The 72,089-nt window shown below is 41.6% G+C and overlaps 1 protein-coding gene across 1 annotated transcript; it reads right to left on the bottom strand.

Annotated features, from left to right (window-relative positions):
* Positions 1-19,670: 19,670 nt before the first annotated feature.
* On the bottom strand, positions 19,671-49,882 carry LOC132875002 (CMP-N-acetylneuraminate-beta-galactosamide-alpha-2,3-sialyltransferase 1-like). Its single transcript, XM_060911554.1, has 6 exons — positions 49,597-49,882; positions 42,968-43,161; positions 28,866-29,048; positions 26,046-26,091; positions 25,810-25,929; positions 19,671-20,361 (listed from the first exon to the last, which is right to left on the bottom strand). The coding sequence occupies exons 1-6, from the start codon at positions 49,858-49,860 to the stop codon at positions 20,188-20,190; spliced, it is 981 nt and encodes a 326-aa protein (XP_060767537.1). The 5' UTR covers positions 49,861-49,882; the 3' UTR covers positions 19,671-20,187.
* Between the last annotated feature and the right edge of the window lie 22,207 nt (positions 49,883-72,089).

Here is a 72,089-nt window from a genome sequence, read left to right as displayed (position 1 = left end):
GTGTGAATGTGAGTGTGAATGGTTGTCTGTGTTTGTGTGTCAGCCCTGTGATGACCTGGCGACTTGTCCAGGGTGTACCCCGCCTTTCGCCCATAGTCAGCTGGGATAGGCTCCAGCTTGCCTGTGACCCTGTAGAAGGATAAAGCGGCTAGAGATAATGAGATGAGATGAGAACGTTGCTATTAATACTACAAAATACATTACATGAAGCACTACCTTTCAATAAAATAAGCAGAAAAATTCAGTAAAATTACTGTCTTATAATGAGCCTTTTACTGTTTAATAATGCCTTGTGTCTGATTTTTTTCAGTGAAATTGAATGGGATTAGATGTAAAATAAGCAACCACTGCATGTAAATTGTACAGGAAAAAATGGCTTTAATAAAGGCATAGTCATGCTAATTTGGCTGAAAAGGGATGTTGAATTTACCAGTTTAGCATGTAATTTTTATAATGTTATTTTGTAAAGGATAACAGGTTTAAATTGTAAATTTTACAGGTTGCTCTGTAATGTGTTTTACACTCTGCTGTATTTTTTACATTATTATTCTGGCAACCACAGCTGCCAGTTTTTTTCCGTAAAAACAACAGAATTTTTTTTACAGTGCAGGTGTGAACCCAAAAAGATTGAATGCTGTAATTAAATCAAAATCAACAAAGTATTAGTTTAAGGGTGTGCACACTTACAGTGGTGCTTGAAAGTTTGTGAACCCTTTAGAATTTTCTATATTTCTGCATAAATATGACCAAAAACATCATCAGATTTTCACACAAGTCCTAAAAGTAGATAAAGAGAACCCAGTTAAACAAATGAGACAAAAATATTATACTTGGTCATTTATTTATTCAGGAAAATGATCCAATATTACATATCTGTGTGTGGCAAAAGTATGTGAACCTTTGCTTTCAGTATCTGGTGTGACCCCCTTGTGCAGCAATAACTGCAGCTAAATGTTTGCGGTAACTGTTGATCAGTCCTGCACACCGGATTGGAGGAATTTTAGCCCATTCCCCCGTACAGAACAGCTTCAACTCTGGGATGTTAGTGGGTTTCCTCACATGAACTGCTCGCTTCAGGTCCTTCCACAACATTCCGATTGGATTAAGGTCAGGACTTTGACTTGGCCATTCCAAAACATTAACTTTATTCTTCTTTAACCATTCTTTGGTAGAATGACTTGTGTGCTTAGGGTCGTTGTCTTGCTGCATGACCCACCTTCTCTTGAGATTCAGTTCATGGACAGATGTCCTGACATTTTCCTTTAGAATTTGCTGGTATAATTCAGAATTCATTGTTCCATCAATGATGGCAAGCCGTCCTGGCCCAGATGCAGCAAGACAGGCCCAAATCATGATACTACCACCACCATGTTTCACAGATGGGATAAGGTTCTTATGCTGGAATGCAGTGTTTTCCTTTCTCCAAACATAAAGCTTCTCATTTAAACCAAAAAGTTCTATTTTGGTCTCATCCGTCCACAAAACATTTTTCCAATAGCCTTCGGGCTTGTCCACGTGATCTTTAGCAAACTGCAGACAACAGCAATGTTCTTTTTGGAGAGCAGTGGCTTTCTCCTTGCAACCCTGCCATGCACACCATTGTTGTTCAGTGTTCTCCTGATGGTGAACTCATGAACATTAACATTAGCCAATGTGAGAGAGGCCTTCAGCTGCTTAGAAGTTACCCTGGGGTTCTTTGTGACCTCACTGACTATTACACACCTTGATCTTGGAGTGATCTTTGTTGGTGGACCACTCCTGGGGAGGGTAACAATGGTCTTGAATTTCCTCCATTTGTACATGATCTGTCTGACTGTGGATTGGTGGAGTCCAAACTCTTTAGAGATGGTTTTGTAACCTTTTCCAGCCTGATGAGCATCAACAACGCTTTTTCTGAGGTCCTCAGAAATCTCCTTTGCTCGTGCCATGATACACTTCCACAAACATGTGCTGTGAAGATCAGACTTTGATAGATCCCTGTTCTTTAAATAAAACAGGGTGCCCACTCACACCTGATTGTCATCCCATTGATTGAAAACACCTGACTCTAATTTCACCTTCAAATTAACTGCTAATCCTAGAGGTTCACATAGTTTTGCCACTCACAGATATGTAATATTGGATCATTTTCCTGAATAAATAAATGACCAAGTATAATATTTTTGTCTCATTTGTTTAACTGGGTTCTCTTTATCTACTTTTAGGACTTGTGTGAAAATCTGATGATGTTTTAGACCATATTTATGCAGAAATATAGAACATTCTAAAGGGTTCACAAACTTTCAAGCACCACTGTATGCAACCAGCTTATTGTACATTTTTTATTTTTTATGTTTTTCCCCCTAACAGACTTGTTTGTTTTTCAATTGAAATGTACAGGTTATAGGTCCCATTAAAGGTGGGAAAAGTTATCGTGGTCTCATTTTTTTTTACATCATTAAAACCTATCATTTTAATGGGGTCTGTACACTTTTTATATCCACTGTATATCATTAGTAATATTTTATTATCAGTGTGAAATTTTACTGGGAGCCAATGTTGTATACGATAGATTAGATAGTGGTCATATGGTCAAATATTCTAGGTCTAGTAAGAACTCTGGTGGTTGCATTCTGAACTAACTGGAGTTTATTTATGTTTATGTACCTACTGTTTAAGTACCTACTGGGGAAATAACTCATTAAAGGATGTGGGCATGTGTTGTACTTGACCACCATGCAATGGAGTAGTAAGGCATCTCCTTCCCTCCACTAGCCTGGGGTGGTGCATTGAGCAAGCACTAGCAACCTGCTCCCCCTGGTCAGGGTTGTGACCGAAGACTGGACTCGGCAGACAGCGCCGGTGGAGGAGACTACCACCTGGTGGTTCAATGGGCAGGAAGGTGGACCCAGCAAACCGTTTGTGGAGCATGATCAGGGCACAGTGCAACACATCAAACACTGTTGGCCATCCACTGCATACCGACTCCAGCCGTCTTGATTCTGTCTTGCCCCTGGACCCACTTAGGTCGGGACGAGAGAGTGAGGCTGATGGCTGTGCAACTCTCTCTCACTCTACTCCAAGTCACACGCAAGTCATGACTTCAAATCCCTAGAAATTGATCTCAACTCCTGGGAGTCGCTTGGTCAGGATCATCCAGCATGGCAAGCAAAGCTCACCAGTGGTGCAGGTGCAGCAGAGATGAAATGCATTGCTGAGGCCCAGAAGAAATGAGCTGCACAGAAGGCTCGAACTATTGCCACCCCAACTACAGCACCTACCCACGCGTGCCCGACATGTGGGAGTGCCTTCAAAGCCCGGATTGGCCTCATCAGTCACCTGTGGACCCACAACCGCCAACCACCAAATTAAAGTCATGGTCATCTTTGACCCTGAAGGATGAACATCGTCATCATCATGTACCTACTGGGACATACAGACCCAAGGCATTACAATAATCCAACCTAGAGGTCACAAAAGCATGAACTAGCTTTTCTACATCTTGTAGGGACATTCTAGTATTTCTTACCTTAGCAATAATTTTGAAATGAACAGTGCTATTCTTGTAATATTATCTACATGGGCTTTGAATAGGAGACTGGAGTCAATAATCACACCAGGGTCTTTCACTGTTGCATGTGTGAAACTGAAAGGCCATCCAGGGGTATTACATAATCACAAAGCTTACTTCTAGCTGCCTGTTGTCCTGGTAGATGCATTTCTGTTTAGTAGAAGTAGAAGGAAGGTACTCGGCATCCAGGGTCTATTGACATTTAGATATTCCTCAACTTCATTAAACTTGTGTCTAGCACCTGGCATGGGTGGCACAGTGGTGTAGTGATTAGCACCATTGTCTCACAGTAAGAAGGTTCTGGGTTCGAGCCCAGTGGCCAACAGGGGCCTTTCTGTATGGAGTTTGCATGTTCTCCCCGTGTCTATGTGGGTTTCCTCCTGGTGCTCCGGTTTCCCCCACAGTCCATGTAGATAGGTTAACTGGCTATTCTAAATTGCCCATAGGAATGAATGTGAGTGTGCAGAAAGGAACTAGCCACCCTACTGCTGCAATTCTGGCCAAGTCAATCAATCCGGTTCAGCAGTGACGATGACTAACACCTGACATATAGTTGTGTGATATCACCATAGCAGTGGAAGCAAATACCATGTTTTATTCCTCTTATACCACAACAATTTTCCAATGATTACAATTGTTTATTTATTAAAAAATGTAGTTTCATATATTTTTTAAAGTATTTATACTTAGATTGAATATTGTAGAATGTCCACAAAACAAATTTGGTCCTGTCCTCTGTGGTGGTACCATAATGTTTGATTCTGGGTTTGATAGCTGTCTTCACATGTCTTACCTTCAGCTGCTGTCTGTGCTCGAGTGAATTTTTTGCGATCGAGTTTTGACATAGGTGATTTTGATAGTTTGGTGGTGGAGTCATGCCATTTCTGTTGGTGAATGATATTGGATTATGTCTCCTGATTTTGTGATTGGCTGCAGTCCACATCGTTTTATCAGGGGCAAAGCTATACCGTGCTGAAGAAGTGGAGTCAGAGTGGACGAGCTGGAGAACCAAGAGTTGAGAGCAGAGTATATTGTTGTTATGGCTGCATATTAAGACTTGGAGAATTGGCAGGTAGACTTTGATGTTGACTTTGATGTACACACACAGTCACACACACACACACACACTGTAAATTATTCTGCTTTTGTTTGACTTTTTAGAGCACTTCAACATCTCCACTCAACACTCGAAACGAACCACTTAATTACAAAAAGTATCATGGATTAATGTGTCTCTCTGGGAGGGGGGGGGAGTGCAAACAGAAACAGAGAACAAGAGTGACAGACAAACAGTGAAACAGACAGAAAGAGAGAGAAATACAGTGGGATAGTGAGAGACTAACAGAGACAGACAGAAAGAGCGAGAGAGACAGGAGTAAGGATGAGTCAGAGTGAATAGACTGCCTGCTGTGTGACACTGAGTCAGTAATTACAGACTTCAGTCTGGAAAACACATGATTTGAATCATACCACAATGACACACACACACACACACACACACACACAATTATTGAGACATAAATAGATAATAACAATGTCCATCTGTCAGGTACGGTTGGTTAGAATACAAAAGCAAAAATAAAAACTGACTCTGAAGGGACACACACACACACACACACACACACAGGCCAAATACCATAAATAACACTAAATCCAGAAGGCCAAATTTCCATTCCTGTTTAATGTAACTTCTTCTCTTCTGTTTGGTAAAAAATAGAATTTCCCCCCATACTTAAATGTATTCAAATGTTGTTTGTTAGATTGAGTGTTTATTTATTTATTTTATTTAATTACTTTTTAAAGTCCAGATGTTAAAATATGATAAAGTGCCTTCTAAAGATGAACTTTCAGTGATGAAAACGTGGGCATGATGTAGTGCTCTAATGGCTGCCCTTCAAATGGGAAAAAAAGTGATGAAATGCCTGCCATGGTTTCACAACTTGTGAGAAAACATGATGAAATGACCTCTAGGGTGCCAGGACCAGTGGAGAAAATCACATGCATTTCTCTATAGGAGCCCCTACATGTGAGAAAATAAAATGCAGTGCCTCACAGGCTCCCATAGATATGAGAAAATGAGATGCAGTGCCCCATAGGCGCCCCTACATGTGAGAAAATGAGATGCAGTGCCCCATAGATTCAAAGATTCAAGATTCAAATATTCTTTATTGTCAATTCACTATATATCCAGGACATATAGAAGAATTGAAATGCTGTTTCTCTCTCACCTTACTTGTAAAAAAACAGATAAAGATCACACACACACACACACACACACACACACACAAAAAGATGCCCCCTACATGTAAGAAAATGAGATGCAGTGCCCCATAGGCTCCCACAGATATGAGAAAATGAGATGTGGGACCCTGTAGATGCCCCCTACATGTGAGAAAATGAGATACACTGCCCCATAGATGCTCCCGACATGTGTGAAATTGAGATGGAGTGCCCTATAGGCACCCCTATTTATACAGACAGTGACAGTGGAAGTAAGCTGTGTTCACATATATACCGGTACGATAGTGGTATAACTGTATCGATACAAAGTATACCGGTACAGTTTAGTGCATCTGTCCACACTAGCGAGAAATGTTTGCGGTTTTCTTTCACGGTAGTTGAAATGCGCGTGCGCGAAATGTTTCCGTGGTTACCGAGTAACTTCCTTCTGAGAATATGGCGGATGAAACAACATGTGTGTGCTTTTTGTTGTCAATGTACAGTCTGTATTTCTGGTGGTCATTTATTCAGTCGAATCGTATAAAACACGCGAGGCAGTTGAGAAAGAAAGAAACGAATCTCCGTTCTTCACTATTTTATTCAGCGAAGACATCGATTGAGGTGTGTGACTTTGCGCATGCGCATTATATTTGTATCGATACAGAGACGCTTCATCTGTCCACACTACAGCGAAGCGCTACAGTACCGATACTGTACCGGTACAAAACCCATACATTTGTGGGTTTCGTACCGATACAGTTATACCGCTACAGTACCGGTATAGTTGCTAGTGTGGACAGGTGTTGCGGTACGAAAGTAGTATCGTATCGGTACAAAATCCCTAGTGTGGACAGGGTATAAGTCTCAGTCATCAGAAACACTGATGAGTGTTAACCTTTCCCACTGATGGGTTAAATTGCCACAAAGAGACATTTTATGATTAAATTTACACCCTCATTACACTCAGCACTGAGCACTAATCTAATCTCCATGGCTTTTCCCTCGTGACTCATGAACACATGAAAATTCCAAGGGTGGATCTTCTGAACAAACACAGTAACACAGAGCAACATGCATCAATGGATTCATCATTTAATCATTATTTTGAAACATACAGTTACAATATCTCGATACAGCAAAAAATAATATTTAAATTATTAATCCTATTTCTAGATACTTTTTACTAATTTCAAGCTTATAATTTTCTTATTCTATTGCCTGATCATGCTGATTACGTCAAGCCTGTAATTAGTAAATATGCCCAGAAATAGGCTTAATGGTTTTCTATTTGTTATTTAATAATGTATTATTTGTTATTTAATAATAATTTAATAGTAGATAATGCTAATGCTAGATCACAACATTATATTCACTTGCTCAGATTTGTATTTTTTATTTTTGCAGTGCAGTGTGCCAGCATTTGTTCCTTCTTTAGAAAAACTCATATTAAGAGAGAGTTGTCTTTTTTTTTAAGGAAGGTTGTCATGAGCTTGTTGAAATCAACAATGGAACGAGTGCTGAGACTCAAATGGAAAGTGTCTTTAGGAAGTGTGCAGGTCTATTTTAAGCTATGTTTGAGAAAGTGCAGAAGAAAAAAAAAGCCTTTTTGTGTTAGATAGTACACATTACAGTACAGTGAAATTCTCCTCCTTTTTTTTTGTAAAAGTACGTATGCATTGGTAATTCTTAGTTTCTACTCAGATTCCACTGAACTCATTTTATTTGTGTGTAATTATTTATTTTATTGAATTATTACATTTTCAAACCAATGCTGGACATTTTACTTCCTGAACAAAAGGCACTGTCTAAATATCTAGATGTTTATGGACTGAAGACTCCAGGTGATTAAATGTTTCATGTGTTATTTTTCCCCGTTCTTCTTGTAAACAGGTCTTAATGTGTGTAACAGTACGGGTTAGTCACTGTCATATTTTTTATTTCTAAATTCTCCACACAGTCTCTATTGGGGACAGAGGGGACACGCCCTCTTCTTCCACAGCCACACCTTTGTAATGTGTGCAGAATGTGGTTTTGCATTTTCTTGTTGAAATTTCCCTGGAAAAGACGTTGTCTTGAAGGCAGCAGATGTTGCTCCAAAATCTCAGTGTACTTTTCTGCATTAATCCTCCATCAGAGAGGTGCGCTATAAAACATTTCAAATTGGTTTAACTTGGAAGTGCAAGTTTACCTGCTGCCTTGAAAATGCAAGTTAATTCAATTTGACGATTATCTTTCTTTCAACTCAGAAAAAGTCTCAATTAGTCAAGACAACTAAGTAATTCAACTCTAACCTTTGAAAACTTGCACAGATTAGTTCAAAATAAAACACATTTCAGAGCTCATTGAGTTAAAGAGAAAAAGTAAGTGGACATAACTAAACAAGGCTGAAATGTTTTACAGTGTGTAAGTTACCTTTACCAAGGGCACTGACCCAGCCCCATACCATGGCACACTCTGGCTTTTGGACTTGTTCCTGGTAACAGTCTGGATGGGTCTTTTTGTCTTCAGAGCACACAACATCCATTTCTTCCAAAAAAGACCAGGAATACTGATCCATCTGACCACAATACACATTTCCACTGTGTGATGGTCCATCCCAGATGCCCTGAGCCCAGAGAAGTCGACAGTGCTTCTGGACACAGTTAATATAAGGCTTCCTTTTTGCACAGTAAATTTTTAACTGGTGTTTGTGGATGTAACTCCGTATTGTAGCTCGATAAAAGCTTCCCAAAGTAATCCCGAGCCCATGTGGTTCTATCAGCTGTAGATGGATGACAGTTCTTGATGCAGTGAGGGATCAGGGATCATGGGGGTTCAGATTAGGCTTGAGCCCTTTGCCCTTTACACACCGAAACTCCTCTAGATTCATTGAATTATTTAATTATGCATCGTAGAGGGTGAAATATCCAAATCCCTTCCTATCTTTCTTTGAGGAACATTGTTTTTAAACATTTCAATAATTTTCTCATGCATTTGTTGACAAACTGGAGATCCTCGGCCCACCTTTACTCCTCAAAGACTAGGCCTTTCCTGGAGATTGATTTTGTACCAAATCATAATTACAGTCACCCGTTGACATAATGTCATTATTTAATCGTTTTACCTAATTATTAGCCCTAAATTGCCCCCGTCCCAACTTTTTTTGGAATGTATTGTAGGTCTGAAATGCAGGAATGGATGTAGATTACCAAATGAAATAAAGTTGACCAACAAAACAGGAAATATCATGGGGTCATTCTGTCTGCAATGAAATACAAGTCAAAGTCAATTTAGAAATCAGTGCATTTTCTGATTTGGGGTTGTATTTCTTATCTCATCTCATCTCATTATCCCTAGCCGCTTTATCCTTCTACAGGGTCGCAGGCAAGCCGGAGCCTATCCCAGCTGACTACGGGCGAAAGGCGGGGTACACCCTGGACAAGTCGCCAGGTCATCACAGGGCTGACACATAGACACAGACAACCATTCACACTCACATTCACACCTACGGTCAATTTAGAGTCACCAGTTAACCTAACCTGCATGTCTTTGGACTGTGGGGGAAACCGGAGCACCCGGAGGAAACCCACGCGGACACGGGGAGAACATGCAAACTCCACACAGAAAGGCCCTCGCTGGCCCCGGGGCTCGAACCCAGGACCTTCTTGCTGTGAGGCGACAGCGCTAACCACTACACCACCGTGCCACCCCGGGGTTGTATTTTATTATGATATTTAATATCGTATCCAGTAATAAAATAAATATCATTCTAATTATTTAATTGATTAATGATTTGATGTGTTAATTAGCCTAATTAATTGATTTTCTCGAACGTCTCCTCGAATAACACTGAAAAAGGAGATCATGATCCTGGAAGTTGATTGTGATATTTTGGCATGACCGCGACACCTAGTGTTCAATCCATGAACTCCTCAGCTTTTTCTTTGTTCTTTTCTTAAACTTGGTCTTTTAATAGCAGACCACTGTTGATCATTTTATTCCTCTGCTTTTGTAGATCAATGTCTTTACTCTGATTTTAGTCATCATGACTTCAATATATAAATATTAGACATTAAACAGAAATGGAAAAGGGTCTGTACCTTGTTCAAGCATCAAGAGATATTTTCCATTGTGTGTCCTACTACACCCATGACTCTGTAAGTGATCTTCATTTCTAATTTGCTGTGTATCATTTATTTGTGTTTTATAAAAAAAAACCCATTGATTACCACATCTTCATTCATAACTAATCAGTAGTTCTTCTGGAAGAAAGGATACGATTTGTCAGTTATCAGAAACTTTTCTGACCGATAGTGGTTATTGTCCATTTACAACCCCAATTCCAAAAAAGTTGGGACGCTGTGTAAACTGTAAATAAAAACAGATTGCAATAATTTGCAAATCATGGAAACCCTATATTTCACTGAAAATAGTACAAAGACAACATATCAAATATTGAAACTGAGAGATTTTATTGTTTTTTGAAAAATATATGCTCATTTTGAATTTGATGTCAGCAGCACGTTTCAGAAAAGTTGGGACAGGGGCGTGTTTACCACTGTGTTGCATCACCTCTACTTTTAACAACACTCTGTAAATGTTTGGGAACTGAGGAGACCAGTTGCTGTAGTTTTGAAAGAGAAATGTTGTCCCATTCTTGCCTGATATACAATTTCAGTTGCTCGACAGTTAGGGGTCCCCTTTGTCTGATTTTGCGCTTCATAATGTTTTAAATGAGAGACAGGTCTGGACTGCAGCAAGCCAGTTTAGCACCCGGACTCTTTTACTACGGAGCCATGCAGTTTTAATATGTGTAGAAAACAGTTTGGCATTGTCTTGCTGAAAGAAGGAAGGCCTTCTCTGAAAAAGATTTTGTCTGGATGGCAGCATGTTGCTCTGAAATGTGTATATATCATTCAGCATTAATGATGCCTTCCCAGATGTATAAGCTACCCATGTCATGTGCACTAATGCCCCCTCATACCATCACAGATGCTGACTTTTGAACTGGGCACTGATAATAAGCCGGATGGTCCCTCTCCTCTTTAGCCTGGAGGACGTGGTGTCCATGATTTCTAAAAATAATTTTTACTTTTGATTTGTCAGACCTCGGGACAATTTTCCACTTCGCCTCAGTCCATCGTAAAAGAGCTCGGGCCCAGAGAAGGTGGTGGTGTTTCTGGATATTGTTTATATCTGGTTTTAACTTGCATTTGTGGATGCAGTAATGAACTGTTTTCACAGACGATGGTTTTCTGAAGTGTTCCTGAGCCCATACAGTGATTTCCACTACAGACACGTGTCTGCTTTTAATGCAGTGTCGCCTGAAGGCCTGAAGATCACAGGCATCCGATATCAGTTTTCAGCCTTGTCTCTTGCATACAGAAATTTCTCCAGATTCTCTGAATCTTTTAATGATTTTATGGACCGTAGATGATGTGATCCACAAATTCTTTGCAGTGTTACATTGAGGAATGTTATTATTAAACTGTTGCACTGTTTGCCCACACAGTCTTTCACAGAGCGGTGAACCCCTCGCCATCTTTACTTCTGAGAGACTCCGCCTCTCTGGGATGCTCTTTTCATACCCAATCATCTTACTGACCTGTTGCCAATTCACCAAATTAGTTTTTTTTAATCATTACACAACTTTTTCAGTCTTTTGTTGCCCCTGTCCCAACTTTTCTGAAACGTGTTGCTGACATCAAATTCAAAATGAGCATATATTTTTCAAAAAACAATAAAATTTCTGTTTCAACATTTGATATTTTGTCTTTGTACTATTTTCAATGAAATATAGGGTATCCATGATTTGCAAATCTTCACATTCTGTTTTTATGTATGTTTTACACAGCATCCCAACTTTTTTGGAGTTGGGATTGTAGACTAAAGGACCACTGGCTTTGGGTAGAACAGCATTTACGCCTATCAATGCTGTAAATATTAACCACCGTCAGTAAGCTTATGATTAAGGTTTTAATGCATTAGACACATTTTGAAAGCGAGTTCTGATGAGTTAAAGGCTCATACTGTGCCTGCAAGTTTTGACCTTGGCCCAAAAATCATATTCGAAGTTCGTTTGGAAATTAATCTAGACATTCGAATAGTATTCGAACTTTTATTAATTATATTATTCTTAAATGCCTCACTAACACCTCGGCATCAAAATTAAATCATATTCAAAAAAAAAAAAAAAAATTAAATGATATTCAGTCCACCAGGGGGCAGTGTTCAGTCAATGTCAATAAGATTACGTGCAGGAAATATGAAATATTCAGGCGTGTTTTTACAACCACTACTAATGAAACGTGCAGTGTCGTAGTAATTGGCATTATACCGGCTGACACTTTTAACGTTACATAATCCACAAACTTCGTCGTTTGTCCGTTGCCTTTTTTGTGTGAAACGCTGTTCCTTCGGTTTCCTGGTTGCTTGTACTGATGAAAGCCTCTAAACCAGGGGTGTCAAACCTGATCCATAAAGGGCCGTGTGGCTGCAGGTTTTCATTCCAGCCATGCAGCAGCACCCTGATTTGGCTTATTCAATCAACTGACACACCCACCCTTTAATCAAGGGTGGGTGTGGCTGCAAGTATTTGACTGTGTGAAGACAGTTCAGTTGATTGAATGAGCCAAGTCAGGTGTGCTGCTGCATGGCTGGAATGAAAACCTGCAGCCACAAGGCCCTTTATGGATCAGGTTTGACACCCCTGCTCTAAACTGTAGCCTCACTGACAATCAAAGGGGAACATTTACAAAATGAGCAGGTGCTGCTAGGCCTACACCTAATCTGTGAGTTTATAACACTGCCGTTCCGAGCCCATTCGTGTTGGCTTTTGAGAATGTTTGTTTTGAATGAGACCGGTGTCAGCTGTCATGTCACTGCTTCCTGCTCGCGTCTCTGATTCACAATTCAAACAAACACGGACACGATATGTTATAAGATCACAGATTAGTTTTACATGCTCACTTCGTTAACTTATGAACTTCATGGTATGTAAATTCCACCATGTGTAGGCTAAATTAATTTAGGCCTATAGGCTACTTGCGCAAGTAAGCTAATAGGTTTTTTTTTTTTTAGCAACTATCCCAAGTTGACAAAAATAACAGCTCATGAAAGCATTACTGCGCAGTGTCGCATAGTCAGCTTGACGCTAACGTCTACAGGTGCCCAAATAAGACAAAAGACAATGACCTTCGCGATTCACATAAATTCCACAGACGTTAAAAAAAAAAAAACCTGCGACCTGAACTGAAAACTACGGAAGCGTATTAGGGCCACTTGGAGAAAATATTTTTTTCTAAATTCCGAGATTAAAAGTCGAAATCTTCGAGAAAAAAAGTCGAAATTTTCGAGATTAAAAGTCGAAATCTTCGAGATTAAAAGTCGAAATTTTCGAGAAAAAAAGTCGAAATTATGACATACAAAGAACGCATGCTCTAACTGCTGCCATGGCAACGAATGGCCACCGGAAAGGGAAGTCGTGGAAAGTGGCTGCCAACCGGCCTGGCCCTGAACATGTGAACTTAGCGACGTTGACTCTTGCCATGTACACACGTAGCCGGGTATTTTTAAAACCGAACATTTCCCCCCCTCCGTTTATAAAAATGTTTTATCCACACCACCTCGTCTTCGAAAAAAATCCCTTCCACACATAACCGAACATCTGCGTTTTCAATCACATTCATAAGCATTCCAAACCTGTAGATGGCATTATTTCCCCAAATCCTACCCCCTAATCACATCGCCTGTGCTCTTGGAGCAGTAGTTGGGCTTCTAAAATTAAACATGTAAATAGCACCTGCACAATAATTAACGCTTTCAAGGCACTACTCCGATCCATTACTCTTTAGCTAGCCGCACACTACGCCGATTTTCAGCGTACCGAGCCAACTGAAGTCGCGAGTCAGGCGTAAAGACTAGTTTTCAATTGGTACCGACTCATCTCACAGCCGATTCGAAAAACTAATCGGGAGCCAGACTGATCGGCGAGAGTCGCTAGCAATAGCCAATCATATCTTTCGCATATAACACGTGACATCATTAAACACAATTTCTAGCGCGAGAAATACGTGTTGGTAGCACCTAATGCAGGTATATACTGTAATTCCATAGACTGAAGCTTTATCCATAGACACAGTGGGCTGGAAAGCCACTCTGCTCAAGTTGTGTGGCTGAATTCCAAATCGCTTTAACTCCCCTATATAAGTGCACTATTTAAGGTTGGGAATAATAGCTCATGCAGCCTAGATAGTGCGCTACATATTCCGTGTTGTGTCATTTGTAATTCAGCCTGTAGCATCTTCAAGTGTTGGATTTAACAGTAACTATATCCAATAGCCAATCACAAAGCTATTAAGTTGTCACGTGTCGCTTCAATCGCGACTGCACTCGTAAACAGTCGGGGGATATGTGCGTGCCCTGTCGGGAGTCGGCTCTGAAATGGGTCGGTTCGGTACCGCGTGGATCGCCGTAGTGTGCGGCTAGCTTAAGTCCATGCTTAATCTGGCTTCTGCAGTAAACAAAGGTCGCACGTTTGACGTCAGGGCAGATTTGTTGTCATTTTTTTTTGGCGCAGATTGTGACGTTCTAAAACGCAAACCTCCGGTTATCTCTGTCTACACGAAAAGGCATACACGGAGTTTTCAAAAATCTTCACTTTGCCCGGAGTTTTTTTAAATATTCGTTTTTGATGTGTTTTCATGTGGATGACAGGCCAAAACGTAGAAAAATATCTTCGATTTAGCAGATACCCAGCTACGTGTGGACGGGGTCTCTGAATGCAAGACACAAGGGATGCAGTTGAAAGGTAAGATTATCATTCTGTTCTGTTTGATGTTACATTGCATTACGGATATGGTTAAGGGTACGTAATATCAATTAGGATCAGAAGTGACACTTACTACCATGCAGGCTGCATGCTACAACCACAAGGCGTACTGCTAGTTTAGAAACCTGGACATGACACTACCCTTAGTAGCCGATCATGTCCGAGTGCTAAACGTTTGTGCGTACAGTGAAACGACACACTTGGTGTCCGTATAATGACTGCAGAAACCCGTTTAATCTAGCTAGTATTGCTAATATTATGCTAACGCCACTACAGTAGGCCTAAGCCTCGTCTGTAGAGCAGAAGGGTTTCCAAGTCACCTCTGATATTTCAATCTAGAGACATCAAACATATAATTTGCCTCGGCAGGCTAGGTGAATAATTCCATTTGTACCTACCTGAAGTGTCATGAGTCCAGGAGTTAAATTCCTATTAAATGTTTTCTGGTGAGATTAGCCCACTGAATTGTTTTCGTTTTGGATTAATTGGCTATGAAAGTAGTTTAATCAAGGAAGATAACGTTAGCCTAAATTTGGGCTCAGCATGGGATGACTTTTGATGTTATCAGGGAAACCTGTGGGGATAAGATGGAACAGGCATATCTGTCCATACAATGTGATAGTAAAATATTGTGATTTCTACAGAAAGTATCATACGTGAACGTTCTGTTATGACTTTTCTCAGTTTAACGCACTGATTTTCATATTTTCCTGTATGAAGTAGTGTTATCACACATGAAAATTAAATACATGATGTCAGAAGCACTTTGCAAATATTATCTGGTGCTACTCAAATTCTTCAGTGTTATAATTTAATGCACTTGATCTGAGAATTCATAATGTATATATTTATTGTAGATTGATTCCAGCATCATAAACCTAATGACAGATGACCAGCTAAGGGAATATCTGCCTTCCTATGGTGACCGACTGGCTGTTTTTGGATACTGCAGACGGAAGGAAAAAGAACCCAGAAGTCACAAGTCAAAGGTCTTTGAGCGGCTTAAAGCAAAGATTGCAGGGAAAAAAGCTGATCGTGTGTCTGAGAGTGAGTGTCAAACCACAGCAAGAAATGCTTAGAAGAATGAGAGAAAAATTGAATTGGGATGGTTGCATTTTAGGAAAGGGGAATTTGTGCAGGTACGAACCAAAAAAGGAGGTGGAACCAGAAAAATGAGTGTTCAGAAGGAAAGTAAAAAATCAGACTTGATTGATAAAGCTGTGCAGTTGTTTTTTCCAGGTGGAAGAAATGCAGAGGGGAAGCTTGATGATTTTGACTGTGAGTTAACTGACTTTCAGCAGCATTCACTAGATGTTAGTGTCACCACCTTGTTGACCACTTTTTTTTTTTGTATTTTGTTTTTGAGTTTACTTTACACACTTTAAGTGGCATGAACTTTAAGTGGTATGCTGCAGAGAATTGTGAATACCTGTTGTGTGCTTTAAGGACAACAAAATGCCTTCTAATAATGGATTAGGCCTACTGTTGTTGTTTTGTCTGCCTGGGAAGAGTTATCAGCAGAAAATTCCAGTTATCTTTATAAATAATTTCAGATGAGATGTCATGGATTTTAGTCGGAATTACCAATGTATGACTACTTATTTACATTTCTCATGGCAACCACTGTTTTACTCCATACAGTTGCTGTTTACAAAAAAAAAAAAAATCTTACTTTTGAAGGCTTCCTTCTGTAAAGATTTTAAGGTGGCATTACAGTTCCAATGAAATTATATAGTTTTGCATTCTTTGTATTGTGATCTTTTAAATATCTGAATAAATAATTCAGTTAAAACTTGTTAGGATTTTGCATTTTTATTCATATTTGCAAATGTTGAATGGTAGAACAAAATAACTTGACTGCTAATACATTTGATGTGAAAATAAGAAGCTACATCTTTTAACCTCCTAGGGCTTAGCGGTCACATGCGTGGACAGCACTTTATGGAAATTCGGAACAAGAATCCACATATGTGGACATACTTTTTCTCTAAAAGTACATCTTATCAAAAGATGATGCTTAGTTTTTATTCTAATCAGGTTCTAATAAGCCCAAATAGCAAAGAGAAATAAAAAATGCATGTAAAAAAAACAGCTTGGGCCTTAGGAGGTTAAAGCAGGTATTACAAGTAAAAAAAACATTTTAATTGGCAATCAGTTAAACTGCAATATTTCAAATTGTGAATAAAATGGGCAAAGGAAAAAACAAAAAGACATCTCTGAAATGGCCTGTGCCTGTTGAGGTGTCCACGACCATGGCAACCTTGACATCATGTGTATGTGTATCTTGTTGTGGATGTTACGGGATGCTTGAATACAGTACTATCTCATCTTACAACAGGTGACAAGACCGCGTCCAATAAAATTAATGATTTACACCAAGATCATTGTTTATCAGCTGTCTGAGTGTGAGATACAGGTTAACTGTTTCAAACACATTTGTTAATGACAGATTATGCTCTGACATCAGGTCCACACAAATGTGAAACACAGCATCACATGGAAAGTCTTTGAACATACACTCTTCAAGGCAGACTTCAACTTTCTCCAGGTCCACATTCTGCAAATAGTCTCTGCCTCCGTACAGCTGAGGGACTGCATGTAATATGGAGGGACTCCATGAGGTGAACGAGAGTTGTGGACTTGATGGACTCTGTGGTCATTCCAAGTCGATACAACCCCATCAACTTCTTCCTAGCGATCAGACATAATATTCAGTATATAAATTCTGTATTGCAGTTTCAGTAACAGTATCCTGATTATTTAAGATGGAGTGGTTGAAATGGTTTCATTTGGGTGGGAGAGGGGGTGGGCACAATACAAACAAACCAGGAGCAGGGGTGTTGAAGTGGGAGGCAAAGTGGGATTCATTATCCAGGACCCAGTAGTAGGGGCCCTGGGCTAGGGATGGGACTTTTTTTAGGCCGAGGCACTATTGTGTAATGCCATGTGTAACAAATTCTCAGATCAAGTGCATTAAATTATAACACTGAAGAATTTGAGTAGCACCAGATAATATTTGCAAAGTGCTTCTGACATCATGTATTTAATTTTCATGTGTGATAACACTACTTCATACAGGAAAATATGAAAATCAGTGCGTTAAACTGAGAAAAGTCATAACAGAACGTTCACGTATGATACTTTCTGTAGAAATCACAATATTTTACTATCACATTGTATGGACAGATATGCCTGTTCCATCTTATCCCCACAGGTTTCCCTGATAACATCAAAAGTCATCCCATGCTGAGCCCAAATTTAGGCTAACGTTATCTTCCTTGATTAAACTACTTTCATAGCCAATTAATCCAAAACGAAAACAATTCAGTGGGCTAATCTCACCAGAAAACATTTAATAGGAATTTAACTCCTGGACTCATGACACTTCAGGTAGGTACAAGTGGAATTATTCATCTAGCCTGCCGAGGCAAATTATATGTTTGATGTCTCTAGATTGAAATATCAGAGGTGACTTGGAAACCCTTCTGCTCTACAGACGAGGCTTAGGCCTACTGTAGTGGCGTTAGCATAATATTAGCAATACTAGCTAGATTAAACGGGTTTCTGCAGTCATTATACGGACACCAAGTGTGTCGTTTCACTGCACGCACAAACGTTTAGCACTCGGACATGATCGGCTACTAAGGGTAGTGTCATGTCCAGGTTTCTAAACTAGCAGTACGCCTTGTGGTTGTAGCATGCAGCCTGCATGGTAGTAAGTGTCACTTCTGATCCTAATTGATATTGCGTACCCTTAACCATATCCACAATGCAATGTAACATCAAACAGAACAGAATGATAATCTTACCTTTCAACTGCATCCCTTGTGTCTTGCATTCAGAGTCAACGTCGCTAAGTTCACATGTTCAGGGCCAGGCCGGTTGGCAGCCACTTTCCACGACTTCCCTTTCCGGTGGCCATTCGTTGCCATGGCAGCAGTTAGAGCATGCGTTCTTTGTATGTCATAATTTCGACTTTTTTTCTCGAAAATTTCGACTTTTAATCTCGAAGATTTCGACTTTTAATCTCGAAGATTTCGACTTTTTTTCTCGAAGATTTCGACTTTTAATCTCGGAATTTAGAAAAAAATATTTTCTCCAAGTGGCCCTAATACGCTTCCGTAGAAAACGTTTACAACCACATTCACAAAAATAAAAGAATTATGCCTAATGATACCATATACAGGTTCGAATATTTAGAGCTGCCTAATATTCGTTCAAACATCTCTTTTTTTTCACAACATTCGAATTGTATTCGAATATCGAAGTTCGAAGTCAAAGCCCTAGTTTATACACTTCTAGTAATAATGAGAAGATACAATTTTTGGAGTCGGATAATTAATTAAACGTCAGATATTTTAATCATAAAGCCTTCAGCTGCCCCTACAGTATATTCCATCCTTGGTTGTAGGAGAACAGCAGGAAAAGATAATACCATTTTACATTCGATCCCTACAGTGTGTATAAAGGTATAAAATACTTTTTCATTACTGGGTGACTTTTCATGGAAAAAAAACAACAACAACATGCACTCACTGGCCACTTTAATAGGAACTTGTTGCTGATTCCAAGATTCCTGTTCTTGGCTGCAGGAGTGGAACCCAATGTGTTCTTCTCTCTCTGTTGCATGCTGAGACGCTTTTCTACTCACCACGGTTGTAAAGAGTGATTATATGAGTTACTATATCCTTCCTGAGCTGGAGCGAAAAGCCCAAGACTGGGATGCCTGGAGATCTCTCGTCGGTGGCCTATGCCCCAGGAGGGGCAGATTTGTATCTGCATGATTTGATGCATCAAGGGTTCGGCTGATTAGAGAACTGTAGAAAACAGGAGGTGGGTGTAGGGGTGTATATATACCGTATATGATTATCCCTCTTTTCCTGATCCATCAATGAAAAGGGACCTCAATGTCTTTCTGAAGGTGTTTAGTTAAAGACTAAGTCTCACTTGTTGTTCCATATACAGTGTGTGTTATTTTTGTTTCTGGTTGGTTCCTGGAATGTTTCTTAACCCACTGAGATGTTTCAGACCCTCTTGTATGCACTGAAACAGCACCACACCATTACAGCAGCATCCTTTATTTCATCCTGTGTACAAACGAGTAAAGAGCTTACATTCTCACAGTTCTGCAAACCAAAGCTTCATTTTTATCCAATACTTTATAATTTAGGGCGTGTAAAAAATCAGATTTATAAAACAGTGTCAGTGAAGGCACTTAGGAAAAGAGGAGCCTGAAAACTTTGCTATATCACACTCCAAACCTCTCTCTCTCTCTCTCTGGTGCAGTCCAGCACTCTGTGGTCTGACACATTAAAGCTGCGTTTCTTCACATTCACACTCCGAGAACCTGCAAGTCAGCGAGACAAAACCAAACAAGAAGTACCATAAAATAAGCGACAGTGCCAGATAAGATTATTTGTTAGAGCCCAGGAGGTTATGAGTTTGAATCTCAGCACTGCAACAGAACAGAGGACCACTGAGCAAAACCCTTCCCCATCATTTGCTCAGCTCTGATCTCGGATCTTTGGATAAACCGTGTGCTGAATGGAGCTCCTTCTCCAGGTCATTTCTCCTGCGTCTGTAACCACACGACCCAGCTGGACGAAGACTAGACACCTTTAAACATCCTGATTTTGCCTTTCTGAGCAAGGAGCTGTGTGATATTGTACTCGTAGTCTGCGTTATGGACGCCCGTCTCCTTGAATGCACCACTCATCTGGTTCTCCTCCCAGTAGTGGTGCCAGTTCCCCTCCTGATCAGCACCAAAGCCAAAGACATTCACCTAAAAAAAAAAAAGGACACAAGCAGAAGACAAGAAAAGAGCTGATGGACCACAGCCTTTAATCAGAGTAAAAATAATACCATTTTTTTTTAAATGTCTTTTTTAAAGTTTTTTTTAGTCATTTATAATGAACATGTTATATTTCTTCACACACGTCATGGTGAAGAAATGAAGACCAGAGAAGCGGTTAAGAGGTTAAAAAGAGATGCAAACAGAAAATCAGAAAACAATGAATAAAAGAGAAAATAAAAAAATATCAATAATCAATGTTAAAAATAGAGAACAATAAAAAGGAACAGTGAATAAGCAAAACACACCAGAACCTGAGGAACATTTTCAGACAAAAATGAATCATTACAAAAAATAAAAACAAAACAAACAAAAAACACCGAGAGAATAAATAATGCACAAATAACAAAATGTACAAAGAAAGAAAAACGAAAGAAGCAAATCAGTGTGGAGAAATAAACCTGTATGAACACACTGCTGTGTAAACTGAAATCTCAGCTCGAGATAATCAAGTCAAGTTTATTTGTATAGCGCTTTTAACAACAAACATTGTCGCAAAGCAGCTTTACACAATTTGAACGACTTAAAACACGAGCTAATTTTATCCCTAATCTATCCCCAATGAGCACGCATGTTTATTTATCCCTAATCAATCCCCAATGAGCACGCCTGTTTATTTATCCCTAATCAATCCCCAATGAGCACACCTGTTTATTTATCCTAATCTATCCCCAATGAACATGCCTGTTTATTTATCCCTAATCTATCCCCAATGAGCATGCCTGTTTATTTATCCCTAATCTATCCCCAATGAGCACGCATGTTTATTTATCCCTAATCTATCCCCAATGAGCACGCCTGTTTATTTATCCCTAATCAATCCCCAAATGAACACGCCTGTTTATTTATCCTAATCTATCCCCAATGAACATGCCTGTTTATTTATCCCTAATCTATCCCCAATGAGCATGCCTGTTTATTTATCCCTAATCTATCCCCAATGAGCACGTATGTTTATTTATCCCTAATCAATCCCCAATGAACATGCCTGTTTATTTATCCCTAATCTATCCCCAATGAGCATGCCTGTTTATTTATCCCTAATCTATCCCCAATGAGCACGCATGTTTATTTATCCCTAATCAATCCCCAATGAGCACACCTGTTTATTTATCCTAATCTATCCCCAATGAACATGCCTGTTTATTTATCCCTAATCTATCCCCAATGAGCATGCCTGTTTATTTATCCCTAATCTATCCCCAATGAGCACGCATGTTTATTTATCCCTAATCAATCCCCAATGAGCACGCCTGTTTATTTACCTTTATTCTATCCCCAATGAGCACGCATATTTATTTATCTCTAATCTATCCCCAATGAGCACGTATGTTTATTTATCCCTAATCTATCCCCAATGAGCATGCATGTTTATTTATCCCTAATCTATCCCCAATGAGCACGCATGTTTATTTATCTCTAATCTATCCCCAATGAGCATGCATGTTTATTTATCTCTAATCTATCCCCAATGAGCACGCATGTTTATTTATCTCTAATCTATCCCCAATGAGCATGCATGTTTATTTATCCCTAATCTATCCCCAATGAGATAAACAGCTGTTTATTCCTGAAGAACACTGAGCTGTGATTCGGCCTCCAGGGGGCGACACTGTATCACTAACACTGGAGCTGCACTCAGGAGCACAGAACATAGTCTGATTGGAGGGGAGGGTGGGTCATGTGATCTATCTATCTATCTATCTATCTATCTGCAGATAAGTTTCTCTCCTTCCATCTCTCTCTCCCCCACCTCCATCTATTTCTCTCCCCACTCTGTCTCCCTCCATGTCATTCTCTCTCCATCTCTGTCTCTCTCTCTCCCTCCCTTCATCTCTCTCTCTCTTTCCCCATGTCATTTTCTTTCTCCATCTCTCTCCCTCCATGTCATTTTCTTTCTCCATTTCTCTCTCCCTTCATGTCATGCTCTCTCCCCCTCCATGTCATTCTCTCTCTCCATCTCTGTCTCTCTCTCTCCCTCCCTTCATCTCTTTCTCCCTCCATCTCTCTCTCCATCTCTCTCTCCCTCTGTGTCATTCTCTCTCCATCTCTCTCTCCGTCATTCTCTCTCTTCATCTCTCTCTCCATGTCATTCTCTCTCTCTCTGTCATTCTCTCTCTCTCCCTCTATGTAATTCTCTCTCTCCATGTCATTCTCTCTCTCCCTCTCTCTCCCTCTATGTAATTATCTCTCTCTCCATGTCACTCTCCCTCTCTCTATGTCATTTTCTCTCTCTCCCTCTATGTAATTCTCTCTCTCCATGTCATTCTCTCTCTCCCTCTATGTAATTCTCTCTCCATGTCATTCTCTCTCTCCCTCTCTCTCCTCTATGTAATTCTCTCTCTCCATGTTATTCTCTCTCTCCATGTCATTCTCTCTGTCCCTCTATGTAATTCTCTCTCCATGTCATTCTCTCTCTCTCCATGTCATTCTCTCTCCATCTCTCTCTCCATCTCATTCTCTCTCTCCCTCTCTCTATGTAATTCTCTCTCTCTCCATGTCATTCTCTCTCTCCATCTCTCTCTCCATCTCATTCTCTCTCTCCCTCTATGTAATTCTCTCTCCATGTCATTCTCTCTCTCTCCATGTCATTTTCTCTCTCCATCCATGTCATTCTCTCTCTCTTTCTCTGTCTCTCTCACTCTCCCTCCCTTCATATCTCTCTCTCCTTCATTTTCTGTCTCTCTCTCTCTCCAGATGTAGAATCAGTTTCAACGGCTCACATCAGTGGTACACCTCTTCATCTTGAGCTAAAAGCATCCAGTGCGCTCGTGTGTGTGTGTTTGTTGGATGATAGGGAGTGTGTCTAATGGGTGTGTCGTGCATACGGAGCTGCACTTATGTTCTGACATTATTTAAAATGATGGACAGCCTACACACACACACACACACACACACACACACACACACACACACACACACACACACAGAGATTTCTGTACAGTGTAGTGTACTTCCTGCTCCATTAGCCCTTCTCTCAGCCCCTACAGTGTACACTGACGAGTAGCCGAGCAGAAGAGGGTTTGGGATCAGACCCGAGATCAAAACAGCTGCTTATAACCATTCGAAAGCTGAGAGAACCATGAAACACACACCTGTCGATGTGGACACCATGTCAGATGAATCCCACAGTGCAGTGAGTCAGGAATGTATTCATGGTGACGTTACAGATGCGCAGTATTTCTCTGTATACAGTGTGATAGTGACTCTATAAGCAGTGCTGTGTCATCTGTACGTGGAACACAACACTGCAGATACAAAGAGCAGTCTCAGACCCAGCCGTCTAATCATCACAATACAGCGCTTATCAAAGTCACTCAGATCCTTACACGTGCCCATTTTCCCTCCTTCCAACATATCAACTTCAAGAACTGACTGATCTCTTTCTTTCTGCCGAATAAATCCCACCCCCTGACTGGTGCCACGGTAATGAGATGATCAGTGTTACTCACTTCTTCATCTCTCAGTGGGTTTAATGTGTTTATACATGTCGAGGATTTGTTCTATAAACGTCTGTTAAAACTCATCTCATCTCATTATCTCTAGCCGCTTTATCCTTCTACAGGGTTGCAGGCAAGCTGGAGCCTATCCCAGCTGACTACGGGCGAAAGGCGGGGTACACCCTGGACAAGTCGCCAGGTCATCACAGGGCTGACACATAGACACAGACAACCATTCACACTCACATTCACACCTACGGTCAATTTAGAGTCACCAGTTAACCTAACCTGCAAGTCCACTGAGGCTGGGCTGCATCGCGTTGTCACGAGGGGGAAAACTCACGCGCACATTAGGCGAACTGGGGAAAGTTATAACGGAATGATTTCGCACTGTAGTTGGGTTGAGCACATATATTTCTATGATTCTGGATCTGAAATAGCAATGTTATAAGGTCGGCTATAACATAAGCCTAGCGCAATTCATCCTACACGATGTTCATCATTTTTAGAGGAGGCTGAGCCTCCCTCGTTGTCTTAGAGCAATCGCCTGTGATAGATAGATAGACTTTATTTCAACAGGGGGCCCATTCCGCACAGCTGGTCTCCACAGGGGCCCTGCAAAACTATACTGAATTACCATTTCAAAATTATGATACAATAATCTCTAATAATCTCATTAATATGATTAATCTAAAATTTTAATTAAAACTACAGATATGGCCTTAAGAGAAAAAAAATACAACAAAAATTACAAGAAAAAGATATGAAACTCACAAAAATATTATGATAATTATAGAATATAAATAAGATTATGAAAACTATGACCTAATGAGCCTTTTAAACTGACTTAGAGACAGAGCTGATTTAATATTTGCTGGCAGTGAATTAAAAAGCATTGAAGCTGAAGATCTAAAAGTTTGTTTACTGAGTGTGAGTTTAGGTTTGGGTAAACGCAGGTCAAACTTATGTTGAGTGTTATAACTATGAATACTTCAGTTCCTAGTGAAATAATCGCTCAAATATTTAGGAAGTAAATGATGAAGGCATTTAAACACGAGCAAACACGTATGAATTTTTCTGTTTGTCTGTAAATCAGTCCAGGTTTAAACTTCTAGAGCATTCTTACACTATGTTCACACTGCAAGGCTTAATGCTCAATTCCGATTTTTTTGTGAAATCCGATTTTTTTGTGAGGTCATTCACATTAACAAATATATGCGACTTGTATGTGATCCTCAGTATGAACGAAAAGCGACCTAAAAGTGTTCCGCATGCGCATTGCAGGATACGACGACGTCACACGCAGTGAGCATGGCCAGTGTTTACGGAAGTAACCTAAAGTTTCCTGTGTATGACAGTAGCCAGCATGGAGTACCTGGCGATGATGCAGTTGTTGTTGCGACGGAGCGAGAACATGCACAATAGCCTGATGTTAAGGAGGAGGTTGAGAAGGAAGAGGCCAAGGGTTTTGGTTCAGGCGTTCTGCGGGGTAGTGACTGCAACCTCCGTTCAAAGGAACATCAAAGCCATGTTGTTGTAACTTTTTTTGAGAGACCCGCCGCCTACTTCAGCGCAGAATAGTGACGTTTGTGGCTTGTTGATGACGTGTAAGTCGGATGAATGCGACCTGGCGGTTCAGACTGAAGTCGCATATGAAAAGATCGGATAGGAATCGGAATTAGGACCACATATCCAAACGGCCTGGGTCGGATTTGAAAAAATCGGATCTGTGTCGTTCATATTGTCAATAAAAGATCGGATACAGGTCATATATGGGCGAAAAAATCAGATTTGAGTCACTTCAGCCTGCAGTGTGAACGTAGTGTTAGAGGAGTCTTGCCTGTAGACAAGAACCAGTCTTTTTTTTTCTTTTTAATCTTTTTTGATGAGAAAGAAACAGATTGTTATAATGCCCTGTTCAGAAGGTAGGGGGCAGTACCTGATCACAGATGTGCAGAGCGAAGATGATGGAGAGGAAGCCGGTGGATGGATATCGGCCGTGACTCTCCAACCACACCTCATGCACATACTTCATAAACAAGGGGTTATACACCAACACCTGGCGCACACACACACACACACACACACACACACACACACACACACACACACTCAGTCTGCAGTTGGAAACTGCGAGTGAGAGGAAAAAGTTGAAAAACAAGAAAATAAACTCACATTATGTCTGTTAGCAGAGATCCGTGATCTCACCGGCATGTAGGTGCTGAGAGAGAGAGAGAGAGAGAGAGAGAGAGAGAGGTGTGTGAGAGAGAGCAAGAGAAAGAATGTGAGAGAAAAAGAGAGAGGTGTGAGAGAGAGAGCAAGAGAAAGAATGTGAGAGAGAGAGAGAGAGGTGTATGAGAGAGAGCAAGAGAAAGAATGTGTGTGAGAGAGAGAGAGAGAGAGAGAGAGAGAGAGAGAGAGGTGTGTGAGAGAGAGAGGTGCAAGAGAGAGATGTGTGTGTGTGTGTGTGTGTGTGTGTGTGTGTGTGTGTGTGTGTGAGAGAGAGAGAGAGAGAGAGAGGTGTGAAAGAGAGAAAGAAAGAGCGGGAAATTGAATTTTGTATTCTGATTGGTTACACAGTGTTGATTAATAATAATTAAAATGCTACAACCTCAAATCAGAAAAAGTTGGGATGGTGTGTTGAAATTGAAATTAAAACTGAAAACAATGATTTGTAAATAATCTTTGACCTCAAAACAGTACAACAGCACATTATTTGATGTTTAACTTCAAGAATTTTATTGTTTTTTCACAATACATACTTTTCAATTTTGATTCTTGCAACACATTTCAAAATAAGTTGTTACACTAAAGCATTTCCCACTTTATCATGTTCCCGTTCCTTCTCACAACATTTAAACAATGTTTATGGACTGAAGACTCCAAGTGATGAAGTGTTTCAGGTGTTATTTTTGTCCCATTCTTCCTGTAAACAGGTCTTAATGTACAACCCCGATTCCAAAAAAGTTGGTACAAAGTACAAATTGTAAATAAAAACGGAATGCAATGATGTGGAAGTTTCAAAATTCCATATTTTATTCAGAATAGAACATAGATGACATATCAAATGTTTAAACTGAGAAAATGTATCATTTAAAGAGAAAAATTAGGTGATTTTAAATTTCATGACAACAACACATCTCAAAAAAGTTGGGACAAGGCCATGTTTCCCACTGTGAGACATCCCCTTTTCTCTTTACAACAGTCTGTAAACGTCTGGGGACTGAGGAGACAAGTTGCTCAAGTTTAGGGATAGGAATGTTAACCCATTCTTGTCTAATGTAGGATTCTAGTTGCTCAACTGTCTTAGGTCTTTTTTGTCGTATCTTCCGTTTTATGATGCGCCAAATGTTTTCTATGGGTGAAAGATCTGGACTGCAGGCTGGCCAGTTCAGTACCCGGGCCCTTCTTCTACGCAGCCATGATGCTGTAATTGATGCAGTATGTGGTTTGGCATTGTCATGTTGGAAAATGCAAGGTCTTCCCTGAAAGAGACGTCGTCTGGATGGGAGCATATGTTGCTCTAGAACCTGGATATACCTTTCAGCATTGATGGTGTCTTTCCAGATGTGTAAGCTGCCCATGCCACACGCACTAATGCAACCCCATACCATCAGAGATGCAGGCTTCTGAACTGAGCGCTGATAACAACTCGGGTCATCCTTCTCCTCTTTAGTCTGAATGACACGGCGTCCCTGATTTCCATAAAGAACTTCAAATTTTGATTCGTCTGACCACAGAACAGTTTTCCAGTTTGCCACAGTCCATTTTAAATGAGCCTTGGCCCAGAGAAGACGTCTGCGCTTCTGGATCATGTTTAGATACGGCTTCTTCTTTGAACTATAGAGTTTTAGCTGGCAACGGTGGATAGCATGGTGAATTGTGTTCACAGATAATGTTCTCTGGAAATATTCCTGAGCCCATTTTGTGATTTCCAATACAGAAGCATGCCTGTATGTGATGCAGTGCCGTCTAAGGGCCCGAAGATCACGGGCACCCAGTATGGTTTTCCGGCCTTGACCCTTACGCACAGAGATTCTTCCAGATTCTCTGAATCTTTTGATGATATTATGCACTGTCGATGATGATATGTTCAAACTCTTTGCAATTTTACACTGTCGAACTCCTTTCTGATATTGCTCCACTATTTGTTAATATAAGTTAATATAAGGCTTCCTTTTTGCACAGTAAAGTTTTAACTGGTATTTGTGGATGTAACTCTGTATTGTAGCTTGATAAAAGTTTACCAAAGTAATCCTGAGCCCATGTGGTTCTATCAGCTGTAGATGAATGACAGTTCTTGATGCAGTGAGGGATCGGAAATCACGGAGGTTCAGATTAGGCTTGAGCCCTTTGCCCTTTACACACCGAAACTCCTCTAGATTAATTGAATTATTTAATTATGCATTGTAGAGGGTGAAATATGCAAATCCCTTCCTATCTTTCTTTGAAACACATTGTTTTTAAACACTTCAATAATTTTCTCATGCATTTGTTGATAAACTGGAGATCCTTGACCCATCTTTACTCCTCAAAAACGAGGCCTTTCCTGGAGACTGGTTTTGTACCAAATCATGATTACAATCACCTGTTTCATATCACATCATTATTTAATTGTTTTACTGAATCATTAACCCTAAATTGCCCCTGTAACAACTTTTTTTTTGGAATGCATTACAGGTCTGAAACGCAGGAATGGATGTTTATTAACAAATGAAATGAAGTTGACCAACAAATCATGAAATATCTTGGGGTCATTCTGTCTGCAATGAAATACAAGTCAAAGTACATTTAGAAATCACTGCTTTCTTTTTTTATTTGTATTTTCCATACCGTCCCAACATTTTTCTGATTTGGGGTTGTATTCTTTCTATAGTTGTGGTTCATTTACAGGATTTGTCCAGATTACAGTGTGGAATTCTTGATATGCTGAAGTGCTGGATAATCAGATGCTTATTTTAAATTTTTGGGAAGTCAGACCCTTGCACTACTCACTGGTTGATGTGTCCGGAGGTCAGGGAGCTGACGAGCCACTCCAAGTCCAGGATTTTAAATGGGATGAGGAGCATGATGGTGCTCGAGTTCTGCAGGTCGATGGCACTTTCGGGATACATCACGTGATGAGTGGTCCTGGAACCCACATCATGCTCAAAACCCTGCGTCGGAGCCTGGTTTATCCTGAACACACACAGGCATACTTGTAGTATATTGACTTGCGTACTATGTGACTTCGTCAGTCAGAACACTGTCGCTGAAGCTAAAGCTACGTCAAGCTAACTACATTTGCTAACTTGCTACGGTAACAGAGTAAATTAGCATATGTACAGACGTAGCAGTCAGAGAAATAAAACCTTCCTTTTAAATGGTTAAAATAACAGGAACACTGTGGCTAGAAAAGTAGAAAATATACACACACATATATAGCACAAAGCTAGCTAGCAACTGAAGCTAATGATTTACCTAGCCATGATGCAGATATTATCTTTTATTAAAACATAATGATGCTGGAAAAAAGACTCATAATTACTAACCTTAGCGAGATAGCATTAGCCTCCTATGGTAACTCGCTGGCTAGCTCGTGGGTCAGTTGCGTAAGGAAGTTTTTTTCTTTTTCTCTGATTTAATCACCTTTATCTAACAAGCTCTATACAATCCAATGGAGGAACTTTCCAGAACTAAGCTGAGGTACACACAGTACCAGTCAAAAGTTTGTACACCCCTACTCTACTCATTGATAGATTTTTCTGCATTTTGTATTTTCTACATGACAGAACAATACTGCAGACATCAAAACTATGAAATAACATCTGGAACATGTATGAAATTATGTGGTAAACAAAAAAGTGTTAAAAATAACAACATATGTTTGATATTTTAGATTCTTCAGCATATCCAGCTTTTACCTCGATGACGCTTTGCACACTATTGTCATTATCTTAACCAGCTTCATGAGGGAGTCACCTGGAATACTTTTCAATTAACAGATGTGTCTCATCAAAAGGTCATTAGTGGACGAGTTTCTTTCCTTTTTAATGCATTTGAGATCAAACAGTAAATAATAAACTAGATCGAGACTGTGACTAAAGTCACAGTGATTTGTGCTAGCTGTTACAAACCGGGACGTCTGGTCACCGTACCCTATAGATCCAGAATGGTAAGAGATAGAGAATGACACTTAGGGAGGATAAAAGCCTGTTTTTCATGGATCATTCTGGTTCAGTGATCCAGATCAGCACCAAAAGTCATAGCAAATTAATTCAGCCCAGAGGTATTCTTCATGTGAAATTTGGTGATGACTGGTTGAAAACTGAAGGAGAACTAGCGCCCTAAAACCGTTAAGATAATATAAATAATAATAATAATAATAATAATAATAATAATAATAAAGTAGAAAGCTCCTGAGTGAGAGTAACAATTTAAGCTACCACTGCTTGCACAAATTAATAACAAAAATACAGTAAATAACCCGATTTAACACCACAACTGTAGTAATCCATATTATAACAAGAACTAAACAACTCAGTAAAGAGAAACGACAGCCATCACTACTTTAACACATGAAGTGTTCTGTTGTTTCAAGGGAAATTAAAGTCAAGGCACAAGCAGGATGTTGTTTGACTAAAATAAACCTCTGATGGCTGAAACTGCGGGATGTTATTTGTTCAGTTATTATTCTAATCAAACACACGGCATGGCTGCTTGATTTTTTTTCTTTAAAAAAAAAGGATGCATGAAAATACTTGAAAAACTGAATCTTTGTGGCCAGTCTTTCATTTAGTAGTGTTTATTCACTACTCACCACTAATGAACAGCTACATCTCCAAAGGCAACTAACGAGGGAGGAGGATGAGGTAAGTTTTAATCTACAATAACGAGGCCACTGTTACACACTGATGCTCTGTAGTTGTTCACATGAGGACACAGCTGTCTCAGTCTGTCTCAGAAACACATTGCAACTCCTTTTTAAAAAAAAAATATGGAAATGTCAAATTTCTTCAAGGAAGAATATTTACTTAAGGTGAACTTAGCTTTAAATCATTTGAATAGTTTATTTATTAATTTATTTATTTATTTTCATACAGTCCACACACACGGTGCAGAGACATGGCAAGAAATAACACAGCGGGAGACAATTTCTATTTTTGTCCTGTTTTTCCCAGATATTGAATCCTTTTGTTGTTGTGGAGACAGAAAGCATGGACTAGTTTCTCTAGAACTGATCTGTCTGTGAACTTAAATAAGTTGTCTGTTGCTGCAATTATGTAATATTTATTATAATTAGAATTATAATTAGTAATATTAGTAGAATGGGGCAGCACGGTGGTGTAGTGGTTAGCACTGTCGCCTCACAGCAAAAAGATCCGGGTTCGAGCCCCGTGGCCGGCGAGGGCCTTTCTGTGCGGAGTTTGCATGTTCTCACCGTGTCCGCGTGGGTTTCCTCCGGGTGCTCCGGTTTCCCCCACAGTCCAAAGACATGCAGGTTAGGTTAACTGGTGACTCTAAATTGACCGTAGGTGTGAATGTGAGTGTGAATGGTTGTCTGTGTCTATGTGTCAGCCCTGTGATGACCTGGCGACTTGTCCAGGGTCTACCCCGCCTTTCGCCCATAGTCAGCTGGGATAGGCTCCAGCTTGCCTGCGACCCTGTAGAACAGGATAAAGCAGCTAGAGATAATGAGATGAATATCAGTAGAATGGTGGCTACAGTTATTGACAGTCCATAATTCGACACCTTTTCAGATTTACCAATAAAAAACAATCTTACAAAAGGTGAGTTTCAGTTCCAACATTTATTATTGGTTAATTAATCAACCGGAAGACACCCCCCCACCCCCCGCCCTTTGATCTTTTTATCTGATGACAGCTCATTACCTGTGAGAGAATTTTTTCAGCACGATCAGCAATTTGAGGAAAACCCGGATGTTATCATCGCAGGTAAGCATGGTGGAAAGATCATGGACATGTTTTTACTGATCAAATTCACTGATATTTCATGATTTCCTCTTCAAAACCTACTTTGTTTCTTACTCTTTCATTTACAGGCACCATTTTGTATCTAAAAGCGCATTTGAGAACCACGTGAGGTGTCGATAATAGTGATCACTTTCACCGGTGTCCACCATTATTGACACCCTGTGGGATTAAGGGACATTTACAACTGTTATGGATCGAGCTCTGTGTAACATTGTTGAAGGAGATGAAGCAGTTAAAAAAAAATAAAAGTGCTGTGATTTATAATAATTTTTTTCTGATTCATAACAGAATGGAATGTTTATAGAATTAGAGCAGAATTAAATTCCTAGCATATAAAAAATTACATGCTTGAAATATTCAGATTTTTCTATTCCATTCAGAATTTTTTTTTACGTTTTGTTGTAAATATCTACCACATATTACAATATCAGGAGACATTTTATATTTTGGTTCGAGGAATCACATGTGACCTTTGACCTGGATTTTCGTGTGGTTGCCTGTTGACATTTATTGGTAAACTACAAAACTAGAAATTAATATAAACAACAATGAATGATTCACAAAATGTGATCTACGAAAATATTGGGAAAGTGGAACAAAAAGATTTTCTGATGCAGGTTAAACATGATCAGTTAATTTGTTTACAAACATTAGAATTACTTCCTCATTTACATAAAACACAGACATCCATATCTCATCTCATCTCATTATCTCTAGCCGCTTTATCCTTCTACAGGGTCGCAGGCAAGCTGGAGCCTATCCCAGCTGACTACGGGCGAAAGGCGGGGTACACCCTGGACAAGTCGCCAGGTCATCACAGGGCTGACACATAGACACAGACAACCATTCACACTCACATTCACACCTACGCTCAATTTAGAGTCACCAGTTAACCTAACCTGCATGTCTTTGGACTGTGGGGGAAACCGGAGCACCCGGAGGAAACCCACGCGGACACGGGGAGAGCATGCAAACTCCACACAGAAAGGCCCTCGCCGGCCCCGGGGCTCGAATCCAGGACCTTCTTGCTGTGAGGCGACAGCGCTAACCACTACACCACCGTGCCGCCCCCAGACATCCATATATTTATATAAAAGATATTTTGTACCAAATATAAGTCTCTGCAAAACAAATTTTAAATAAAAACCATGTTTCATTAACTTAATACCACATAACGATTATTTTTTTAAATAAACAATCATTTGGATGTCGATAATTATGGAACGTTGTTGATAACTGTGGACAAAGGTGTCGATAATTGTGGAACGGTGTCACGTGATCTGATACGCTAAGTAACTGGGAATCGACTCATTTTTTCCAGTGGAAGTTTGAGTAATTATTCATGCACAATTTACGTATTGAAAGTCTTTTCTACTTTTGCAACGGCGAAAAGATCATTAGGGCATCGTTAATTGTAGCTGCCACTCTAGTATTTTAATTTAAAAACAAAACCTATTGCTCTTAAAAAAAAGGAGAATGAAACCAGAATGTTTGGATTTGGGTCTGATATGACATTAGTAACCGAATATGTTTTAATTCATAAAAAAGTGACTGGCACGAAGTGAAAAAAGTACTCACTACAAGGGGAAATTTGGGAAAATGCTAAGACGGAATGATGTTCCACAACATTAAAGGTAACCATAAATGGATAAAATGAATGGCACGTCTTTTTTTTTTAATAAATTGTAATCATTGGATAATTGCTGATTTTAGCTCATCTGTATCACTGTGCAATACAATAACTGAACAGACAGACAGACAGATAATTCATACATAGATACATAATTCATGTCCAAATCTCCTTCTCTCACACCAGTATGTTGAGTTTTAATTTTTATATTTCATTCTCATGAGATCAGACTCATATGAAATCCCATCTGCAGTTTGTTCAAAAGCAAGTTGGAGCCTCAGCAAACATGTGGAAAAGGATCTCTGACAAACTTGAACTTTTTGGCCATGGAAGAAAGGGGTACATTTAGTGGAACTCCAACACTGCTGAGATAACTGTACTGGCTGTAAAGCATGGTGGTGGTAGCATCATGTTGTTAGGATACTTTTTATAATCAGGGACTGGGAAAGTGGTCATTGTTGAGTTAGTAACACTTAGAACCACCTTGAGAACCAACGGAAACTTGAAGTAAATGTTTTCTGTATGAGTTTATCAGTCATTCACATTGTTTTGGAGAAATTTTGGCCCAATCTCCTTTACAGCATTAGTTCAGTTCATTGACGTTTGAGGGCATTTGTTTGCGAGGGTACTTCAGAAAGTTCTCGGCCTCACCCGGAAACAATGGGTGTACAGTACTTCCCAGTTTGGGGCGTAACTGTATACTATAAAGCCTTATATCACTGTCCAGAAAAACTCAATTGAAAGAATCAATCAAAAAGAAAAGGTGAGGAAAGAAAGCTTCAAGCTGGCATGCTGTTGCTCCAGGACGATGCACCCGTCCACACAGTACAGAGGGCGGGGTAGAAGCAGCCAAATGTGGCTTTGAACTGTTGCCCCATGCACCTCACTCACTCGACCTGGCACCATCTGACTCACATGGTCGCCATTTTCAGAGTGATGATGAAGTCATCCATGCTGTTAAGGCTCAAGATGTGACCTTCTTCCGCAAAGGGACAACAAAGCTTGAGCATCGGTGGACTAAGTGCCTTGAAGTTAAAGGAGACTATGTAGAAATATAATGCAAGAACAATCTTTCTCCTGTGATGTTTTCTGGGTGAGGCTGAGAACTTTTTGAAGTCCCCTAGTATACTCAGCTTATTTAAGACCCTACTGCAACATCTCAGTGGGGTTGAGGTTGAGGTCTGAATGTTGACTTTGCCCTTCCAATACCTTGAAATTTTTCTTTTTTTTCTTTTGTCATTCTAATGTTGATTTCCTGGTATGCTTGGGATCATTGTGTTGTTGCATAAACCAATTTTGGCCCAACTTAAGCTGCTGGACAGGTGGCCTCAGATTTGTTGGATGAATATTCTGGCATAAATTCCAGTTCATCATTGTCTCAATGACTGCAAGCTTCCCAGCCTGTGGGTGCAAAACAAAGCCAAATCATTAGCCCTCCACCATCATGCTTGGCAGGTGGTATGAGGTGTTTGCGGTAATTTACTGTGTTTGGTTTTTGCCAAACATGGTGCTGTGCATGATGATCAAACATCTCCAACTTGGTTTCATCAATCCTAAGGATATTATTCCAGAACTTTTGTGGTTTGTTCAGATGCAATTTTGTTAAACTAAGTCATGCTGCAATGTGCTTTTTGGAGAGAAGGGGCTTGTTCCTGGCCACCGTGGATGTCCACTGCTCTGGCTGTGTGTGCGTGTGTTCACTGCTTCAGATGGGTTAAATGCAGAGGATGAATTTCACTGTGCTCGAAGTGTGCATGTGACAAATAAAGGTTTCTTCTTAATTATTCAGTCTTTTTACCTTTGCCATTTGTGTTGGAGGAGGTTATGTTTTCATCTCCATTTGGTTTGTTTGTTTGTTCCCAAAGTAACTCAAAAAGTAGTGAACAGATTTGAATGAAATTTGGTGGAAAGGTGGGCCATGGGCCAAGGAACTATTGATTAGATTTTAACGCAAATCCAAATACGTGGCTTGGTGGAGGTCTGCACTCTACCGGGTGACCTTCTAGTTTCTGACTGTGACATCATGAACATAAACATTTAATTTCCTTACAGTGGCCTGTAGGTCACAAGATGTAGCTCTTGGCTTTTTCTTTATATCTCAAAGCATTACACAGTCTGGCCTCGGGCTGAATTTGCCGAGGATGCCCACTCCTGGGAAGACTGGTAACTGTCTTGAAGGCTCAATATTTATAAACAATCCTAAAAGTATTAAAGGTGTGCTTATTTCCTCCACTTAGTTTCTGAATGTTGGTTTAATTTTTGGGAAAGAAATGACTATATATTGGAATCTGTTGTGTTTTTTTTTTTGTTACCTCCACCAACTTTGTTGGAGGAGGTTATGGTTTCACCTCCATTTGTTTACTGGTTTGTCCGTTCCCAAAGTAACTCAAAAAGTACTGAACAAATTTGGATGAAAGTTGGAGGAAAGGTGGACCATGGGCCAAGGAACAATTGATTAGATTTTGATGCAAATCTGAATATGTGTGCCTATCAAGTGCCCTTCTAGTTGTCATCTGGTGTTATTTATTATTAGAAGTTGGCGAGGAACACACAATTGTGATCTACGTCCTCATAAATAAAAACATAGATTTGAAGGAGGGTGTACTTTCTTTTTCCTGTGACTGTATACATGTATACAAGGTGTCCAAAAGTCTGGATCTAAAGGTAATTATTCATTTGCCTTTATTACATTACAGGTGTTTAGCAGACACTCTTATCCAAAGCAACATGCAACATACCCAGAGCAGCCTGGGGAGCAGTTGGGGGTTAGGTGCCTTGCTCAAGGGCACTTCAGCCATTCCTGCTGCTCCAGGGAATCAAACCAACAACCTTTTGGTCCCAAAGCCCTTCTCTAACCAGTATGTAACATAAGTTCTGATACATGTTTAACATTCTTGTATTCAGTGTATACACAAGTTTCGTGAACTCCAAGGCCCAGTGCCGGATTAACTATATGGGCCTGCGGCACAGTGCCCAGGGGCACTAACCACTCACAGCCAGTGGGGGGGCACCACATGACAGAAACTTTAAAAATATTTTTCGTGAATGTTTGTACACTTAAAATGGTTATACACTTGACATTGTTAAATAGTCATATATAATTCATGATGAACACTAATTTCATAAGAACAACAACAATAATCATAATTCTGAGCAAGAGTGGCCTATGTGACCATTAACCCCCCTTTCCTCAACCTGTCAGTTGAGCCAGTCCACCTACGGTGAAATGTATCAATTTTTTAAAAACTGCGGTAGAAATTAAAAATGGACAGACATCAATTGAGTGGTTGTGCGAAGAGGAAATTAAAAAAAGAGAAAGACTCCAGGCGTGTAGCTGCAATTAAAAATGTTCCAGTGTTAGATGGTTTTTTTATAAAAACATCGACAACTGCTGTCACTACCAGCGCTGAAGCCGAAGCTAGTGAAATCAGCGATGCTAGTGAGGGAGATGGCCCTGCTAGCACTAGCCGGGGAGATGCAACCACAGCCAGTGTTAGCCGAGGGGTCGGCGATGACGAGGATCCCCTTGAGGAAGATGGGAGCGAGGGAGACCCCGGGGAGGAGGATATGTGCGAAGCCACTTTAAGCCAGGTAGAGATCAGTTCACACCATGGTGACGAGAAGGAAGACGAGGGTGTTATGGATGTCAACCCAGCGCAGCCGACGCCAGTAGAACACTTCTCTATTAGGAGGTTACTGAATGCGTGCGTGCGGGGGGGCACTTGAGGTATAGTGCCCAGGGGCACCGCATTGGCTTAATATGGCACTGCCAAGGCCATAAATTTGTGTGTTTGTTGTAATATTTGCATTTAAATAAACGTTGGAGTATGGATCCAGACTTTTGGGACACCCTGTACACTGTATTTCTGTGTATAAAGTGAAATATTTATGATCTCACTGTCTCACAGTTTTGGCCATATTAAAACTTTCGATGAACAGTGACTCAGTTTAACTCACTTGCTGTGTTTGTTCGGTCATTGATGTATTTGTTTAATCTCTCACATAAGGACGTTTTTTGTTATATTTATGCTTCTTTCTGATGGTAAAGCATGTACACTCCAACCCTCTCTCACCTGAACTGCTGCATTTCCTTCTTAAATAAGTCACCAAGTAGCATTCTTTCCTCATTCAGCTACCCCCCGACACACACACACACACACACACACACACACACACACACACACACGCACAGAGAAACTAATATCTGCTTGTTCATGTGTGAAAGGTATCTGTAGAATCACAGTTTGCTTTTTCCTTGCTTGAGAGTGCTGGGCAAGAGCTTCCGCTAGATTAGTTTCTAATGACACAGCGTTAAGATGAAAATGCACAGTGAGTCTTACACTCATTATTCTTTAACGTTAGAGTCGCTGCATCCTAATAATCTCGTTAAAGACTACACAAAGAAGGTTTTGTATTAAGCTTCCGGTTCGTGAGTTTCGGCCTGAGTGTCAGTGTGAAATACGGGATTGTGTGGGCAGTATGAAAAACATATCTTCATTATAATATTTACTGAAGGTTTATAGGTTTGGTATGTTTCAAGAAAACACCACTCTGAGACACATTATACACACACACAGGCCACAAAGCGACAAAACAGGACAAACACTAAGGGGGATGAATACTCTTGCAAGACACTGTAATTTACTTTTACACAGACAGCGATAGTCTGTGTACGCATCAAACATTGGTTTATCATTAGTGTGGTTTGGAAAAATCATACATCAGTCCAATCAGACTTGAACTGACGGGCTCCCTGGTCAACTTTCCTCTTTTATGTGCAGGCCATGCTGTTCTTGCTGTCAGACAGTTAATGATTATCCATTACTTACTGGTAATAACAGGCGGAGATAACACACGGCTTTGGTTCGCACACTCTATTTAACTTGTTAGGACAGGTGTGTTAGTGCCAGTGGGGTGGCATGGGTCAGATAAATGGCTCTTGTGAGCCAGACTGGTCCATGGGCTGCCATTTGGGGTTAGGGGGCTTCAAGTGTTTCTCAAAGTGGATCAGGTCATTTTAGTAAAGTCTTAAATGAGGATCAGCTCAGTTTCTTCTTTTTCCCTAAAAGTGGATCAGCTCAGTTTCTTTTTTTTTCCCTAAAAGTGGATCAGCTCTTTTTTTTTTCTACAAGTGGATCAGCTCAGTTTATTTTTTTCCTAAAAGTGGATCAGCTCAGTTTCTTTTTTTCCCTAAAAGTGGATCAGCTTGGTTTCTTTTTTTTAATAAGTGAATCAGCTCGGTTTCTTTTTTTCTAAAAGTGGATCAGCTCGGTTTCTCTTTTTCCCTAAAGAGTGGATCAGTTCAATTTCTTTTTTCCTAAAAAGTGGATCTGTTCGGTTTCTTTTTTTCTAAAAGTGGATCAGCTCGGTTTCTTTTTTTAAGTGGATCAGCTCAGTTTCTTTTTTTCTAACAGTGGATCAGCTCAGTTTCTTTTTTTCTAAAAGTGGATCAGCTCAGTTTCTTTTTTTCTAAAAGTGGATCAGCTCAGTATCTTTTTTTTTCAAAAAGTGGATCAGCTTGGTTTCTTTTTTTTAAGTGAATCAGCTCAGTTTCTTTTTTTCTAAAAGTGGATCAGCTCAGTTTCTTCTTTTTCCCTAAAAGTGGATCAGCTCGTTTTTTTTTCAAAAAGTGGATCAGCTCAGTTTCTTTTTTTTCTAAAAGTGGATCAGCTTGGTTTCCTTTTTTTAAAAGTGAATCAGCTCGGTTTTTTTTCTAAAAGTGGATCAGCTCAGTTTCTCTTTTCCCCTAAAGAGTGGATCAGCTCGGTTTCTTTTTTTTTCTAAAAGTGGATCAGCTCGGTTTCTCTTTTTTCCTAAAAAGTGGATCAGCTCGGTTTCTTTTTTTTCTAAAAGTGGATCAGCTCGGTTTCTTTTTTTTTTCTAAAAGTGGATCAGCTTGGTTTCTTTTTTTCTAAAAGTGGATCAGCTCGGTTTCTCTTTTTCCCTAAAGAGTGGATCAGTTCAATTTCTTTTTTCCTAAAAAGTGGATCAGTTCAGTTTCTTTTTTTCTAAAAGTGGATCAGCTCGGTTTCTTTTTTTTAAGTGGATCAGCTCAGTTTCTTTTTTTCTAACAGTGGATCAGCTCGGATTCTTTTTTTTCTAAAAGTGGATCAACTCAGTTTCTCTTTTTCCCTAAAGAGTGGATCAGTTCAATTTCTTTTTTCCTAAAAAGTGGATCAGCTTGGTTTCTTATTTTTTTCTAAAAGTGGATCAGCTCAGTTTCTTTTTTTCTAAAAGTGGATCAGCTCGGTTTCTCTTTTTCCCTAAAGAGTGGATCAGTTCAATTTCTTTTTTCCTAAAAAGTGGATCAGCTCGGTTTCTTTTTTTCTAAAAGTTGATCAGTTCGGTTTCTTTTTTTCTAAAAGTGGATCAGCTTGGTTTCTTTTTCTTAAAGTGAATCAGCTCAGTTTCTTTTTTCTTCTAAAAGTGGATCAGCTCAGTTTCTTCTTTTTCCCTAAAAGTGGATCAGTTCATTAATTTTTTTCAAAAAGTGGATCAGCTCAGTTTATTTATTTTTTCTAAAAGTGGATCAGCTCAGTTTCTTTTTTTCCCTAAAAGTGGATCAGCTTGGTTTCTTTTTTTTAAAAAGTGAATCAGCTCGGTTTTTTTTTCTAAAAGTGGATCAGCTCAGTTTCTCTTTTTCCCTAAAGAGTGGATCAGCTCGTTCTTTTTTTTCTAAAAGTGGATCAGCTCGGTTTCTCTTTTTTCCTAAAAAGTGGATCAGCTTGGTTTCTTTTTTTCTAAAAGCGGATCAGCTTGTTTTTTTTTTCTAAAAGTGGATCAGCTCGGTTTCTCTTTTTCCCTAAAGAGTGGATCAGTTCAATTTATTTTTTCCTAAAAAGTGGATCAGCTCGGTTTCTTTTTTTCTAAAAGTGGATCAGCTCGGTTTCTTTTTTTAAGTGGATCAGCTCAGTTTCTTTTTTTCTAACAGTGGATCAGCTCAGTTTCTTTTTTTTTCTAAAAGTGGATCAGCTCGGTTTCTTTTTTTCTAAAAGTGGATCAGCTCGTTTTCTTTTTTTCTAAAAGTGAATCAGCTCAGTTTATTTTTTTTCGAAAAGTGGATCAGCTCGGTTTCTTTTTTTTAAAGTGAATCAGCTCAGTTTCTTTTTTTTCTAAAAGTGGATCAGATCAGTTTCTCTTTTTCCTTAAAGAGTGGATCAGTTCAATTTCTTTTTTCCTAAAAAGTGGATCAGCTCGGTTTCTTTTTTTCTAAAAGTGGATCAGCTCGGTTTCTTTTTTTTCTAAAAGTGGATCAGCTCGGTTTTGTTTTTTCTAAAAGTGGATCAGCTTGGTTTCTCTTTTTCCCTAAAGAGTGGATCAGTTCAATTTCTTTTTTCCTAAAAAGTGGATCAGCTCAGTTTCTTTTTTTTCTAAAAGTTGATCAGTTCGGTTTCTTTTTTCTAAAAGTGGATCAGCTCAATTTCTTTTTTTCTAACAGTGGATCGGCTCGGTTTCTTTTTTTTCTAAAAGTGGATCAGCTTGGTTTCTTTTTTTCTAAAAGTGGATCAGCTCAGTTTCTTTTTTCGAAAAGTGGATCAGCTTGGTTTCTTTTTTTAAGTGAATCAGCTCAGTTTCTTTTTTTCGAAAAGTGGATCAGCTCAGTTTCTCTTTTTCCGAAAGAGTGGATCAGTTCAATTTCTTTTTTCCTAAAAAGTGGATCAGCTCAGTTTCTTTTTTTTCTAATGCCGCTTTTCCACTACAAACGCGGCTGAGCTGTGCCGTGCTGAGTTGGGCTGAGTCGAGCTGAGCGGGGCTATTGAAGTTGCATTTCGACTACAACCGCGCTGAACCGTGCTGGCTGGAAGTGGGTGGACACATTGGGTGGAGTTAGCGAAAGTGGGTGGACGTCACGTGATGTCGTTAGGCGGTGCAAACAGTGACATCAGTGATCTTTTAAGCGGTAGTCTCACGACCCGGATAGTAAACAATAAACATGGAGGACATGGAGTCGTTAGTGTTGCTGGTCTTGGTGCTGTGGCTTGTTGTCACCGACGCCAACAGATACTGGCAAGAGCGTATAGATGAGGCGAGGCGCATAAGGCTTCAGAAATTCTCGTAATTCGTAATTCTTCTTCTTCCGGGTTTGCAGTGTTTACAGATCCCAGCGTGCTCGCGGGGCGTGTGTGGGCATGTGAGGACACTCCTCCTCACCAATCAGTGCACAGGGGAGTGTCTGCTCACGCCCCCAACCTCACTCAGCTCGGTTTGGCTCGCTTCAGCCCCACTCCAAAACCGTGCGAGTTTTGGGTGCTAAGCAGGGTTGAAGCGAGCTGAGTCGTGCTGTTCTGAGGTAGTCGAAACGCGAGCCATGTCGGGCTGAAGTGAGCTGAAGCGAGCTGAAAAAGGGTAGTGGAAAAGGGCCATAAAAGTGGATCAGCTCAGTTTCTTTTTTTCCTAAAATTGGATCAGCTCAGTTTCTTTTTTTTAAAGTGGATCAGCTTGGTTTCTTTTTTCTGAAAAGTGGATCAGCTCAGTTTCTTTTTTTCCTAAAATTGGATCAGCTCAGTTTCTTTTTTTTTAAAGTGGATCAGCTTGGTTTCTTTTTTCTGAAAAGTGGATCAGCTCAGTTTCTTTTTTTCTAAAAGTGGATCAGCTCAGTTTCTTTTTTTTCTAAAAGTGGATCAGCTTGGTTTCTTTTTTTCTGAAAAGTGGATCAGCTCAGTTTCTCTCTTTTTTTCTGAAAGGTGGATCAGCTCGGTTTCTTTCTTTTTTCCCTAGAATTGGATCAGCTCAGTTTCTCTTTTTCCCTAAAGAGTGCATCAGCTCAGTTTCTTTTTTTTCACAAAAGTGTATCAGCTTGGTTTCTTTTTTCCTAAATCGTGGATTAACTCCGGTTTCTTTCTTTCCAAAAAGTGGATCAGCTTGGCGTGTTGTGGCACCAAAAAGTAAATTACTGACCTTTCTGTGCATTATTGTCATCCTCTTTTGAAATAATAATAATAATAATAATAATAATAATAATAATAATAATAATAATTATTATTATTATTATTATTATTATTATCTCCCATTCTTTTAATGTATGGTGGAATTTTGACCTTATTTATGGATTTCTCATTGTTCCTACTGCATTTTCATACAGCACAAGTGTGTGATTCCGTCCCTGAAAGGCAATTTCACTGCATATTTGCACGAGATTGAGCTTTTTAACTTGATCATGATTAGCTGATGAGCAGAATTTCGCATATTAGGGAATGGAAAATGCTAAACTGAGCAGTTCAGCATAAACAGTATGAGAGCCATGAAAGAGGTTTCGGGAGAAGCAGTGCTGCAAGACGAGAGATAAGAAATTCACTTTACATTGTTTTGTGAAACAGATTGAAGATCAGAGCACTTTATTCTGTAATAGTCACAAAAATGCTGAAAATGCTTTGAACAACTAAATTGTACACAGCATGCTGATATTTCTGTGCTTACATCCTTTTTACAGATAACAGTTGTTTTCTTTATTTATTATCTGATATTCAGATGATCTGATTGAGAATGTCTCTGACCTGATGACGAAGTTGCTGGAGTCGATCAGTTTGCCGTAATAGGATGAGAGGAGATTTCCGGAGTTTCCCACCACGGAGCATGAACGGCATCGGGAAGGTCCAGCGTCAGTGTAGCGCTGTTCCCCAGGGACAACCTGAAATAACCTGTCCATCACTGCACTCAGCTCAGATGGGTTGTCCTCAGCCTGAAGCCACTACACACATACACACACACACACAGAGGTGGTCTGAGTATAGTTCGTTTGTGGTTAATTTCGTAGTGCACTTGATCACTACGAAACCTTGTGTAAACAAAGTGGTCTCTGCTGTGAGATAATTTTGTTTCTAGCTTGTGGTTTAGACCTTCAGAATGTGTTTGGATTCCTGTAGACTTTCTGTCTCTGTCCAGCAAAGGAACAGGGTGAAAAGATTTCTGGGTTTAGAAAATAGAGGGCAGAGAAGGTCCATGGATACTAAAGTCATAAGACTAATGTAACACTTCCAAAGTTCGGAGGAAATGAGGGAATGGGAGACAGGCTTGTGACTACTCAAGGTGCATTTTATTTCACTTACTTTCACATTTCAGCAACTTAATTTTATTCTATGCACACACACACACACACACACACACACACACACACACACACACACACACACACACACAGCACTGACTGTTCAGTTCTCTCTCTGGTTATCATGTTCTCTCTGGAAGAACACGAGAAACACACATAAGTAAACTGCTGATAATCCGACACAGGTGAGACTCATCACGTGTTACCTGCTGGTTCTACCTGCCTCCTCTCCATCCACCGCTGATGCTTGGCCACACCCCCACCGCCACAGTGAGGTTCAACAAAGCCAAGCAGATAGTAAACACAAACAGTATCCTACCTTACCAGGAAAGAATAAATCAAAGACACAAAAACTTAAAGCACACTTGATCTATCTATTTGTTTGTTCATGTCTTGTCCATAAACCCTTTATCCATCATCCATCTGTCTAACCATCCCCCATCCATCCATAAGCATGTTTATCCATCTGTCTAGCCAGCCTCCATCCATCGCTGTGTATCCAGTTGTCCATCCATCCATATTTATCTGTCCATCATCTATCCATTTAGTCATCTGTCTGTCCACCTATCTGTCCATCAGTCTACCTGTCTATCATCCAACTGTTAATCCATCCATCCATCCATCCATTTATTAATCTATTGATCTGTCCATCCAACAATGTCCATCCATCCATCCATCCATCCATCCATCCATCCATCCATCCATCCATCCATCCATCCATTAATCTATTGATCTGTCCTCCAACAATGTTCATCCATCCATTTATTAATCTACACTACCGTTCAAAAGTTTGGGGTCACTTTGAAATTTCCTTATTTTTGAAAGAAAAGCACTGTTCTTTTCAGTGAAGATCACTTTAAACTAATCAGAAATCCACTCTATACATTACTAATGTGGTAAATGACTATTCTAGCTGCAAATGTCTGATTTTTGGTGCAATATCTCCATAGGTGTATAGAGGCCCATTTCCAGCAACTCTCACTCCAGTGTTCTAATGGTACAATGTGTTTGCTCATTGCCTCAGAAGGCTAATGGATGATTAGAAAACCCTTGTACAATCATGTTAGCACAGCTGAAAACAGTTGAGCTCTTTAGAGAAGCTATAAAACTGACCTTCCTTTGAGCAGATTGAGTTTCTGGAGCATCACATTTGTGGGGTCGATTAAATGCTCAAAATGGACAGAAAAATGTCTTGACTATATTTTCTGTTCATTTTACAACTTATGGTGGTACATAAAAGTGTGACTTTTCATGGAAAACACAAAATTGTCTGGGTGACCCCAAACTTTTGAACGGTAGTGTATCTATTGATCTATCCATCTGTCCATCCATCCATCCATTAATCTATTGATCTGTCCATCCAACAATATCCATCCATCCATCCATCCATCCATCCATCCATTTATTAATCTATCTATTGATCCATCCATCCATCCATCCATCACTTGTCCATTAATCTATCAATATCTGTCTGTTAGTCTATCAATACATTTGTCTGTCCATCAGCTATCTGTAACCATCACTACATCCATCCATTCATCTGTCTGTCCATTAGTCTATGATTCACTTGTTAACATACTGATCTATCCATCTCTTTAATTCATCTATCTGTCTATCAGTCTGTCCATCTCTTTATCCCTCCATGTAACAATGCAAACTCTCACTGTTTTTCTCTCTTTCCTCCAACACATCTTCTCTCTTTTTCTGTATTCTCCTGCCATGTGACTGATGGAGGAACGAAGTGATGAATTGATGACAGGATGTGTGAAACACACTCCTGGTAGAGGACAAACAGAGATCTTTGAATTTAGGAGGTGCGGTAAACCTTCTCTTCTCCGACAACTCTAACTCTGACATGCACTCTGATTGAAACATAGCCAAGACCGAAACCGCCTTTCTCTCTCTCTCTTTACCCCCCCATGTTCCTATCATGGGGCTTGACGGAGGAAGGAGAATGTGACTGAAACCTGCCTGTTCAGGACATGCCTTAGACCTGCTCACTCTAAATGAAACACAACTGAATTGCACTTTCACTCTGGAGGAAACAAGAAGAAAAAACTCTTTCTGATCGCTCACTTGTTCCTCCTAATTACACAAGCTCTCATTCTCTCTCCCGGTGCTTGTTCAATGAATTCAATCACTCTGTCGTTTAACCGCATCGTGCTTGGGGAGTTCTGGATAATCAGACGATCGATTTAATTCTTCTTCTGACACCTTTAAAGTGAGCAAACACCCTCTCAATGTTTATTAATCAAATGGAGCAAAATGAAGACAAGGCACTTCACGGGAGGGTTAGACACATCAGCAGGCTCTGAAGAGCAAACAATGCAGCAGAATACATTACATCATTAGCATAAAATTATCATGAAATTTCTGTACAGCTCCAGCTGTTTGACTGGAAAATGTGAATTGTTATTTTTTGCACAGCCTCCTGATGGGTGCCAACAATTTTAGAGTTGAATGTCTCTGTGAGCTCAGTCAAAATATTAGCTTGCAGACCATTTATGTGCTTTCTTCTGAAAATGCAAAGGATAAAATACTGTGTGTGTGTGTGTGTGTCACGCTGTTGCAGTAAAATAATGAGTGACGGCATGAGGTGATGAAGCAGAGTTCATTATTTTCATAAAACAGCTGGGAGTGAAAGCAAACTCTATTCTGACAAGAAAAAACTTCTCCCTTTACTTCTCCCTCTCTCTTCTTATTTTCTTTCCAATTTTCCCTCCTCTCTCTCTCTCTGATGTGAATTAAATAACCTTCACCTTTCATGTAATCGCATCACGCTTGGGGCATTCTGGGTAATCAGACCATGAGTCGGTTCTGATTTAGCGCCTAACCGATGCTGTAAAGTGAGCCAACACACTCTTTTAATGTTTAATCATAAACACGGAGCAGAAACTGACGGGTATCACATCCGCTTCCCCCAGACGCTGCAAAGCCAGCCAAGCACGCTAAACCCCGACACTCAGTGCATCAGATCGAAACAATTTTCAAGCTTTAATTTCTTCATTTGCATCTGTATTGCTTATAAATCAAGCAAACTGGCTCATGTGGCTCACAGTGGAGTTGAGGGTTGTTTTTTGTGCATTTTTATGAAATTAAGCATCTGATTTCAAAAACATTTCATTGTTCATTAAGCAAAGAGATTTACACCTTTTTACCCCCAAAAAAATCTCTGGGGGGCATATAATAAGAACTGTTTTTCATTTTACTGTTTGGCGAGACAGCAAATCTACTTAAAGAGCAACAGCACTGACTTCTGTACTGGAGCTATGATGCGTCCAAGTAAAAAAAAAAAAAACAAAGTCAAAGTCCTTCCTGTGCCAGAACCTGGTCTTCCCAGGCAGTCTCCCATTCCAGTACCAACCAGGCTCTTAGGTGCATTGGGCAGCACCAATCTCCACTTCTATAGCCCTGAGCATCTTGCCTATTACACAGCTAAGGTTTCAGTGGGGGGTCGGGTCCTCTGGTAACGCAAGAGTTTGACTTCCCCACTCGCATGTGTATTGCAGCGTGCCTTGCCAGACAGCAGGAGGTACCATTTTTATGATGGTCTTTGGTATGACCTGACCATGAGTAAAACTCATGATCTCCCGGTCAAAAGGCGGACATGCTAACCACTTGGCCAACTCATGGTATGATGCAGCCAAGTAGTTATAGGAAAATAATCAATGAAGTGAAGTTACTGTTATCACCACAAAAAAAACAATAACCCTCAATTCTTTTCCTACAACAACTCGTCCTAAAATGTTTAATTTCTCTAACACCACAACAATTTGGTTTTTGTTATATGAAAAGTCCCTCCTGTGCCAGGATCTGGTCTTCCCAGGCAGTCTTCTGTCCCAGTACTAGCCAGGCCCTTACAGCACATTGGGCAGTGCCAATCTCTGTTTCTATAGCCCTCAGCCTCTCGCCTATTACATAGCTAGAGTTACAGTGGGGGGCAGATCCTCTGGTAACCGCAAGAGTTTGACTCCCCACTTGCATCTGTATTGCAGCACCTCACCAGACAGCAGTAGGTACCATTTTTATGATGGCCTTTGGTATGACCAACCATGAATAGAACTCACTATCTTCTGGTCGAGAGTCGGACACACAAACCACAAGGCCAGCTTATATACAAGGTTATATCTTCTTCTTCTTTTGGCTTCTCCCAGATATCTCCCTTATAGCTTCTTCTTCTTTTGGCTTCTCCCAGATATCTCCCTTATAGCTTCTTCTTCTTTTGGCTTCTCCCAGATATCTCCCTTATAGCTTCTTCTTCTTTTGGCTTCTCCCAGATATCTCCCTTATAGCTTCTTCTTCTTTTGGCTGCTTAGGGGTCGTCACAGCGGATCATAAGTTTTATGCCAGATGCCCTTCCTGATGCAACCCTCCCTAATCGATCTGGACACGAGTATGCACTGTCTTGTACAACCCCAGTGGCTGGGTATTTTACCTAATCTGCATGTCTTTGGACTGTGGAGGAAACTGGAGCACCCGGAGGAAACCCACGCAGACATGGGGAGAACATGCAAACTCTACACAGAAAGGCTTCCGTTGGCCATGAGGTTCGAACCGGGAACCTTCTTGCTGTGAAGCGACAGTGCTAATCACTACACCACCGTCCCACCCCTTATATACAAGTTTATATAAAGATACTTATGTGAGTGTGGCAGCAGAGGTGTGGTCGGAGCCCCGGTTTGTGAATGGAGGGCGAGGCCAGAGAAGGTGAGTACCGAAGTGAATGCGCCTGTGTCTAATTAATCGTGTGTGTGTGTGTGTGTGTGTGTGTGTATTTTTGCAGTGATTGGCATGGGCTGATAAGGAGAGCCGAGAGGAGGGGTCATCCACCTGGAGTGCATGTGTGTGTGTGTGCAGGTGCATGACACTGTTGAAAGCTGAAAAGCTACGTGGAATAAACATCGGTACCATGACCCGCCCATCTCTGTGCTTCCATATCCACCCCACTCAGGCACCTACTATGGTGAGATTGTGTAATAAAGCTTCTTTTCAAATATTCCAAACCATAACACCCTTACTAGCTATTGAAGAAGAAACCTTTATTTGTCACATGCACACTTCAAGCATTAAACCCATCTGAAGCAGTGAACACATGCACACACACCCAGAGCAGTGGGCAGCCACACAGCGCCCAGGGACCAGTCAGGGGTTAAGTACCTTGCTCAAGGGCACTTCAGCCCAAGGCCACCCCATGTCAACCTAACTGCATGTCTTTGGATTGTGGGGGAAACCAGAGCACCCAGAGGAAACCCACACAGACAGACACGGGAAGAACATGCAAACTCCACACAATAAGGCCCTCGCCGGCCGCTGGGTTTGAACCCGGAACCATTTTGCTGTGAGGTGACCGTGCTAACCACTACACCACCGTGCCGCCCAATGTGGTTCTTTCCCAAATTGTTGCCACTAAATTTAAACTATGCAGTTGTATAGGATGTTACCAAAAGTATGTGCACCCCTGACCATGACATCCATATGTCCTTGTGGAACAGCCCACTCCAGATTTATTCCTTCTTGGCTGTTATAATGAGCTCCACTCTTCTAGGAAGGCTTTCCACTAGATTTTGGAGCGTGGCTTGGGGATTCAGCTGCAAGAGCATTCGTGAGATCAGGAAGTGATGTTTTAAGTGAGGAGGTCTGTGGTGCATTTGGTGTTCCAGTTCATCCCAAAGGTGTTCAGTGGTGTTGAGTTCAGTCAGGGCTCTGTGCAGGACACTCGAGTTCTTCACTCCAACCTTAACACACCATGTCTTCATGGAGCTCGCTTTGTGTACAGGGGCATCGTCATGCTGGAACAGGTTTGGACCTCTTAGTTCCAGTGAAGGGAAATTGTAATGCTACAGCACACAGAGATATTCTATACAACTGTATAGTTTAAATTTAGTGGCAACAATTTGGAAAAGAACCACATATGGGTGTGATGGTCAGGTGTCCACATACCTTTGGTCATATAGTGTATATTTGTTTCATTCCTCCATTAAATACTAAAGACACAAACTTTAGACACCAAACATGTCTTGGTTGATTGACAACAGTTGAGAAAACAATGAAACTGTAAACCCAATGACATGTACTAACCAGCCACCACCTGTAGGTGTCATCACTGAGCTCGCTGTTCAACCTGGACAGCAGGGGTTGAATGGATTGGTTGAACCTCTCACTGAACCACGGGTCCTCCTCCTCTGGGTCCCAAATACAGGGACGGCACCCACATGGTCCATTGATGATGTTCTGAAATGGGCTGAGGAGAAATGAAGGAGCTCGCAATAAAACCATGGCAAAAGAAACGAGGCAGAAGATCAGCATCAGAGCCTTAAGCTTCCTGGATGTCAGGTAGATCATTTTCAGTCAATGCAAGATCCGAGAGTCTTCAAGTAAAACAATACCAAAAATCAACTTCAACAATACTTGTTTTTGAAAGTTTTTGAAGACGTTAAAAATGTTGAAAAAAAACCCCCCCAAAACCCTCAGGTGAATAAAAAAAATCCTTCATTCACTTCTTTAAAATCAACAAATAAACAAACAATAAGAGAGTGGTTTAATTAAACCAGCTCTGAGAGCACCTATCAGTGTGTCAGGGTTCATTTAAACTGGAGATATTCCACCAGAGGTTTAACATTCACTGCTACTCCAGTGTGTAAACAGCCGTTTGCCGGAGGGGCAAATACTCTGGAATGATGAGGTGAGTTGCTCCTTCTTCTACTTACGCTGTGTAATCTTAATGAGCCGATTGCGGTGGCTGGATAATCAGCAACCTAGGAGACAAACGGAGGAAAGATTCAGCCTCACTCACACACTTAGTGACTTCTTGGATATCTCTGATCTCTTTTTATGCTCTGCTCATATGCAAATCATTGTTAGGCAGGTCATTACAGGTTATTACCAGTCATGTGCTCACATTACATATTACATTTTGAGATCATGACAAGTGATTACCTATTATACAATATTCTCATATTAAAAACACTCATGGAGTGTTGAAACATTACTTATTTATATATACCATATGTGCCCTTGGTACACTAATTCTAGCAAGCAAAATACTAGTTAGACTTCTATGAGCACTGCAGAAGTTATTTATTTATTTTATCACAATTTTTAATATAAAATATGACCATATACAATATGTATGTAAAAGCAAGAATATGTTTCTATGTAACAAAATATAATCCCCATGTCATATTTTCCCAGAAGTCTATATTCCCAGTACCCAACATTCCCTGAAGAAACATAATGTTGCCAGTGTCATGTGTTCACAGGAGTGCCATATGTTCCTGAGACTCGATATAGTCTGGTTTCTTGTTTCAGAGACTCTATACTCCCAGTGCCTTATATTCCCACAATGTGATATTCCCAGTGCCCATGTTCTTGAAACTCTATATTCTCAGTATCCTGTGTTCTGGAGACTTAATATTCCCAGTGCCCCATGTTCCTAGGACTCAATATTCCCAGTGCCCCATGTTCCTAGGACTCAATATTCCCAGTGCCCCATGGTTCCAAGACTCAATATTCCCAGTGCCTCATGTTTCCAAGACTCAATATTCCCAGTGCCCTATGCTCCTAGGACTCAATATTCCTAGTGCCCCATGTTCCTAGGACTCTATATTCTCAGTGCCTCATGTTCCCAATACTTAATATTCCCAGTGCCCCATGTTCCCAGGACTCAATATTCCTAGTGCCCCATGTTTCCAAGACTTGATATTCCCAGTGCCCCATGTTCTTAGGACTCTATATTCTCAGTGCCCCATGTTCCCAGGACTCAATATTACCCATGCTCCATAAGCTATATTCTTAGTGCCTTATATTCTAGAGATATAATATTCCCAGTGTCAGATGTTCCCAGGACTCTCTCATTGCCCCACATCCAAGAGACTATACTACCAGTGCCTTATATTCAAGGAGCTGTAATATTCTCAGTGTCCCATGTTTCCAAGACTCAATATTCCCAGTGCCCCGTGTTCCAAAGACTCGATATTCCCAGTGCTCCATGCTTCCAAGACTCAATATTCCCAGTGCTTCATATTCCCAGTGCCTCATGCTCCAGAGGCTGTAGTCCCAGTGCCTTATATTAAAGGAGATGTAATATTCCCAGTGCCCCATGTTCCCAAGACTCAATATTCCCAGTGCCCCATGTTCCTAGGACTCTATATTCCTAGTGCCCCATGTTCATGAGCCTTGATATTCCCAGTGCCCCATGTTCCCAGGACCCTATATTCCCAGTGCCCCATGTTCTCAGGACTCAATATTCCCAGTGCCCCATGTTCCGAGTACTCTATATTACCCGTGCTCCATAGGCTATATTGCCAGTGCCTTATATTCAAGAGATGTAATATTCCCAGTGCCCCATGTTCCCAAGACTCAATATTCCCAGTGCCCCATGTTACCAGGACTCAATATTCCCAGTGCCCCATGTTCCCAAGACTCAATATTACCCGTGCTCCATGCTCCAGAGGCTATATTCTTAGTGCCTTATATTCAAGAGATGTAATATTCCCAGTACTAGATGTTCCGAGGACTCTATATTCCCAGTGCCCCATGTGCCTAAGACTATATTCCCAGTACCTTATGTTTAAGAGGTGTAATATCCCTAGTGCCCCATGTTCCCAAGACCTGATATTCCCAGTGCCCCATGTTCCTGAAACTCCATGTTCTCAGTACCCAGGACCCTGGTTCTCAGGATTTGACATCCCTACTGTCCCATGTTCAAGAGGCTTATTAATGCCAGTGCCTGTGTTCCAAGGACACTTTATATTCCTAGTTCCGTATGTTCATGACTCAACGGACCTCGTATACAAAATGAACGTACGACAGTCAACTGGGCATACAGTCATCTCCACACAAGGCTCAGCATTTATTAATGTGGATGTGAGTGGAGGCTATGATCAAATCTCATGTCAATTCTCACCTCATGTACTAAGTTTTCGAGTTAGCATGGACGTGTGGTGCAGCACAGGACAGTACAGTAAATTTGGTTGAGTGGAGAATTGTTATTAGACCGTATATTCTGACTTTAATCTCAGCATCTACAGTCACACATTCATCACTAAAATATTTAGTGTATGGCAAAATGTTATATTTTGTAAAGACCTACATCGATGATGCGTCATATGTCCTTAACATAAATTTTCAAATTGTTTGCAATTAATGGCGCTAATAGTTTCTTAGTGTAAGATTAAGTCTATTTCATTCTCAGATAGCCTATTTTCTATTGATGACACAATTACAAGTAATTAAAGTAACAAGTAGGCTAACTGATTTGCAGTGTGCAGATGCTTATTCATTCACCTATTTAAACAAGAGCTTTTCCAGTCATCAAATGGCACATCAGGCTCTGACAGAAGACTTCTACATATCCATAAGACACAAGAGGGTTTTTCCAGAGCATAGAGATTGTTTTATGGAAAGTGATAAGTGGCTATTAAATCTCTTTCATCTTGCAAGGTATCCATGGTGGTGGTGTGCCAGCACAGGGGGCAGAGAACACAGTCTCTCTCTCTCTCTCTCTCTCTCTCTCTCAGCTTTTTGGGCTCCAGGTTGGTTTGTCTAGCCGAAGACAGAACACCACTGGTGCCTGGATCTGACTGATCTGAAACATCATTAAAATGAGGAAATGGTGAAACTCCACAACTGTGTAATTTTTGGTGATGGGTTTGTTTCCTGTGTACACAGGAAATGCTGCGCATATGGTAAGTGTTTGCTGAAACAAAGGTCAGAGAGACTGCGTGAGACGTGAGGATCAGGTGAGTTCTCCAGTTTCAGGTAAATATTACTAAGGTGCTGATGGTGATGAAAGGTGTGGAGTCATCACTTACAGGAAACAACGACAGGTTTGTGGTGTTTAATTTAAACAATAATTAATTGATGAATCAGTTCACATACAAGCAGCCAGCAGCTGGGAAAGACAGATAGGGGCAGGAAAGGAGAGAGAAAGACAGAGTGCTGGAGAACAAACCATGTAGAAGGCAATATTACAAAGAGAAACAATGATGGAGTGAAAGATCCTAAAGCAGAGAGAGAGAGAGAGAGAGAGAGAGAACTCAAGAAGACATATAGTGAGATACAACGAGAGAGAGAGAGAGAAAGACAGAGAAAGTGACAGAAAAACAGCGAGGGAAATAGGCAGAGAGAATTTTTTTTTGAATTTTCAAAAGCCCTTTATTACAATCTTAAAAATACATCAAAATCAATTTTCCACTGTATTCAACATGTAAAAATAGTTTTAAAAAATGTCTATTTTTTAAAGAAATGTGCAAGCTGCAGCTTATCATTTTCAACAGCACACAACGCTTTGTTGCAACACCATCTTTCCTCAAATACATCAAGGCTCTTCATAGATTTATAAAAATGAAAATCAATCAAAATACGACATCTTACAAGAAAAGAAAACACCACTAAGATATCAACATTTAAATCCTGTTCAACTTTCTTTTTACAAGTTACATATATCGCCATCGGGTGGCACGGTGGTGTAGTGGTTAGCGCTGTCGCCTCACAGCAAGAAGGTCCTGGGTTCGAGCCCCGTGGCTGGCGAGGGCCTTTCTGTGCAGAGTTTGCATGTTCTCCCCGTGTCCGTGTGGGTTTCCTCCGGGTGCTCCGGTTTCCCCCACAGTCCAAAGACATGCAGGTTAGGTTAACTGGTGACTCTAAATTGAGCGTAGGTGTGAATGTGAGTGTGAATGGTTGTCTGTGTCTATGTGTCAGCCCTGTGATGACCTGGCGACTTGTCCAGGGTGTACCCCGCCTTTCGCCCGTAGTCAGCTGGGATAGGCTCCAGCTTGCCTGCGACCCTGTAGAAGGATAAAGCGGCTAGAGATAATGAGATGAGATGAGATGAGATTTTTTTTACGTATTTGAACCCAAAAATGAAAGTCTCCAAAGAGAAACTTTCATTTAGCCCAAAAAAAAGTGTAAACAAAATAGCAAAAAGAGGGCTCAACCGCTGACAGTGCATAAAAGCATGGAATACAGTTTCCCTTGAAGAACAAAAAGGGCACCCTTGATCCACACCTGGATTTAAAACAGAGACAAAAGCATTCACAGCTATTGCACCATGTAGAATATGCCACTGTAAATCCCCAGCTTTTTTGGTTAATGGTGACTTGTACAGAGCTCACCATTGTGGTTTGACATTATTATCAACCTGCAAGACCTCGCGCCAGGGTGTATCCACCCTCTTATCTAGGAACCTTTTATTGAGAGATAAAACACACAGTTTATACAATTGTTTACCTTCTGCAGTAAGAAAAAACAAACTCTCCGTATCTAGATAACAACCTGTACACCCTGCTAAATCTGGGAGCAAAGTAAACCTGGGAAAAAGGTCCTGATAATCAGGACCCCTCTCCCCCCCAAAAAAATCCCGTAGCATTTGCATCTCCTCTCCAGTTAAGAGAGACCGCCATTTCCCTAGTAACCGATCTATTATCTGAATGGACCTTACACCCAAGTGATGGGCTAATGTACAGCTATCAGTCAGATCAGGACCAACAAACTCCACTAAATCCCCAAGGGTTGTAACTCCAGAGCTGATAAGTTTAGATGTAGGTACCAGGGAAATTTCTTGGCTTACATCAAGAACAGAGCCATAAATCAGAGGCTCATTAAGTAGCCAGAATAATGACCCTATTGGTCGTGTGCATTGCGTAGTAAAAAGGGACCAGACTTTAAACAGATTCTTATAAAAAACAGGAAACAAATTGAGATTCATTCTCTTTGGATTGAACCAGAACAAAGTTCTATCCATCCCCAGCCCTTCAAAACTTTGTAAAATACAACAGGCTGCAGCTTTCCAGCTTGAGTTCACTGATCCTGTGAGAAGACGCTGTATAAACTGCAGACGAAAAGCAGCGGTTCGGCTCTGTAGGTGAATAAGTCCATGTCCACCCTCCTCCTTGGGCAGGTATAAAACGCTCTGTGGTACCCAGTGAAGATTGTCCCAGAAAAAATCAACCAGTATTGACTGAATCTTCGCCAGCAGGTTTGATGGAGGGTCCACACAAGCCAGACGATGCCAAAGAGAGGATGCAACCAGGTTGTTAATAATTAGAACACGCCCCCTGTAGGAAGTGATGTTAAGTAAAAATTTCCATTTTTCTAAATGACCTTTAACCTTTTCAACTACTCCTTCAAAATTCTTTTGGATGTACACGTCATCACCTAAGAAAACTCCAAGGTATTTAAACCCACCCCTATTCCAGGATAAGCCATCAGGCAGACAAGGTTCACCATTCACCCATCTCCCAACAAGCAAGGCTAAGCTTTTTGACCAGTTCACTTTTGCTGAAGAAACAGCTTTAAACTCATCACAAATTTTCAAAAGAGTGTCAGCATCTCTCTGGCCATTAACAAGGACTGCCACATCATCAGCGTAGGCTGACAATTTAAAAACCTCCTCACAGTTTGGGATTTTCACCCCAGCAATATCCCTCCTCAACCTTACTAGGAGTGGCTCAATAGCCAGACTGTACAGCATACCTGACAGGGGACATCCTTGACGGACACCTCTGTATACCTTAAAAGGAGCACACAAGTCACCATTAACCTTGAGTATACTTTCAATGTCACAATATAATGCTTTAATCATACAGATAAAATTTGGGCTGAAACCAAAGGCTGACAAAGTATTCCACAAATAACTGTGCTCCACCCTATCAAAAGCTTTTTCTTGGTCAATTGAGACCACACCAAAATCAAGGCTACAAATGTTACTAATGTGAAAAACATCCCTAATGAAGGAAATATTGTTATGAATCAGTCTGCCTGGCACGCAGTAGGTCTGGTTAGGGTGGACTACCTGGTCGAGAAACTCCCCCAGTCTATTTGCTAAAACTTTTGAGAGCAGTTTGTACTCAGAGCAGAGGACTGACACTGGCCTCCATGATCTTATGTCTGTCAGGTCTCCCTTTTTTGGCAACAAAGTAAGCACTGCTCTACGGCAGCTCAGTGGCAGCTTCCCCCTGGTAATACTGTCTTTCAGAACAGCAAGCACATCTGTGCCCAACTCTGGCCAAAAGGACTTATAAAAGTCTACTGGCAGGCCATCCACACCAGGTGCTTTGCCACTCTCCATGCTCTGGAGGGCTCTCTCCAGCTCCTCTAGGGTCAACACACCTCCAAGGGCTGCATCTGCCTCTTCAGATACCTTAGGTAGATCGCAAAGGAACGCCTTGTCAGTCGCCTGATCTTGCGGAATCTCACATTTGTAAAGATCCTTGTAAAAATTGACTGCCCTCTCACGTATTGCCGCAGAATCAGATAAGATATTCCCATCCTCAGACCTCAAAACATGAATGAACTTCCTCTGGCCATTCTTTATTTCCAAGTTAAAAAAGAATTTTGATGGTACATCCACCAACTCCACACTCTGAAAGCGGGACCTGACCAGAGCTCCCTGTGCCCTCAACCCTAGAAAATCAGCCAATGTTTTCTTCTTTGTTTTGAGAATTTCAGTAGACCTCTGATCACCGGTTTGCTCTGCCTGATTTTGAAGTTCAATAATTTCCTCCTCCAGCTTTCTCATTGAAAGTGTTATGCTCCTTGTGACATTGGCTGTATACTCCTGACACAATTGTTTAATTTGTACCTTGCCACAATCCCACCATTGCTGCAAAGACTTAAAACAGGATTTTGTGGTTCTGAATTCCTTCCAAAAAAAAGAGGAAGACTTCTCTAAAATGACCATCAGTCAATAAATTGGTGTTAAAGTGCCAGTAGGCACTTTTTGGTTTGACAGATTCTAAAAACAAAGAACAGAAGACTAGGCTATGGTCTGAAAAGCCAATTGGAATTATGGAAGATTTCTTGAATAAACTAAGCTGGTGTCTGAAACCATAAAATCTATCAAGTCTTGCCAAAGACAACAAGTTGTTATGTGAGTGTACCCAGGTATATCGCTTCTGCCCCCCATGAAAGTTTCTCCAGATATCACTGAGGTCGTTGATCTCTACAAGTCATCTACGAGAGGGCATGTGTGGCTCCACATGATTTCTATCAATACTTTGTGCAGTGCAATTAAAATCTCCACCAAGAATAACAATATCATCAGGACAACAATTTCCTATAACATTTCCTATGGTATTCAAAAACAGCATTCTATCTGTTGCTGTTGTAGGAGCATCAATGCAGATAAACACAAAAAAGTGATTCTCAAACTGGGCTCTGACTTTTAAAAGTCTACCCTTTACAATTTCATCAATCTGATAGGTAATAGGGATAAAGGACTTCGAAAACAACACTGCAACACCACCACTATTAGATGTACCATGACTGAGAATAGATAGCCCATCAAACTCTTGAGCCCAATCAGCTACATTAAACATGTCACTGTGCGTTTCTTGCGCAAAGAAGACATCAAATTTATTCTGTCTTATTATTTCAAAAACAGCGGCTTGTTTACTTCTTTCTCTAGCACCATTTACATTTAGAGAAGCCACACGGACCTCACCCATCATTAGAAAGAAAAAATAAGAAAATAAAAATAGACCTATACAATCAGCCATCCTAAGACACATGTTGAAAGGGTGTTTAACACTAAACATCTTTAGCAAGTAGAACATTGAGTTTTGTGAGAATTTTTTTGAGACGATAGCCCTCTTGATCAGAGAAGCTTCCCTCTTGCATAAATGTTCGTGTTTTCGTCATAAATTGTTCAATATCAGGAAAATAGTTATCAACCCGGACCCTCTTAGCATGCTTTGTATCCCTAAGGAATTTCTTTATATCCTCCACTCTGTAATTGCGAGTGCGGTAGCTACTTAGTCGCAAACTGCAGGATATACTACAATCAGATAGATCGCTCTCACTCTCATTATCGCTCAAATCAATAAGAGACCGTTCGACTTTTTCACTCTTTTGAGTTGCTTTCTTTTTCCTTTTCTTTGACGGTATTTTAAAAAACTTATCACCCTCTTCCAAAACAGAAGTTTCCATATCTTCCTCTAGAGCCTCCTCAACAATAGTGGCATCATCATTGCTTCCCTGACACTGAGAATCAGTGATGGTCTCCCTCAAAGGTGTGGAAAGACCCTCCCCATCAGTAGTTTTATCATTGAGGTTTTCTACTTGCGCTTCAGACCCATGCACAACATTTTGTTCCTAGGCTTCGTTCACAGGCCCAGTAGCACCAGCGGTACCCTCCCCCTCAGTAGTTGCACTAACGTTAGTGTTAACATTAGTCACGTTAGACGCTCCCTCTGCCACATCACCCCTATCAGTGATGATCTCCCCCAAAGGTGTGGAAAGACCCTCCCCATCAGTAGTTGCACTAACGTTAGTGTTAACATTAATCACGTTAGACACTCCCTCTGCCACATCACCCCTAGGCCAAGTTTACATTAGACCGTATCTGTCTCGTTTTCTTCGCGGATGCACTGTCCGTTTACATTAAAACGCCTGGAAACGCCGGGAAACGGGAATCCGCCAGGGTCCACGTATTCAATCCAGATCGTGTCTGGTCCGGTGCTGTGTAAACATTGAGAATACACGGATACGCTGTGCTGAGCTCTAGCTGGCGTCGTCATTGAACAACGTCACTGTGACATCCACCTTCCTGATCGCTGGCGTTGGTCATGTGACGCGACTGCTGAAAAACGGCGCGGACTTCCGCCTTGTATCACCTTTCATTAAAGAGTATAAAAGTATGAAAATACTGCAAATACTGATGCAAATACTGCCCATTGTGTAGTTATGATTGTCTTTAGGCTTGCCATCCTTCCACTTGCAAGTGGTAAGTGACTTGCGCATGCTGCCCGATATGCACTGGAATCACACACACACAGCGGCTCAGTCCCGAATCACTGCTCGTGCGCTCTATGAGCTGCGCAGGGCCGGAGTGCGCACCCTCCAGAGGGCACTCGCTGTTCAGGGCGGAGTGAATTGGAGCGCAGCCGCTGAGGAGGAAGCGATGAGCCGCACTGACACATTTCAACTTACGTGCCGAATTAGTCATGTGATTAGCGTATCCGTGTATTGGCGTTGCTGTGTGCACGCGAATCGTGTATTGGCGTTGCTGTGTGAACGCTAATCGTTTTTAAAAACATTAATCTGATGATCCGCTGATACGGTCTAATGTAAACCCCACCCTAGTTTCATTAACATTACAATTTTCTTTGTTTCCAGAATTATTAGCGTCTTCCTTTTTATCAGGACACGCACGTACGAGATGACCCGTTTGTCCACAACCAAAGCATTTCATCACGCTAGTTGTTGCATAAAACACATAATTAAAGTTATCCACAGTCACATTCATTGTCAAATCCAAATCATCTTTGTTATCCTTAAGAACCATGTACACAAAACGCCTGAAGGACACTATATGTTTCAACAAAGGGGATTTGCTCGCAATCGGAATTTTCTTAATTGTCGAGACCGATTTACCATAGCGCGACAGTATTTGTCCTAAAACTTCATCAGAAATGAAGGGGGGAACATTTGACAGAATTACTTTCTTGGATGGCTTAGAAAGAGGGACAACAGATGTAAAAACACCATCTATCACCACACCAGTCTCCGTCAGGTGATTGGCAAGCTCAATTGATTTTAGGAACAAAACAATCGCATTATTCATGCGGGAAGCTGATATGATATTCTCATAACCAACAACTTCACCAGCAGCCAAACTACAATCCTCAACACTGGCTGTCGATGCGATTTTAACAGCATGACGCCGAGTAAGTTTGTCAAAATCTTCTGCCATGATTCCAGCACAAAGGCTGAAGGCAGTCACTTTAGGGGAAAACCCCTGTTTATTACCAGAAAGGGACTAACCCAAGTACGAAGTAGAAGTTCAGCAGAAAGTTACAAGGAGAAAAAAGAAAATAAGAAAAAAGTAAGAAAAAGAGATTTAAATAGACCACTCATTCGCGGCACAGCGGCCACAGCTCCACACTCACTCACAGCGCTCCGGCTCCGCCCACTCACTCCGCATGCGCACAGAGAGAGAGAGAGAGAGACAGACAGGGAGAGGGAGAGACAAAGGGGGAGACAGAGAGATCGGTAGAGAGAGAGAGTGAGACAGACAAATAGGAAGAGAGAGACGAGTGAGACAGACAGATAGGGAGAGAGAGAGACAGAGAGCGAGACAGATAAATAATAATCTCATCTCATTATCTCTAGCCGCTTTATCCTGTTCTACAGGGTCGCAGGCAAGCTGGAGCCTATCCCAGCTGACTACGGGTGAAAGGCGGGGTACACCCTGGACAAGTCGCCAGGTCATCACAGGGCTGACACATAGACACAGACAACCATTCACACTCGCATTCACACCTACGGTCAATTTAGAGTCACCAGTTAACCTAACCTGCATGTCTTTGGACTGTGGGGGAAACCAGAGCACCCGGAGGAAACCCACACGGACACGGGGAGAACATGCAAACTCCGCACAGAAAGGCCCTCGCCGGCCACGGGGATCGAACCCGGACCTTCTTGCTGTGAGGCGACAGCGCTAACCACTACACCACCGTGCCGCCCAGAAATAATAATAATAATTTCAATTTATATAGCGCCTTTCTCAGAACCCAAGGTCGCTTTACAATTATAAGAAAAAAAAAGTCCACCAAATAAAGGTCAGGATGTCATTCCAATGATGTAGCAGCCACAGTCCCACCAAAAGGCCCACAAAAACAAGTCCCACACTGCCAGCACAGCCACCACGCCGCCGGCGGGCAACATCACTCGGAACACCACGTCATGGATCCACAAAGCGAGCACAGACACACCGCCATGCAGAGTGCTGAACCGCCTGCACAGCCGCCGCAACGCCACCAAGCAACATCGCTCGGAACATCACGCCAAGCACTAAAGCACCGCTGCACAGAGCGCTGGACAACCACGATGTTAAAATGAGCAAACAAACTCACTGCAGTCCAGAGCTAGGAGCACAGGCATCACCCACGGCGAACCAAGGCCTGGAGGGAACCGACGCCCAAAACTGGGTCCGGAGCTACACCACCACCGACGGACAAAACACTCAAACAAAAACAAACATCAAACTACACACACACACACACACACACACACACACACACACACACACACAAAAAGCTCTAGTGAGAAGCAGCAGTCAGAATGTGCACAACGTACTCTCAACCAGAAACGGAAATGAGGATTAAACATTAAAGTGTAAAGATAGGCATAGACAAGCAGACAGTGAGACAGACAGATAGGAAGAGAGAGAGAGAGAGAGAGAGAGAGAGAGAGAGAGAGAGAGAGAGGGGGTAGGGAGAGACAGAGAGTGAGACAGACAGAGAGAGAGAGAGACAGAGGGAGACAAACAGACAGGGAGAGAGAGAAAGAGGAAGACAAACAGAGAGAGAGAGACAGAGAGAGAGAGAGAAAGAGGGAGAAAGACAGATAGGGAGAGAGAGGCAGAATGAGAGGGAGAGAGAGAAAAACAGAAGGAGAGACAGAAAGACAGACAGAAGGAGAGGAAGAAAGACGAGGTGCTTCTGTACTTGAACATGTGTGTGCATGTGGGCGCGTGTGCGTATGTGTGTGTGCACGTGTGTGTAAACTCGAGCAGTGTGAAGAGCCTCTTCACCATCTGAGCATCAGTGACACAATGAGAGACACAGACGAGCTTCCAGAGCACCTTCACTGCCAACAACATGCCCCATCAGCACACACACACACACACACACACACACACACACACACACACACACACACACACAGAAGGGATGTGACAGTCCTGTGTGTCTGTGTGCAGAAAAAACTCACAGGAGAAAAAGGCTTTAGACGATGACGAGTTTTGTGTGTGTTTGACAAACACACTGAATGACCCTGAACTGGTGGCACACACACACACACACACACACACACACACACACACACACACACACACACACACACACACACACACAGAGTGTTACTGTTGCTGTCACATAAATGAACATGTCACAACAATTTTCTGTTGGAGCTCAGACAAAGTCGGATCTCCGGGGAGAATTCCAGAAACTGTACAGAACCTCAGAGAAAGACTGCAGAGAGACACCAAAGCAACTCACAACTCATTTCACAGCTTTAACAAAACTCTTCAGGGTCTCTTTCACTCTGACAGACAAGTGCTCATTTTCTACAGACGTGTGCCTTCCAAGTAATATTCGGGAATCAGACACAGTGTCAGTGTTTAAGTCTCGGCTGAAAACATATCTGTTTAGTCAAGCCTTTTGTTAATAGTGTTTATGAGGTAAAGGTGTAGAGCTGGAGGGTCCTCCGATAGAGTGTTTTGGTAAACTGGGATGTATGGATGCTGTCAGTCCCCACTCGCTTGCTCACTCGAGTTTGTTGACGGTCAAGGTTCAATGTTTGTTTACTGTCATCTCGCAACTGTGTCCATGTACATGGTGAGAAACCGTGTCTCTCTGTAGACTACGGTGGTGTTTACATTAGACCGTATCCATCTCGTTTTCGTCGCGGATGCACTGTCCGTTCACATTAAAACGCCGGGAAACGACTCCACAGGCGGAACAACTTGAATCCGCCAGGGCCCACGTATTCAACCCAGTTCGTATCTGATCCGGTGCTGTGTAAACATTGAGGAACGAGGAAACGCTGTGCTGAGCTCTAGCTGACGTCGTCACTGGACAACGTCACTGTGACATCCACCTTCCTGATTCGCTGGCGTTGGGATCACACACACAGCGGCTCAGTCCCGAATCACTGCTCGTGTGCTTCACTCGCGCGCTCTGAGAGTTGCGCAGGGCCGGAGTGCGCACCCTCCAGAGGGCACTCGCTGTTCAGGGCGGAGTGATTTGGAGCGCAGGAGGAAGCGCTGAGCCGCACTGAGGTTTATTTACACATTTCAACTTATTTACCTCCTTCAGGCGCTTAAACTCAGTGAGAACATGAACATCACAGCCAGGTGTGTTTACCTGCTGGAGAAGGTGTTCGCTTGCCATCCTTCCACTTGCAAGTGGTGAGTGACTTGCGCATGCCCGATATGCACTGGGATCATGTGACGTGCCGTCTAATTAGTCATGTGATTAGCGTATCCGTGTATTGGCGTTGCTGTGTGCACGCGAATCGTTTTAAAAACGTTAATCTGATGATCCGCTGATACGGTCTAATGTAAACACCACCTACGGTGCAACATATAACAACATCCATCGAAGTACAATGTGTGGAAAACAACATGTAAATTGTGCATGCTAGGTGTAGCGCAAGGCAAAGGACATGCTAGACAACGCTACACTGAAGAAGCAAGCTGATTTGCTCAGATCGTCCAAACAATGCAATAAACCACAAGTTTGACACTGAAGTACTGACATTTGTTTTGTTTGTACTGAAATTTGTTTTGTTTGCAGATGACACCAATATTTTTTGTTCCGGTGAGAATTTGCAGCAGACTTTAGAGATAATCACAACTGAAATAAATAAACTAAAACTATGGCTTGACAAAAATAAATTATCATTAAATCTAAGCAAAACAAAGATCATGTTGTTTGGGAGACACAAAATAGACTGTAATGTAGAATTGATAATAGACAATACTAAGATAGAAATGGTACAGGAAATTAAATTTCTTGGTGTGATTTTGGATCATAAAGTCTGCTGGAAACCTCATGTAGGATACATACGAGCAAAACTGGCAAAGTGCTCGGCAATTCTGTGGAAAACAAAAGATATTCTTGATTGTAAATCTTTGCATACTCTGACTTACTGTGTCGAAGTCTGGGGAAACACCTACAAAACCACTCTGCAGCCGATATGTACAATACAGAAAAGAGCAATAAGGACAATAAACAAAACAGGATACAGAGATCACACAAACCCACGATTCATAAAATCACACATGTTGAAATTTATGGATCTGGTCAAATTCAGAACAGCACAAATAATGTACAAAGCGAGAAATAATCTATTGCCAAAAAATATACAAGGAATGTTTAGTGAGAGAGAGGGGGGATAAGGGGAGACCTAAATTTTAAAAAACCAAAGGTTAGAACAAATATGAAAAGCATGTGCGTATCGAGCTGTGGGGTGACTTTATGGAACAGACTGGAGACAGAAATAAAACAAAGTGCAAATATAAATCTGTTTAAAAAAAGGTACAAAAAATATTTTTAAACAAGTATATAGAAGAGGAAGTATGTTAACGGAGGATGATGAGGGATAAATAGAATAGGGTTGATTGTTATATTAGAACTAACTTAGTATATGGTATATATGGTATATATTTATTTATGGGGATAGATATCTTCATATTTACAGGGATAGGTATGTAGTAGATATTTATTTTTGTAATTATATATTTATATAGATATTTATGAAGTGTATATATGGTATATAGTATATATATTTTTGTAATTATATATTTATATAGATATTTATGAAGTGTATATTCGGAATGTAGTATATATTTAATTTTGTAATTAAATATTTATATAGATATTTATGAAGTGTATATATATGGTATGTAGTATACATTTATTTTTGTAATTAAATATTTATATAGATATTCATGAAGTGTATATATGATATATATTTTTATGGGTGTATTGATGTAGTTTGGATTTCGGGGTAGTTAAAAAGGGGTGGGAAATTAAAAAAAGTGTTGTACTTCTTCCCACTCCTTTTTCGAACAATGTGCGGTGTATTGTAATGTCTTAGCTCTTTATGTTATTTTATTTATTCTTTTTTTGTCACTTTCTCATTTTCTTTCTTTTGTATGTACAAATAGTTACGTACATTTTTATACATGTTCGAAATAAATAAATTCATTCATTCATTCATTCATTCATTCATTCAAGTACGTAGCAGCTATTGAGTACAAGTGTAAAGTCAAGTGTAGAATTTGAACAGGAGCCAGTGTTTATATCAGTATGGACAGTCATTGATGAAGGAGTGAAGAATGATGAGGATGATGATATAAAGTGATAATATATAGATTTAGGCACTGCCTAAAAGCAGAGCTCCCATCTGTTTCTGGGTTGTAGAATTTTCTTATACTGTATCATAGCCAGTCTCTTTTGTTTTATTTCTTTACTGGCTAGCACTGACCACTAGGCGGCGTGTATGACTGGTAATTACTAACACTGGCCACTAGGTGGTGTGTATGACTGGTAATTACCAACACTGGGCACTAGATGGTGTGTATGACTGATGGTACACGTACACGGACAAACCACAAAAAATCGACTCGATGGGTTTAGCATTTTTTCTTAGGTATGGTGCTCCGCTGGAGCTCTGCTATTAAGTGTGGTCTAATGGTGAGAGAAGCAGCTTTAGGATCAAAAGGTCACCTGTTCGAGTTCCTGAACCAGCAGGAATGGCTGAAGTGGCCTTGAGCAAGGCACCTAACCCCCAACTGCTCCGGGTATGTTGGCTACGTTGAGCAATGTAATGTAGCGCACAGGACTGTTCAGCTAATCAGGAGGTAGACATTGTGTGCACTGAGAATTCAACATAGCTAGCGCTAGTTAGACAGCTTGTGCTGCTAATCTGCTATCAAAGCTCATATGAAGCCTGGCCCTCTTTTCACTTTATTAAATATTAGAAAAAAATAAAAATCAATCAGATGCTGAAGGCAATATATTTCGTCCACAAGCTTGTAGTGGAGTCACTAAACCTTGAGTCTGAGTCCAGTCTTGAGTCCCCAGTGTTCAAGTCTGAGTCATTAAAAAAATTTTGAGTCGAGTCCACTACTGATCCGAGTTGAGTCCAAGACCGAGACTTCAACTGCACCATTTGACAGCGGCTGTTTCAGCACCGTATGAACAGGTGAATGTGCTTCTCTTTATCAGGGAGTGTGAAGTATTCTGTCAGAGATGGTTGGGAGATGGATGTAAGTGCAGAAGGTGTGTTTATTAATACAAGTGAAGACGGTAAACAATCCAGAACGGCAGGCAAAATCGTAAAACGGTGAAACAGGCGATAGGTCGAGCGAGGCACAAAAAGGCTATCGTAGACTCGGCAGAATCAAAGACGAGAAACAGGAAATCAGGGATCAGGAACCCAAACAAGGAAATAAGGCTCGGTAATGTATCAGCAATGCAACTCAATACTTCGCAAAGTAAGTGTGTGTTCACAGTTTTTATATAGGCATGCTGATTGCGACTTAATCCTGTGCAGGTGAGAGTTGTTTACGGCGCGCACGTGAGATTCCACTTGGCACGCGCGCTGTCCGGAGCGCGCCCGAGGGTCTATCTGATGCACGCACCAGGGCACGCAGGTGTGACACTCTTACATGACATTAGTACAAAATTAATGTAGATATAAATATCTTATGCCAAATTATTGTGCCGTGTTGCAAAAAATAAAGAAAAAATCCGAGTCCTCGTCTCCAATTTACGAGTCCAAATGCACGTGTCTGAGTCCAAGTCCGAGTCATCAGTGCTCAAGTCCAAGTTGAGTCACGAGTCCTTAAAATTAGGGCATGAGTCGGATTCAAGTACTACAATCCTGCCACAGGCCACACCCACATGCGACAACAGAGACACATTACAAGCTTATGAAACCACTAGTGTGACGAGGGAAATAAAACGTCGCGCGGCTCCACAGCTCTGTTCGGGCAGGGGGCGGGATTTATTTCTACACCCGAAAAATGTAAACAGAACATCATGAAATTCAATTCAGTCAACAAACTAGTCATATCTACTGCATAGACATTGTGCAAATCACATCTTGGTAAGAATTATGTACCGTAAGCGTCCTGAGACTAGTACAGCTGTTAAATATTAATTAAAAGGATCATTATAAGTTTTAGCACCAGCTGTTCTGCATGAATTTATTATAAACAGCTGTGAAGATGAAAATGTTGCTTGGAAAGAGAAATCTCTCTCAAACACACTCCTCATATTCACCATGTTTATATACTGTACTGTAGGAATGAAACCTACCTATGTTAGGGGTTTGTGTCTATAACATCTATCTATAGTGTCTATAGCATCCGTCACTCTAAAGCTGTATCCCAAACCTTAAAACAGCAAACGTCTGAATGCCCCATCACCACCAAGATATCACTCGTCAAATTTCATCTGTTTATCAGAATTTCCCATGAGCACCTGCTACAGGAGATGATAAGCACGCGGAAAATATTTACATCTTTATCGTTATTACTTCCCGTCTCGTCTCGTCTTCTTCCGCTTATCCGGGACCGGGTCGCGGAGGCAGCAGTCTAAGCATGGAAGCCCAAACATCCCTTTCCCCAGACACCTCGGCCAGCTCCTCGGAAAGAACACCGAGGCGTTCCCAGGTCAGCTGAGAGACATAGTCCCTCCAGCGTGTCCTGGGTCTTCCCCGGGGCCTCCTCCCAGGGGGACATGCCTGGAACACCTCCCCAGGGAGGCGTCCAGGAGGCATCCGAAAAAGATGCCCGAGCCACCTCAGCTGATTCCTCTCGATGTGGAGGAGCAGCGGCTCTACTCCGAGCTCCTCCCGAGTGACTGTGCTTCTCACCCTATCTCTAAGGGAGCGCCCAGCCACCCTGCGAAGGAAACTAATTTCGGCCGCTTGTATACGCGATCTTGTTCTTTCTGTCATTACCCAAAGCTCATGACCATAGGTGAGAGTCGGAACGTAGATCGACCGGTAAATTGAGAGCTTCGCCTTTTGGCTCAGCTCCTTCTTCACCATGACGGACCGGTAAAGCAACCGCATCACTGTGGAGGCTGCACCAATCCACCTGTCGATCTCACGCTCCATCCTTCCCTCACTCGTGAACAAGATCCCGAGATACTTAAACTCCTCCACTTGAGGCAGGACTTCTCCACCAACCTGGGGAGGGCAAGCCACCCTTTTCCGGTCGAGAACCATGGCCTCGGACTTGGAGGTGCTGATTCTCATCCCAGCCGCTTCACACTCGACTGCAAACCGCCCCAGTGCATGCTGAAGGTCCTGGTTTGAAGAATCCAACAGGACAACATCATCTGCAAAAAGCAGAGATGAAATCCTGTGGTTCCCAAACAGGATTCCTTCCGGCCCCTGGCTGCGCCTAGAAATTCTGTCCATAAAAATTATGAACAGAACCGGTGACAAAGGGCAGCCCTGCCGGAGTCCAACATGCACTGGGAACAGGTCTGACTTACTGCCGGCAATGCAAACCAGACTCCTGCTCTGTTCGTACAGGGACCGGACAGCCCTTAGCAAAGAGCCCCGAACCCCATACTCCCGAAGCACCCCCCACAGAATACCATGGGGGACACGGTCGAATGCCTTCTCCAGATCCACAAAGCACATGCGGACTGGTTGGGCAAACTCCCATGAACCCTCGAGCACCCTATGAAGGTTATAGAGCTTTTCCAGTGTTCCGCGACCAGGACAAAAAACGCATTGTTCCTCCTGGATCCGAGGTTCGACTATTGGTCGAATTCTCCTCTCCAGTACCCTGGAGTAAACTTTCCCTGGGAGGCTGAGAAGTGTGATTCCCCTATAATTGGAGCACACTCTCCGGTCCCCTTTCTTAAAAAGAGGGACCACCACCCCAGTCTGCCACTCCAGAGGCACTGTCCCCGACCGCCACGCGATGTTGCAGAGTCGTGTCAACCAAGACAGCCCCACAACATCCAGAGACTTGAGATACTCAGGGCGGATCTCATCCACCCCCGGTGCCTTGCCACCGAGGAGCTTGCAAACCACCTCAGTGACTTCGGCTTGGGTAATGGACGAGTCCACCTCTGAGTCATCAGCCTCAGTCTCCTCAGTGGAAGACATGACGGTGGGATTGAGGAGATCCTCAAAGTATTCCTTCCACCGCCCGACAATGTCCCCAGTCGAGGTCAACAGCTCCCCACCCGCACTGTAAACAGTGTTGGCAGAGTACTGCTTCCCCCTCCTGAGGCGCCGGACAGTTTGCCAGAATTTCTTCGAGGCCGACCGATAGTCCTTCTCCATGGCCTCCCCGAACTCCTCCCAGTTCCGAGTTTTTGCCTCCGCAACTGCCTGAGCTGCAGCACGCCTGGCCTGCCGATACCCGTCAGCTGCCTCAGGAGTCCCGGAGATCAACATGGCCTGATAGGACTCCTTCTTCAGCTTGACGGCATCCCTTACTTCCGGTGTCCACCACTGGGTTTGGGGATTGCCGCCACGACAGGCACCGGAGACCTTGCGGCCACAGCTCCGAACAGCTGCGTCCACAATGGAGGTAGAGAACATGGTCCACTCAGACTCAATGTCCCCCGCCTCCCTCGGAAGCTGGGAAAAGCTCTCCCGGAGGTGGGAGTTAAAGACCTCCCCAACAGAGTGCTCGGCCAGACGTTCCCAGCAGACCCTCACCATACATTTGGGCCTGCCAGGTCTGTCCAGCTTCCTCCTCCGCCAGCGGATCCAACTCACCACCAGGTGGTGATCAGTTGACAGCTCAGCCCCTCTCTTCACCCGAGTGTCCAAGACATAGGGCCGGAGATCAGATGAAACGACTACAAAGTCGATCATCGACCTCCGACCTAAGGTTTCCTGGTGCCACGTGTACTTATGGACAGCCCTATGCTCGAACATGGTGTTCGTTATGGACAAACCGTGACTAGCACAGAAGTCCAATAACAAAACACCACTCGGGTTCAGATCGGGGAGGCCGTTCCTCCCAACCACGCCCCTCCAGGTGTCACTGTCGTCGCCCACGTGAGCATTGAAGTCCCCCAGTAGCACAATGGATTCCCCAGTCTGAGCACCCCTCAGTACCTCTCCCAGGGACTCCAAGAAGGCCGGATACTCTATACTGCTATTTGGCCCGTAGGCACAAACAACAGCAAGAGCCCTCTCCCCAATCCGAAGGCGCAGAGAAGCAACCCTCTCGTTCACTGGGGTAAACTCCAACACATGGCGGCTGAGCTGGGGAGCTATAAGCAAGCCCACACCAGCCCGCCGCCACTCACCACAGGCGACTCCAGAGAAGTGGAAAGTCCAACCCCTCTTGAGGAGCTGGGTTCCAGAGCCCAAGCTGTGCGTGGAGATGAGCCCGACTATCTCTAGCCGGTACCTCTCAACCTCCCGCACAAGCTCAGGCTCTTTCCCCCCCAGCGAAGTGACATTCCATGTCCCAACAGCCAACCGCTGTGTCCGGGGATCAGGTCGTGGAGGCCCCTGCCTTCGACTGCCACCCAATCCACACTGCACCAATCCCCTACTGCTACCTCTGTGGGTGGTGAACCCACAGGAGGTCGGGCCCACGTCACCTCTTCGGGCTGAGCCCGGCCAGGCCCCATGGGCAAAGTCCCGGCCACCAAGCGCTCACATACGAGCCCCAACCCCGGGCCTGGCTCCAGGGTGGGGCCCCGGCTGCATCATACCGGGCGACGTCACGGTCCTTGCTTTTTTCTCCATAGGGGTTTTTGGTGAACTGCTCTTGGTCTGGCCTGTCACCTAGGACCTGTCTGCCTTGGGAAACCCTGACAGGGGCATAATGCCCCCGACAACATAGCTCCTAGGATCATTCAAGCACACAAACCCCTCCACCACAATAAGGTGGCAGTTCTAGGAGGGGCGTTATTACTTCCATCAAAAATAAAATATTAGTTTTCCTCTGACAATTTCTGTTGATTAAAGGAACAGTTTGGAATATAGATTACAAGCTAATTAAGAAAGAAAGCACAACTTTATTTCTCACACACTTATGAAATTCCTCTCTACATTTAACCCATCTGAAGCAGTGAACACACACATGCACACACACATGAGCAATGAGCACACACACACACCCAGAGCAGTGGGCAGCCATGCTAACAGCACCCAGAGAGCAGCTAGGAGTTCGGTGCCTCACTCAAGGGCACCTCAGCCCATGGCCGTCCCATATTAACCTAACCTGCATGTCTTTGGACTGTGGGGGAAACCAGAGCACCCGGAGGAATCGCACGCAGACACGGGGAGAACACGCAAACTCCACACAGAAAGGCCCTCGCTGGCCTCGAACCCAGAACCTTCTTGCTGTGAGGCAACCATGCTAACCACTACGCCACTGTGCCACCCTAATTATTATTATTATTATTATTATTCATCTCATCTCATTATCTCTAGCCGCTTTATTCTTCTACAGGGTCGCAGGCAAGCTGGAGCCTATCCCAGCTGACTACGGGTGGAAGGCGGGGTACACCCTGGACAAGTCACCGGGTCATCACAGGGCTGACACATAGACACAGACACCCATTCACACTCACATTCACACCTACAGTCAATTTAGAGTCACCAGTTAACCTAACCTGCATGTCTTTGGACTGTGGGGGAAACCGGAGCACCCGGAGGAAACCCACGTGGACACAGGGAGAACATGCAAACTCCACACAGAAAGGCCCTCGCCGGCCATGGGGATTATTATTATTATTATTATCATTATTATTATTATTATTAATAATAATTTAAAAAACATTGTTACATTAATTGCGACATTAATAAAGACTAAATATAGTATATTATTTACATTACATGATTGATTCAATTTCAAAACACACATTATTATATTTTTATTTCATATAAATTTTTTTTTTCTTATTTCTGTTCCTGCGTTTATGAATTAAATTTTTTTATTAAAAAGTTACTTTCTTCTTCTTCTTCTGCTTATTTTTCTTCTTATTATTATGCTACTTTTATTGCCACATTATTTTTAAAATTTTACAGAGAAATAATAAATAACAGAATTAAGTAAA

Source organism: Neoarius graeffei, chromosome 2 (genome assembly GCF_027579695.1).
Source record: "Neoarius graeffei isolate fNeoGra1 chromosome 2, fNeoGra1.pri, whole genome shotgun sequence".
NCBI classification, from domain to species: domain Eukaryota; kingdom Metazoa; phylum Chordata; class Actinopteri; order Siluriformes; family Ariidae; genus Neoarius; species Neoarius graeffei.
This window is presented reverse-complemented; position numbering and strand designations above follow the sequence as displayed.

Coding starts and splice junctions, on each gene's coding strand:
- LOC132875002 (XM_060911554.1), bottom strand. CDS start 49,860: ATGATCTACCTGACATCCAGGAAGCTTAAGGCTCTGATGCTGATCTTC. Junction 43,162..49,596: donor ACACCTACAGGTGGTGGCTG/GTTAGTACATGT, acceptor GTATGTGTGTAG/TGGCTTCAGGCTGAGGACAA. Junction 26,092..28,865: donor ACCTCCGGACACATCAACCA/GTGAGTAGTGCA, acceptor TCTCTCTCTCAG/CACCTACATGCCGGTGAGAT.